The 72089-nt window shown below is 38.2% G+C and overlaps 1 pseudogene; it reads left to right on the forward strand.

Moving 5' to 3' along the window:
- The first annotated feature begins 3077 nt into the window (after window positions 1-3077).
- Window positions 3078-52784, forward strand: LOC142847069 (vomeronasal type-2 receptor 116-like; annotated as a pseudogene).
- The last annotated feature ends 19305 nt before the right edge of the window (window positions 52785-72089 follow it).

A 72089-nucleotide genomic window follows, 5' to 3' on the forward strand; every position in this document is an offset into this window, starting at 1 on the left:
ATTCTAACTTTAATCCATGGTGATCTGATAAGACACAGGTGGTTACTAATATTTTTTTGTAACTGTGGATGTTTGCTTTGTTACCGACTATGTGGTCGATTTTTGAGAAAGTTCCATGAGCTGCAGAGAAGAAGGTATATTCTTTCCTATTTGGGTGGAATGTTCTATAGATGTCTGTTAAGTCCATTTGCTTCATTACCTCCATTAATTCTCTAATTTCTCTGTTAGGTTTCTGTCTGATTGACCTGTCCATTGGTGAGAGAGGAGTGTTGAAGTCTCCTATTATTAGTGTGTGCGGTTTGATGGCTGCCTTGAGTTTTACCAATGTTTCTTTTTGTACGTGGGTGCTTTTATATTAGGGGCATAGATGTTCAGGATTGAGACTTCATCCTGATGAACTGTTCCTGTTATGAGTATAAAATGCCCCTCTCCATCTCTTCTGATTGATTTAAGTTTGAAGTCAACTTTGTTAGAGATTAGTATGTCCACACCTGCTTATTTCTTAGGTCCATTTGCTTGATAAGCCTTTTCCCAGCCCTTTACTCTGAGTAGGTGCCTGTCTTTGTGGTTGAGGTGTGTTTCTTGTAAACAGCAGAATGTTGGATCCTGTTTTCTTATCCAATCTCTTAGCCTGTGCCTTTTTATAGGGGAGTTGAGTCCATTGACATTAAGTGATATTAATGACCAGTGGTTGTTAACTCTGGTCACTTTTTTAGTCATAGAGTTTGTGTGTTTACCTTCTTTGATTTGTGTTGGTGAAGGGTCTCTATATGTCTGAGTTATTGTGGTCATTGTTGGACTCCTTGGTTAGTGATTTGCCTTCTATTACTTTCTGTAAAGCTGGGTTTGTGGCTGTGTATTGTTTAAATTCGTTTTTATCCTGGAAAATTTTATTTTCTCCATTTATAGTGAATGAAAGCTTGGCTGGGTATAGTAATCTGGGCTTGCATCCATGGTCTCTCAGTTTCTGCTGTACATCTATCCAGGACCTTCTGGCTTTCATGGTTTCCATGGAGAAATCAGGTGTAAGTCTGATAGGTTTACCTTTATAAGTAATTTGGCCTTTTTCCTTTGCAGCTCTTAATATTCTTTCCTTATTCTGTATGCTTTGTGTTTTGATCATTATATGGTGATGGGATGTTTTTTTTTGATCCAGCCTATTCGGTGTTCTATATGCTTCTTGAACCTTCATAGGTATATCTTTCCTTGGGTTGGGAAAGTTTTCTTCTATAATTTTATTAAATATATTTTCTGGACCATTGAGCTGCGCTTCTTCTCCTTCTTCTACTCCTATTATTCTTAGGTTTGGTGTTTTTATTGTTTCCCATATTTCCTGAATGTTTTGTGATGAGAGTTTGTTGGACTTGCTGTTTTCTTTGATCAGTGTGTTTATTTTCTCTATGGTATCTTCAGAATCTGAGAGTCTTTCTTCTATCTCTTGTATTCTGCTGGTTATGCTTGTTTCTGTAGTCTCTATTCGTTTACCTAGATTTTCCATGTCCAGCCGGCCCTCTGTTTGTGTTTTCTTCTTTGCCTCCATTTCAGTTTTCAAGTCTTGAACTGTTTCCATTATCTGTTTGATTGTTTTTCCTTGGTTTTCTAGGGTATCATTCACTGATTTATTCAATTCTTCAAACTTCCTGTTATATTTCTCATCCATTTCTATAAGGGTGCTTTTTACATGCTGTTTAAGGGTGTCAATCACTTTCATGAAGTCAGTCTTTTCTACTTCTTCCTGATTAAGGTATTCATGTCCTCCCGTTGTGAGGTCGCTGGATTCTGGTGGTTTCATGTTGCTTTTCAGCTTGTTGGGCGAATTCTTGCCTTGGCATCTGCCCATCTCTTCTTCCAAATGCTCCCTTAAGGATCTTCTTTTACTGGATCAGGTCTCCTTGCCTACCCAACGCTGGCTCTCCCCTATGTTTGCTCTCCCCAACGCTGGCTCTCTTGGCGCCGAGAGATCAGGCCTCCGTGCTGATGGGGCAGCTTGCAAACAACGCGCCTACCCTGCTTGGTGCAGGCAGGCCATAGAAGCAAAGGAACTCCCACCCGCTTGGGTGCCCCGAGGATTCGGACCCAGTGCCCAGACAGGTTGGGCTGGGTGATGTTATGTGCCGAAAGAGGGCAGTGGGGCCGATGTGGGGAGGGTTCTGGATGGAAGCTGGGTGGGCTAGGAAGAAAGAGGCGGTATGCCGTGAGTAGAGGCCCTGCAGAGAGCCCAAGAAGGATAGGGGTCCAAGGAACCTCTGAGCTCCCTGTCCCAGGCTGGTGCTGCGGGGCCAGAAACTCACCCCAACGCTGGGTCTCCTGGCGCTGAGAGTCTTCTTTGTTTTTTTGAGACAGGATTTCTCTGTAGTTTTGGAGCCTATCCTGAAACTAGCTCTTGTATACCAGGCTGGCCTCGAACTCACAGAAATCCTCTTGTCTCTGCCTCCCAACTGCTGGAATTAAAGGCATGTACTAGCATCACCTGGCTGATATCTAGATTCCTAAATTTTTTAAAATACATTTTGAATATTAGCCTTCTATCATATGTGGAGTGTTAAAAATCTTTATCCATTGTGATGAGTGATGTTCTGCCTTATTGTAACAGGGCCCCTGTGAGGAGATCAATGGGCTGCATCAGAACTCATATTGAGCAGTTGGCAAAGTTATGCCTGAGTGTACCTAGGAGAGTCAAAGACCCAAATATATCATTCTGAGAACCTCACAATTTTATTCAGCATAGCTCTGATTGTTGCCTTCCTGGTCACTATATCCCTCACATACTTTAGGATGTATTAAAATATTCAATGTGTTTCCAGTAAATTCAATTAAAGTCTCTTAGAAAGAAGACATTGAGAGATATACCGAAGAGAGTTATCTGGAGAGAATTAATAAAAGAAATATATTTGAGACAGAGGTGATAGAAAGACCCTAAGGGAGTGTGATTATCTTTTTTTCTTTTGCCCCTGAGAGTTAAGTTTCATACCACTACTACTGGTATTACAGAATTAAGTTTTAGGCCTTCAGATAGAAAGGCAAAATTGAATGATAGATCATCAACTCTTTGGCTCTCCCACAATCTTGAGCAGCTGATGGCTGACCCTCCGAGCAGCCCTACCGACAGTGTCCTTTGCCTACACAAATGCCAAGAGCTGCTTGGTAGTATACAGCAGGTAACAAATAGTCCTTAGCAGGTTGACCCTTCAGAGGCATGATTCCTGGAGGGGGACCCACCTGTTAAGGCCATGAAGACACTGACTGTGGAAACCAATTGCTACGTCTGTGTTTTCTCTCAGAGTCACTTCATATCTTCCCCAATAACTTCATTTCTCCCTTATTAACAGTTTTGGGTGTTCCCCACTGCTTTTTAGTTTATCTCATAAAAATGTTCTTCCTGTGGGGGCGCCCATACAGCTGTGGTTTTCAGGGAGATATTTTCTGCCTGTAATTTACATTATGCAGACTGACATGGGATTCTCAGTCGTATACACAGCATTTTACACAGAGAAGCTAACATTAGGGTCAGAGCAAATTCAAAGCCAAGTATTTGCTCCTAGAGACAAAAAAATACAAGGTCGTTTTCCCAGGTGTTGTTTGTTGGTGAATTAAATGTCAGAATAGATACAACTTCATAAGACATAACTTTATCAATAATTGACTTTCTGCCCATCGTCCCAGTCTCAGGCTCAAGGTTCAGTCAACTGTTTACTTCCTGTATGGAAACCCTCACCAACTCAGAGCTATGTGCAAGTTCCATGGTTGCTCCCTGGCCAGTCATGTGATATTCTTAGCTTGAGAGAAAGTATACGACTCATTTTTGGTTATGAGAAGTGTTTGGGCCCAAAACCTGTGCCTTATAATTGTCGAGAGTTTGGCCGTGGAGGAGCAGAGAAAGAAGTGCAGAGAGAGGCAGCAGAGCAGTGAGCAGAGGCAACAGAGCAGACAAATGGCAGCAGGATAGAGAGAAAGACAGAGAGAGAGAGAGAGAAAGAGAGAGACAGAGAGAGAGAGAGAGAGAGAGAGAGAGAGAGAGAGATGGAGAAAGTAAAGAGATGTCAGTAGAGCTAATTAGAGAGAAATTATTATTATTATTAAAAATTTCCACGAATGGAATTGAATAGAAGACCTGGATTTTAACCCACAAACCTATAAATACCTGATATTTGATAAAGGAGCTAAAAGTATACAATGGAAGAAAGAAAGCATCTTCAACAAATGGTGCTGGCATAACTGGATGTCTTCCTCTAGAAGAATGAAAATAGATCCATATCTATCACCATGCACAAAACTCAAGTCCAAATGGATTAAAGACCTCAATATCAGTATGAACTCACTGAACCTGATAGAAGAGAAAGGGGAAAGTACTCTATAACACATTGGCATAGGAGACAACTTCCTAGGTATCACCACAGCAGCACAGACATCAAGGGCAACATTGAATAAATGGGACCTCCTGAAACTGAGAAGCTTCTGTAAAGCAAAGGGCATTGTCACTAAGACAAAAAGGCAACCTACTGACTGGGAGAAGATCTTCACCAAATCTGCATCAGACAAACGTATGATCTCCAAAATATATAAAGAACACAAGAAACTAGACTTTAAGATGCTAATTAACCCAATTAAAAAATGGGGCACTGAACTGAACAGAGAATTCTCAACAGAAGAAGTTCAAATGGCCAAAAGACACTTAAGGTCATGCTCAACCTCCTTAGTGATTAGGGAAATGCAAATCAAAACAACTTTGAGATGCCAACTTACATATGTCAGAATGCCTAAAATCCAAAACACCAATGATAGCCTTTGCTGCAGAGGATGTGGAATCAGGGGAACACTCATCCATTGCTTTTGGGAATGCAAACTTGTGCAACCACTTTGGAAATCAGTGTTTCAGTTTCTCAGGAAATTCGGGATCAACCTACCCCTGGACCCAGCAATACCACTCTTGGGAATATACCCAAGAGATGCCCTATCATACTACAAACGTATTTGTTCAACTATGTTCATAGCAGCATTATTTGTAATAGCCAGAACCTGGAAACAACCTAGATGCCCTTCAATGGAAGAATGGATGAAGAAAGTGTGGAATATATACATATTAGAGTACTATTCAGCGGTAAAAAACAATGACATCTTGAATTTTGCATGCAAATGGATGGAAATAGAAAACACTATCCTGAGTGAGGTAACCCAGATCCAAAAAGATGAACATGGGATGTACTCACTCATAATAGGTTTCTAGTCATAAATAAAGGACATTCAGCCTATAATTTGTGATCCCAGAGAAGCTAAATAAAAAGGTGAACCCAAGGAAAAACATATAGTTATCCTCCAGGATATTGGAAGTAAACAAGATGGCCGGGCAAAAATTGGGAACTTGGGGGTGGGGTGGGATGGGGGTAAGGGGAGATGGGTAGAGAAAAGTGAGAAGGAGAGGATGGGGAGAGCTTGGGTGAATGGGATGTTTGGGATAATGGAAGGGTGGATATGGGAGCAGGGAAGTATATTTCTTAATTAAGGGAGCCATCTTAGGGTTGGCAAGAGACCTGACTCTAGAGGGGCTCCCAGGTGTCCAGGGAGATATCCCCAGCTAGTTCCTTGGGCAGCTGAGGAGAGGGAACCTGAAATGGCCCTATCCTATAGCCATACTGATGAATATCTTGCATATCACCATAGAACCTTCATCTGGCGATGGATGGAGATAGAGGTAGAGACCCACATTGGAGCACTGGACTGACCTCCCAAGGTCCAAATGAGGAACAGAAGGAAGGAGAACATGAGCAAGGAAGTCAGGACCGCGATTGATGCACCCACCCACTGAGACAGTGGGGTTGATCTATTGGGAGCTCACCAAGGCCAGCTGGACTGGGACTGAAAAAGCATGGGATAAAAACGGACACTGAACATGACGAACAATGAGGGCTGATGAGAGGCCAAGGACAATGGCACTAGGTTTTGATCCTACTGCCTGTACTGGCTTTGTGAGGGCCTAGCCTGTTTGGATGCTCACCTTCCTAGACCTGGATGGAGAGGGGAGGACCTTGGACTTCCCACAGGGCATGGAACCCTGACTGCTCTTTGGACTGGAGAGGGAGGGGAAGAAAAGTGGGGGGAGGGGAGATGAGTGGGGGAGAGGGAGGGAAATGGGAGGTGGGGAGGAGTTGGAAATTTTTTCAATAAAAATTATTAAAACAGAACTATGTTGAAGACATATAGTGAGAGTGGACAGCCTTGTCTTGTTCCTGATTTTAGTGGAATTGCTTTGAGTTTCTCTCCATTTAATTTGATATTAGCTGTTGGCTTGAGGTATATTGCTTTTATTATATTTAGGTATGATCCTTGTATCCCCAAACTCTCCAAAACCTTTATCATAAAGGGGTGTTGAATTTTGTCAAATGCTTTTTCAGCATCTAATGAAATGATCATATGATTTTTTCTTTTAGTTTATTTATATGATGGATTACATTGATAGACTTTCGTATGTTGAACCAGCCCTGCATCTCTGGGATGATGCCTACTTGTTCGTAATGGATACTATTTTAAAGTGCTCTTGGATTCTGTTTGCCAGAATTTTGTTGACAATTTTTGCATGGATGTTCATAAGTGAGACTGGTCTGTAATTCTCTTTCTTGGTTGGGTCTTTCTGTGGTTTTGGAATCAGGGTGACTGTAGCTTCTTAAAAAGAGTTTGGCAATAACTCTTCTGATTCTATTATGTGAAACACATTAAGGAGTATAGGTATCAGCTCTTCTTGGAAGTTCTGATAAAATTCTGCATTATAAAACCATCTGGGCCTGGGCTTTTTTTTTCTGGTTGGGAGATTTTTTATGACCTCTTCTATTTCCTCATGACTTATAGGTCTATGTGAATTTTTCACCTGGGCTTGATTTAATTTTGGTAAATGGTACTTATCTAAAAACAAGTCCATTTCTTTTACATTTTCCAACTTTGTGGCATATAAGCTTTTGTAGTAAGAGCTAATGATTCTGAATTTCCTCACTCTCTGTTGTTATGTCTCCCTTTTCATTTCTGATCTTGTTAATTTGCATGTTCTCTCTCTGCCGTTTGATTAGTTTGGATAAATGTTTGTCAATCTTGTTGACTTTCTCCAAGAACCAGCTCTTGTTTCCATTGATTCTTTGGATTGTTTTCTGTGTTTCTATTTTGTTGATTTCAGCCCTCAGTTTGATTATTTCCAGTCTTCTACTCCTCCTGGGTGAGTCTGCTTTTTTTTTTCTTAATCTTTCAGTGTGCTGTTAAGTCTCCAATGTGTGCTTTCTCTGTTTTTTTAATGTGGGCACTTAGAGCTATCGACTTTCCTCTTAGCACTGCTTTCATGGTGTCCCAATGGTTTGAATATGTTGTGTCTTTATTTTCATTGAATTCAAAGAAGACTTTAATTTCTTTATTTCTTCCCTGACACAGGGGTGGTTCAGTAGTTAACTGTTCAGCTTCCATAAGTTTGTGATCAATCTGGACTATCTGAATATGGTTGACAATGAGGGCTGTCTGAGAAGCCAAGGACAATGGCACTGGGTTTTGATTTTACTGCATGGTTGACTTTGTGGGAGCCTAGTCTGTTTGAATGTTCACCTTCCTAGACCTGGATGGAGCAGGGAGGACCTTGGACTTCCCACAGGACAGGAAACCCTGACTGCTCTTCAGACTGGAGAGTGAGCAGGAAGGGGAGTCGCAGGGAGTGGGAGTGAAATGGGAGGAGGTGAGGAGGTGAAAATTTTCAATAATAAAAAAATTTGAAATAATTTGGATTAATTCCATTGGCAGATGGAATCTATAAAGAGTATAGACCTTATACTCTTGTTATCAGTGGTGAAACTAATGAGAATTTCTACTGAAATAGAGCATACTGAACAAGAAGATAAACATTTAATAATGGAAAAGAGTGGTGGACCTCAGGGCAAGGTCCCACCCAGCTAAGTTTTAAAATTGAGGAAAGGAATTAAAGTAAATCTTAGAACTAGGTGTGCTGGTGCATGCATTTAATCCTAGCACTTGGAAGGTAGGGGCTGGTGAAACTCAAGAGTATAAGTCCAACCTCTTCTGCATAGCAAGTTCCAGTACATCCATGCTTAGGCAGTGCAGGTACCATTTAAAACATAAAGTTTGTGTAGATGTAAATGAATGAGGCTATCATGTTCTTGTCCAATAAGCAGTAGAAGTCAGCAGCTCCAGCCCTGTGGTTTTCTGCCTTTATATGAACGGCATTCAACATTTCTAGAAAGATAATTTTATTTTGAATATGTACACCAATGCAGAAATTATATTCAGTGACATGAGCCAGCAAAAGAAATCAAATGCTGCCTGATCTCAGTCATAATTGGATCCTAAGCTGTCAATCCCCTGATATAAGTTTGAATGGTGACTGTGATAGTCTGGACATTAGAGTATTCTGGAATGTCTTGTCAAACAACAAATTTTAATGACAAACCAGAGATAATTTAAGAAATTCTTCAAGCTGTGCACAGAAAAACTAACAATGGTAGCGTATATTGTTCAATTCAAAAGTACTTTGTAAGTCCAATAATAAAAAATTAAGACATCCACTTATTTATTTACCTTTTATTAATTTAGATATAACTATATGATTATTTCCACACTTTCCTCCCTCCAAATATTTCAATGTACCCTCTTTGTTTTTTTTTGAAAATCCATGCCCTTTTTACATATTGTTTATATATATTTAACATATATACATATGCCAAAATTTGATTTATTTTATACTATATCATAATTATCAGTAATATATAACAATCTGCAAAATATATCAATGATATTTCTGATAAGTAGCACTAGAAGAAGGAGGAAGAAATGTAGAGAAGAATTATTATTCTATTTATTTATAATTTTTAGAATTTTTATTTGGGGAGAGACTGTACCAGAGTGCACTAACAACAGAATACTCTATGAGCTTGCTACTTGGGAACCTTAATACTGTGAATGGATGAGGTTAGAAATGATCTTTGTACTTGTCTGGAATACCCTTACTCCTTTTTACATCTTCACAATTTTTTTTTATTGATAAAAGGAGAATAAAGAAAAGAAAGAAAAAAAACAAATTTCCACCTCCTCCCAGCCTCCCATTTCCCTCCCCCTCCTCCCATTCTTCTCCCCCTCCTCCCACCCCTCTCCCCTTCCCCCCACTTTTCTCCCCCTCCCTCTCCAGTCCAAAGAGCAGTCAGGGTTCCCTGCCCTGTGGTACGTCCTAGGTCCTCCCCCCTCCGTCCATATCTAGGAAGGTGAACATCCAAACTGGCTAGGCTCCCACAAAGCCAGCACATTGCATAGGATCAAAACCGCGTGCCATTGTCCTTGGCGTCTCATCAGCCCTCATTGTTCGTCATGTTCAGAGAGTCCAGTTTTATCCCATGCTTTTTTTGGTAACAGTCCAGCTGGCCTTGGTGAGCTCCCAGTAGATCAGCTCCACTGTCTCAGTGGGTGGGTGCACCCCTCGTGGTCCCGACTTCTTTGCTCATGTTCTCCCTCCTTCTGCTCCTCCTTGGGACCTTGGGAGCTCTATCCAGTGTTCCAGTGTGGGTCTCTGTCTCTATCTCCATCCATCGCCAGATGAGAGTTCTAGGATGATATGCATGATATTCGTCAGTATTGCTCTAGGGTAGGGTCATTTCAGGTTCCCTATCCTCAGCTGCCCAAGGAACTAACTGGGGGCCTCAGCTTGGGCACCTGGGATCCCCTCTAGGGTCAAGTCTCCTGCCCATCCTAAAGTGGGTCCTTTAACTAAGAAATGGGGTTCCGTGCTCCCCTATCCAACCTTCCTTTATCCCGATCCTCCTGTTTCCCCAAGTCCCCCCTCCTTTCCTTCTACCTTTTCTCTCCCCATCTCCCCTTACCCCCATCCCACCACACCCCCAACATCCCACTTTTCTCCCCGGAAATTTTGTCTACTTCCCTTATCCAAGAGGATAACTATATGTTTTTCCTTGGGTTCACCTTCTTACTTAGCTTCTTTAGATTCGCCTATTGTAGACTCCGTGACCCCTATTTATGGCTAGAAACCAATTATGAGTGAGTACATCCCATGTTCATCTTTTGGGGTCTGGGATACCTCACTCAGGATAGTGTTTTCTATTTCCATCCATTTGCATGCAAAATTAGAGAAGTCATTGTTTTTTACCGCAGCGTAGTACTCTAATGTGTATATATTCCATACTTTCTTCATCCATTCTTCCATTGAAGGGCATCTAGGTTGTTTCCAGGTTCTGGCTATTACAAATAATACTGCTATGAACATAGTTGAACAAATGCTTTTGACATATGATAGAGCATCTCTTGGGTAAATTCCCAAGAGTGGTATTGCTGGGTCGAGGGGTAGGTTGATCCCGAATTTCCTGAGAAACCGAAACACTGACTTCCACAGTGGTTGCACAAGATTGCATTCCCACCAGCAATGGATGAGTGTACCCTTTCCTCCACAGCCTCTCCAGCAAAGGCTATCCTTGGTGTTTTTGACTTTAGCCATTCTGACAGGTGTAAGATGATATCTCAAAGTTGTTTTGATTTGCATTTCCCTGATCGCTAAGGAGGTTGAGCATGACCTTAAGTGTCTTTTGGCCATTTGAACTTCTTCTGTTGAGAATTCTCTGTTCAGTTCAGTGCCCCATTTTTTAATTGGGTTAATTAGCATTTTAAAGTCTAGTTTCTTGAGTTCTCTATATATTTTGGAGATCAGACCTTTGTCTGTTGTGGGGTTGGTGAAGATCTTCTCCCAGTCAGTAGGTTGCCTTTGTGTCTTAGTGACAGTGTCCTTTGCTTTACAGAAGCTTCTCAGTTTTAGTAGGTCCCATTTATTCAATGTTGCCCTTAATGTCTGTGCTGCTGGGGTTATACCTAAGAAGCGATCACCTGTGCCCATCTGTTGTAGGGTATTTCCCACTTTCTCTTCTATCAGGTTCAGTGTGTTCGGGCTGATATTGAGGTCTTTAATCCATTTGGACTTGAGTTTTGTGCACGGTGCTACAAGGATGAGAGAGCAGATGATGTGGTCAAGACAGATGCAAGGTTACTGTGTTTCTGAACGGCATACACTAGAAACTGATATCACCACTTATTCCTCTTGTTAAGCCATTGTATGGAATATTGAAAATGCATGCTTTGTGACATCAGCTATGGCTTTTTCTTACCTCTTCATGCTTTTGCTGTGTTATCCAAAGCAGCAATCCAAAATATACAAGCTGAATTTTAATGACTCAGTGTATGGTGCTCTCCAAAGTCAACAGTGGATGATTATGAGATCATAGAGATGGGGGAATAAGGAAAGAAATAAATATGTTTTTCATCAGCATAGAGGATGCAGGTGCAGAGTCTCAGGGCTATCAGATCCCCAGAGCATATGTATGAGAGGAAAATAGAAGCATGCAAAGCCAGTGTATTCAGACCAACCCTGGTTTCAGTTAGAAGAGATTCTGAGCGCTCTGTCTTACCCTGAGTTGTCTGAACTTTGCCTCTGTCTATGCCCTTGTCTGGCATCAGAATCATAGACTATGTATGGTCTGAGAGGCTGATACAACACCAGGAACCAGATGTAGCAGAGTCTTCTATATCACTGGTGAGGTCTGAGCCTGTTCCATGCCCTAAGCCAATAATCTCCTTGGTTCAGACTAGATACCGGGCATTGTCCCTGTATAGTGCAGAACTTGACATGGTCATTCCTTTGCTTCATTTCTTCCTACTCCTCCTGCAAACTTCGTTTACATTAGGGGAAATGTCTCACCTGAACTGTTCTGAATTCTTGAAGTCCAGCACCTACATGAAGGCTGACATAATCCTAGGTGCATTTATCCCAATTTATACCACATTTCGTAGGTCTGATGTACCTACATGGATAGATTTTGATAGCAAACCAGAAATATCATTTCAATGGATTTTGTAAGTACTTGTGTGACTGTGTGCTGATGGTATTTTGGTTACATGACAGTGCATGCTCATCTGTGCACAGGTAATTCCTTTAAGAATGATGAACTGTATACACAGAAATGTGAAATTCAGTTGCAAACTTTATCCTTTTATTTTTTTCTTTTTTATTGATTTTTATTGAGCTCTGCATTTTTCTCCTCTCCCCACCCTGCCTCTCCCCCACTTCATTCCCCTCCCAAAGGTCCCCATGCTCCCAATTTACTCAGGAGATCTTGTCTTTTTCTACTATCCACGTAGTTTAGATCTATGTATGTCTCTCTTAGGGTTCTCATTGTTGTCTAGGTACCCTGAGATTGTAATTTGTGGGCTGATTTAATTTGTTTATGTTTAAAAACCACTTATGAGTGAGTACATGTGATAATTGTGTGTCTGGGTTGGGTTACCTCACTAAAAATGGAGTTTTCTAGATTTATCCAATTTCCTGAAAAATTCAAGATGTCATTTTTTTTGCTGTGTAGTACTCCATCATGTAAATGTACCAAATTTTCCTTATACATCCTTCGGTCAAGGGTCATTTACATATATTTGAGGTTCTAAATATCTTACGTTTGAATGTCTGCTTTTTTCTACAGACATGAAGAGTTTCTGTTAAATCCCCATGTCTTTACTAGATTTGTTAATATCACCTATCCCATATGTTCCTATCCCTAATTGGTCTCTTTAAAGGATATCAGTGTTTGGATGCTGTAGTCAGGTTTATTACTCATTTATTTCTCATTAATATTTCAATGCAGACGTCTGAAAAATCCCATTCTTCATTCCTGATACTCTGTCTTCTGCTTCCTCAGTGCTGCTGGAGTCACTTTTCACTGTATTTTTATTGGAGGTTTTGTGTTTTTCATTTCTACTTCCCTTCCCAAGTAATCTTAATTTCTTGTTAGGATTTGTATTATTTTTGACCTTGTCTTCTTGGTACTGACATATAGATATAGATAAAGATATAGATATAGACAGATGTACATATATATATTGCTCATTTACTCTCCCCTCAGACTTTGTCCTCCTATACAGCATTGCATTTTGTCTCAATGCCTGGTTGAATTCACTTGGTTGTTTCTAGAATTTTCTAGGTCATTTATCTTTTTACTTGTAGAATTACTTGTCTAGTATTTGATATCTCTGAATATATTTGACTTTATTTGTTTATTATTTATGATATTGTGGAGGAGTTATTTCGCTTGCTTGCATTTTCATTTTTTCCTGTTATTTTTCTCTATTGTTGCTATAATTGTTCCCTGTGTTCTTTTGAACATCAATTCTAAAATAGAAGCGTCCTCTACTGAAAAGCAATTTCTTGAATATTCAGGCCATGTACTTCTCTGTGAGCAGCAAACACCCTTCTAGGCCTGTAAGTAGTTGTGATGTTATAGGGTAAATAAAAATAAAACTCTGGAAATGACTGATCTATTTGGCACTTGAGGTACTCTTAGGAATATATTCACGGGACAGAAATTTCAGTAACCTACTAAGGCAGGAGGTAGAAGAATATTCAGTTCTTTTAATAAAGAATATTAAAAACTGTGGCTAGTAATGGCATGGTAACTTCAGTTTAGTTTTCATCTAAACCTAATTTTGTGAGATTGTCTTTCTCAGTGTGATGCATGTCAGCAAGGTAACCCTATCAGTATGTCTGCCTTCTTGAGCAGATGACCTATTAGCTTAGGAAAAAACAAGACCTAATTTTCAAATATGATATGACTGACCATATAGCTATAACCTTGTTTGGAGGAACTGAGTATCTGTCTGTTGATACACTTATAAAACTACAACTTTTTAACAACATCATCAGAGAACTGAGAAGGATAAATCTGAACAGGAAATATAATTTCAATGGCCTCTGTAACCATTAAAATGACAGAGACTTTACCAGATACCCGGCTAATCAGCGTGGGTTCCTCCATAGTGTTCTCAGTGACTTTGTGGGGAGCAGAGACTGTCAGTCTTTGAATATCACACAAGATACTATTTAGGCTCTGGCAGACAAACAGGGAAGCATCAACCTTCAACCACCAGCCCTATGGGAATTACTAGAGAGGAGGGAGTTGGAAAAACTACCCTACCTTGGAGAGGCAGAATAGAGCATTCAATTCAACAGTTCTTACACTCTGGCAAAAACCTGGTGGTGGGTGAAGCATGTGCCAGGTATTAGCCCAGTGGTCTATATTTTCACAACTGAGGGAAGATCCAAGTAGAGTCTGTTTATGCCATTGTATTTGTGGATTAAATCAGCTGCTGATTCTAGAAGCTGGTATTTTTGTCTATCAAATGATGCTTTTTTCATCAAGTAACTTAAATTCCAATTTCAGCAGATCTCTCTGAGGGTATTGAGGGATATCATATAATTTATTAATAATACCTTATTTGAGACAAACTTTACTTATTTTTAGTTATTTGCTTCAGGCTTGTCCTTGATAGCACATCCAGAAGGCTAAAGTCTGTCCCTCATTTAATTTGTACTCATCATGATGAAAAGCATTGCTCTGAGCCCATTAAAGAATTTGATTATTTATAAAGTGACCTAATAATTAACTTGCATGTCTTAATAATTTTCTATAGATTACAAGTTGGTAGCTTTTATTTTATTTTTATTATAATTTTCTATTCATTTTCCATACCAAACATAGATTCTCCTCCCTCCCCTCCTCTCATACCACCCCATCTCTCTCCCTGCCCCACCCCCCAACCACTCCTCATGAAAGAAAAGTCCTCCCATATGGAGTTCACAAAACCTGGCACATCAAGTTAAGGCAGGATCAAGCAACGCCTCATGCATCAAAGCTGAGGAAGGAATGCCATCATAGGAAATGGTCTTCGAAAAGATCCCTCATGGACCAGAAGCAGATCCTAGTCCCACTGCCTGGGGATCCACAAACACACCAAACCACACTGTCACTAGGCAGAGGGCCTAGTTTGGTCCCATGCAGACTCCCTGGCTATCAGTCCATAGTGTGTTAGATCTTAGGAGCTGAGATCAGCTCTGTCTTCAGGTTTCCCCATCATGATCTTGTTCCTCCCATGATCTTATAATAGCTCCTTTTTCTTTTCTACTGGACTTGCCAAGTTGGGCCCAATGTTTGACTGTGGATTTCTGCATCTGCTTCCATTAGCTACTGGATGAAAGCCTCCTGGTAACAATGAGGGTAGTCACCAATCTGTCCCTCCCTCAAATCAACCATCCCAGACCTCATGTTCATATCCTCTATATCCTCTCCTCTATCCCTCTACCCCAGTGCACCCAGGAGACCTCATCTATTTCCCGTTCTCAGGGTGATGTGTCCATCTCTTTTAGGGTCCTTCTTGTTACCTAGCCTCTCTGAGACTGTAATTATAGTGTGGTTATCCTTTGCTTTACAACCAATATTCACTTTTGAGTGAGTGCATACTGTGTTTGTCTTCCTGGTTCTGAATTACCTAACTCATGATAATTCTTTTCTAGTTCCATCCATTTGCCTGCAAATTTCATGATGCCATTGCTTTTACAACTGAATAATTCTCTATTCCGTAAATGGACCAAATGTTCATCTATTTTTCAGTTGAGGGGCATCTAGGTTGTTTATAGGTTCCAGCTATTATGACTAATGACTATGAATTTAATTTAGTAAATGTCCTTGTGGAATGAATTAACAACCTTTGGGTATATGCCTTAAAATGGCGGTATTGGGTCTTGAGATAGATTGATTTCCAAACTGAGAAAGCACCATACTGATTTCCAAAGTGATGTGCAAGTGTGCACTCCCACCAGCAGTAGATAAGTGTTCCCCTTACTGCACCTATTTCAATATAAGCTGTCATCAGTGTTTTTGTTCTTAGTCATTATGACAGACATAACATAATATTTCAGAATCATTTTGATTTGCATTTCCCTTATTACAAATGGTGTTAAACAGTTTTTAAATGTCTCTTGGCCATTTGAAATTTTTTTGTTGATATTTACCTGTTTAGACCTATACTCCATTTTAATTGGATTATTTGGTAATTTGATGTATAATGTCTTGCATTTTTTTGTCAGAGGTATAATTGTCCATGAACATTTCCCAATAGGTAGGCTGCTATTTTGTATTATTGAATGTGTTCTTTGATTACAGAAGCTTCTCATTTTCAGGAGGTGCCATTTATCAATTATTGTTATCAGTGTCTGTGTTATTCCCACTTTCTCTTCTATGATGTCCAGTGTAACTGGATTTATATCGAGATCCTTGGCCAAATTGGACTTGAATTTTGTGCATGGTGATACGTATGGATCTATTTTCATTCTTCTACATGTCAACATCCAGTTATGCCAGCACCATTCATTGAAGATGCTTTCTTTTTTCCATTTTACAATTTTGGCTTCTTTTTCAAAAGCCAAGTTTTCATAGGTGTTTGGATAAATGTCAGGGTCTTCAGTTCAATTTCATAGATACACGTCTCTGTTTTTATGCCAACAGTTGTTATGTTTTCTATGATTAAAATTTTACAGTTTTATATCTGTTAAATTTGAGTTTTACAATTTTGCATTAAAGATTTAAGTGAAGATCTTTTAGCATCAAACTAAGATGTTAATCCACAATTATAGTCCACAGTGAGACTGGGAACATTAGTTTTGTGATTCATTCATTGTGAATACTTACAGAATATCAGTTTCTTATATGACTTAGTCTATTCAAATAGCTAAAAATTAATAAATTATCAAGGACATAGAGGGTATATGTCCACCTTCAAGTCAGTTTATTCTAGCTGGATATAATTTAGGAATTTATAAGCCTTATTTATTAAATGTAACTATTCATTAAACACAGATAGCTTCTTATCTAGGTTATCTAGATATTATCTAGTGTTGAACACATACCAGTGACATAACTGTTCACATATGCTTCTCTAAAACAGTTCATGTTGTCCTAAATAGATTCTTAAAAACTTATAAACTTAACAACATTCATCAAATATTTGCTGTTAGTAAGTTTGATTTTACATAAACAGGATTTGAATTCAAGACACATATAGAGAGTGCTGTGTCTGATGAGTCTTCCTAAACAAGATTTGAATCCAAGTTTCATTTAAGTAGATTTTTTAACAATCAGTTCTTTTGTTACAAATTTTAACTGACTTTTTGTTAATTATTTCACATATTTTTAAATCATAACCAATGAATTACAAATCCTCGGATACATAAAGTTTACCAAATTCTCTTTAAAATCTTAAGATACATTTTAGACTTTAGTAGATGCTTTAAGGATATAAGGGAGAAAGTTGATTAGCTGACAAAATCCTTATCGGAAAAATATTTCTTTTTATATATTTTAAATGACACAATGAATTTTCCTGTGATATTCTTGTTTGCTCTTCTTCCTTTAATAGATTCTGAAGGCCAATCTGATAATGGACATATTTGAAAGAAACTTTCAAATAGCATGCTCAGATCTAGTAAAGGAAAGGCTAAAATCAAATCCCATAACTGCATTTTTATAAAGTACAATAGAATAAAACAATTTTTAGTATTATACATGACACAAAGATATTAGAATCTCTGTAAAACTATGTCCAGTGATCAGAGGGAGGGATTGGGGCAAACAAAGATCAAAGAAGTTTCAAACATAAAGACAAGTGCAGGGAGCAAAGAAAACACAGATAAAAAAGTTTTTTTGGGAGGGAAGAGAGGATTTAGAAGTAAGAGACTTTGTGTGTGTGAAGTGGCAGAGATTATTATACTCAATGGGTGTTTGGATATCCAGTGTGTCATCTTTGGTACCGAGATATCTTGAAGTCAATCCATTTACAATAAAACAACAGGATTAATTCAATCTCTGAGGCATAAAAGAAATTAGAGAAGGTACATAAGGAATAGGCAGACCAAACTCCATGAGCAAGCAGAAAATACATTGGGAGGGAAAGCAAGGACTGGAGAGAGAAGCATAAGTCTCTTGGTGTTTCCAAGTGCATTATGAAATCTGCCAGGAAAAATATCCCAAGTTACAAAAATCAGCATGGCTTTTTATGTAATGGGTGCCCAATAGTGTAAGAGAAACTGCCTTATGCACTCATGTGTAGGCTACAAACACCCAATAACCCATTCACACATCAATACTGAATGGCTTCAAGATTACATCTCAAATGTTCTCACTTAATCCAAAACCTGAGAAGTTGGAATAACAGGAACTAGAGGTCCCAATGTCTTCTCAACTGACATTTACTTAAATTTTAATAAGAACAAACAACCCAATTTAAATCACAATTAGATTAAATACAAATGACTGAAAAAGAGTAAATGATGTTCAATCTACTTTGCTGTCAGTGAAATACAAATGAAAGCTTCTTTGAGATTTCATTTTTCCAAGGAACATAAATTACAAAAAATACTGACATTTATGTGGGATAAAAGGGAACACAAACTGGTGTAGCTCCTATGAAAATTTATGTGGAAGATTTTTTAAAGTATTTAAAGATATCTATATTATCCACTATGTCTATCAATCCTGGAAATACACCCAAAGGACTGCATATCTGACTATAGAAATTCTTGATCTTCTATTTTCATTGTTGCTCTATTCACAATAGCCTTGAAATTAAATATACCTAGATGTCCAGCAACGATTAATGGATATTGAAATTGTGGTACTTGTACACAATTTAAATTTATTCAGCTAAAAATACAAATAGAATTATGAAATCTACATGCAGTGATTAGAGCTATAATTACAGTTATGAATGAGGTAACCCAGACATAATAAGACAATGCAATTGCATTCATTTGCAGATTCTAGGTTTGAAGTTTCACATACCTATACTTAACTTGAGTATACATATAATTTAGTAAAAAAAAAAGGTGCAAAGGAGTGGAGATTTCACTATCTGTGAAATAGAATACATGTGATACAAAGCAGAAAATGAGAATACTGGAGCAGGAAGTGTTAAGTGATGAGTGATGGGAGAGCACAGTGGAGAGAGTGTGTGAATGAATATCTAATATTAAGACCTTGCAGAAAACCTAATGGAGATATACTACTGTAGTATATTTACTAAAATAAGTACATCTAAAAATCATTTAAATGGAGTTATTTTATAGGGGGATAATGCCTCTCCCAGATACTATTGACCATCAAATACAAAGCCCACTGTTAGGTATGGATTACCTGTTTTAAATAATTTGTGAATGTAGTCCATGTACACTCAAACACTACAAGCTTTTTCCATTCATCTTGGTTACTCTACCATATATGATGATAGGACCTGTTTGATGAGAACATCAAATAGTAAAGTCATAGGACATGGAGAAATCAAGTTGGGGATAACATGGACATTTTATTCATACCTGCTAGCATCCATGGATGATGAGAGTTGGTGCATATTTGATAAAAACACACTCTATGCATGTCAGATAGTCTCAAATAACAAAAGCATACCTACTCTGCTAAATATAGTGAAGAAAATTTGAATCAAATTTTAAAATACAGAAAAGAAGATGAAGCATAACAGAAAGGATTCTATGTGTTCTCAGTCATTGCAGATTCCAGCTGTACATATGGAGGGAGGCCAACTGACAGTGTGGATTCTTATATTTTCTTTGGTTGAAGTTGTTCCTGAGTTTCTATTTTATGAAGGTCTGATGTCGACCAGCCTGTGTAATAGGACCCCTTTTCTCACTTTGAACATCAGAGCTCTTTAGCCTTATTGAGGTGTGAATTCTGAATGCTGGATGGATTCTCTCACTCTCTGAGGTAAACCCAGAACATACTGCTCTGGTAGATTTCAGTTGGAGGGTGTCTCCATAGTGGCTTGATACTAGGAAGCCACCATAGCATGAGAATACTACAGGCCCTGACACTTGAAAACCAGCTGGTAGCTAATCACCAGCCAAGGTGGCTGCTGTGTGGCTCTAAAACAGACCACAGGAAACTCACTGTTGTGTGCTTCACTGCAATGACCAACAGATTCACATTTTTGTACCTTTACCCACCTCCTAGCCTCAGATTCAGAGGTTTCATTTAAACTCCATGATAATTCTCTGTTAAGAAGCATGGTTTGTAGTTGCCCATGGCTTGACTCTCTTTCTTATGCCTTCCTAGACTAGCTTGCCTACTGCCTGATCCTCTGGTGCATAATTTTTCTGCATGTCTGTACTCTAAAATCAATGTTCTGTTCTTTCTATCACTCATATCTTGTGGTAGAATAAATACAGTGCATACTCCCTGTACTATTTCCTTGATTTCAATGGGTTGTGTTAGTCAATGTTTAAAATTTTGTATGTTGAAATTTTTATATTTTTAACTTAAATTTTGAAGACAATATATTTAGATCATTCCCCTTCCTAACACCTTCACATTTAAATGAAAATTCTTTTAGTCCCTTATTCTTTTCCCGTCTCCAACTCTGTCCTGTCTCCTCAGCCCCATTCCCTCTCAAAGTCATTGTTTTTTTAATTATTGTTATAAAGAAAATGCAGACATTTATAAATAAACAAGTATACAAATATAAACAGCTGAATCAATTGTTTGTTGCTGTATATTGCTTTTGTACCATTGGAAAAAGATCTCTACCCCAGCTCAAATAGAAAAAGGCAGAATTTATTCTAGACCCAAATTTTTGTACCATGGCCAGTGAACACAGATTTAGGTGATCCCAGATACCATATTCCAATGTGGAGGCAGTTTAATGAACTTTTCATTGGAAATTTAAGAAATCTGTAAATCAATTAGTAGAAGCAACAGAGAGGAGGTGACAGGCAAAATGGGAAAATTTATCCTACAATTGCAAGATGCTGTCTGATTTCAGTCTTAGCTTTTAGAATGTCAGAATCCAGTGCTCTGCTAAGTGACTAAATTCTGAAAGACTTTTATTTATTAGTTATGGGAAATTAGTTCACCCGCAAAGGTGTACTCTTCAGGGTGCTATTATTACCTTGAAGTAAGCTTCTAGACCTGCAACATTCCAACGTCTCCACATCATAGAAGTTCTAATCAGTCAGTCTCCAAAACACAGCTCTTCATGCGTTCACTTACACATATGTACATGTTTAAACACATATGTGTTTTTATACACATGTGCATTTATACAATCTGTATACATTTCTATACTTTAATCTATTTATATCCCTGCATTCTTTCATTTGCACACATGTGTGAAGCATGAATAATAAAAACTAAGAGTCAGATATTGTGATTCAACCAGAAAAGAAAAGTATTCAGGACTCTAGAGAAGTCTTACCTCTACTAAGATTGGGTGACCACAGACTAAGCAGATAAACAGACTTGTAACATGAGGGGTCCTGTTTGTTGTTGTTGTTGTTTGTCCTGCGTGGTACCCCCAGCTGTTTAGTCCCGGAGAAAAATCACACAAAGATCTCTGTAAGTTATAAATCTGATTGGCCCATTAGCTCTAGCCTCTCATTGGCTAACTCTCACATCTTGATTAACCCATTTTTCTGTCCTAGGTTATTCTCTTTCTTTCTTTGTTTTTTTTAAAGAGGGGGTAGTGGTGGAGGAGAATTGTCTGTAATCTGTCAATCATTTTATAAATAAAAGACAGGAAATATAGGTTGGAAAACCAGAGAGGAAGTAGAAATGACGTAATGAGAACAGGAGAATTCTGGGAAGGAGAAAGTTGGTTCCTACCACTCCTGCCCAGACCACAGAAGCAGCAGGACGTGATCTGCCCTACCGAAAAAGGTACTGAGCCACATGGCTGACATAGATCAGAAAAATGGGTTAATCAAGATGTCAGAGTTAGCCAGTGAGAGGCTAGAGCTAATGGGCCAATCAGCTTATAATGTATGGAGACCTATGTGTGATTTTAATTGGGGATAAACAGCTGGGGGTACCAGGCAGGACAGAAACCCCCAACAAGCCAGGACCATCCATGTTACAGATTGGCCCCACCTAGGAGACAGAGACAGATCTCTATAAATTCAAGGATAGCCTGGTTTACAGTGAAAATTCCAGAACAAAGATATAAAAAATCTGTCTCAAAAAGCCAAAAGTTAAATATAAAAATAAAAAATAGAAGTTAAGCCTGGCAGTGGTGGCGCACATCTTTAATCCCAGCACTCGGGAGGCAGAGGCAGGAGGATCTTTGTGAGTTTGAGGCTAGCCTGGTCTATAAGAGCTAGTTCCAGGACAGGCACCAAAAACTATAGAGAAACCCTGTCTAGAAAATCGAAAAAAAAATAGAAGTTAAAATAAAGTCACATAAAGATGAAAAATACACAGAGAATCTTGATACTGTATGTTATTATGCTCTCTTTGAATTATTTAAATGCTGAAGAAAAAGCAATAGCTGCTAAAAGGCATTTGCTTATAAATGCTGCAGAATTAATCCAAGACTCATACAGGCCACCACCACCTGAATTTGTTTCTGCATTGATGCATTGATCTTGTGTATCCCAGAGTGGCCTTGAACTCAGGGAGGTGCCATCTGCCTCTCGCAAATCCTGGGATTAAAGGTGTGTTCCACTACTACCTAACCTCTAGTTTAGCTTTGTCATTATGATCTTTAGGCAAGCTTTATTTATTAAAACAAAAATAAAATATCACATATTACCCCTTTCTGTCTAAAATAAAAAAGAAATCTATAACTAATATAAGAAAATCTATATAAAGTAAGGTCAATTACTACATACAATATAAACAGGCATTAAGTACATCATTAATATCTAGTCTAATTGTGTCTGACAAATTCAGAGAAAATACTCCATATCTATCCTATCTTGGTGAATCCAAAGTCTTGTGCCTTATTTACTTTCCATTACAACTTGCTTTCTGTGTCTGGTAAACACAGAAATCTATAACTATTAGTCTTTAATTCATAAGAAAGCCATAAGGGCTTCTCTTGGGCCCTGTATAACTTTTGTGAAAGACACAATTTTCTTTCCTATATCTCTAATTCTGTCTCAAGCATTTAAAGCTGCTGTACAGCATAAATCCAGGGTGTGGTCTTTATATACAGCCTAACTTTCTATAGAAGTGAATTCTCCTTCTCCTAGAATTTAATCTTGGGGGATTTCCCTACCTCTAGCTTTACTTTATTTTTCAATAATCTTAGCCTCCTCTTTGAACCAGGTACTCCATTGTAATTGTGGATTAGTGTGTAAAACACCATTAACCAAATCTTTCCAGTCATTAGAGATAACTCTATTACAAACTGACCACAAGTTTAACATTTGCTTCACAAATGGTGAATGCATGCCATGTGAGACTATTGCTTCCTTGAATCTCCTTAAATCTATCAATGGCACAGTATTCCAGCTAGTTGGAACACAACCTGTGCCATGTGGGAATTTCTGTAAGGTTACAGCATATATTAGTTTGGTTATATGAAAACCATAGGCTGTTGTTCCCCTTTGTTCTTTCAATGCAGTGTTGAAATTGGCTCTCCATTAAATTCTTCTATGTGAGTGTGAGCCTCTCTGTCATCTCTTTTATTAGATTTTTCTAAGGCCAGTATCTTACCACTCAGATTAACCTACTTTAGTGATAAGATAAGATGATATTTCTGAAAATGTTTGTCATTGACATTACATAAATCCCATCTAAATTAGATATCCTCCATTTATTCTGTCTTCAACCTATCTATTATATCATCACACAATGACCCAAATCCCTCCATTATGATGGTTTTCCCCATTTTTTTTAATGAAAGGAAATACTCTATCTTTTAACTAATTCTTTCTTTAAGAATTCCCAATTGTCTTACCAATTATACCAATGATATTAATGAAGATTTGAATCGGATTGCTGCTGTGTAGGACTGTAAAAGTCTGAGTGGATTTTACTGCAGCTATCTATTTTGGCAGCATCCGAGAAAGGGGTTCAGGGAGAGCCTACAACACAAATGTTGTGAGGAGCGGTGGGCTGCATCTTGCCACCCCAGCCCCAGGTATTCTGGCTAGCTTATGCCCCGGAATAATTACATGGAAACTGTATTCTTTTAAACACTGCCTGGCCCATTAGTTCCAGCCTCTTATTGGTTAACTCTTTTTTATTTTTTTTTATTGAAAAAAGGAAGAAAAAAAAACACAAGTTTCCACCTCCTCCCAGCCTCCCATTTCCCTCCCGCTCCTCCCACCCTTCTCCCCCTCCTCCCACTCCTCTCCCCCTCCCTCTCCAGTCCAAAGAGCAGCCAGGGTTCCCTGCCCTGTGGTAAGTCCTAGGTCCTCCCCCCTCTGTCCATATCTAGGAAGGTGAACATCCAAACTGGCTAGGCTCCCACAAGGCCAGCATATTGCATAGGATCAAAACCCCATGCCATTGTCCTTGGCTTCTCATCAGCCCTCATTATTTGCCATGTTCAGAGAGTCCAGTTTTAACCCATGCTTTTTCAGTCACAGTCTAGCTGGCCTTGGTGAGCTCCCAGTAGATGAGCTCCACTGTCTCAGTGGGTGGGTGCACCCCTCGTGGTCCCAACTTCTTTGCTCATGTTCTCCCTCCTTCTGCTCCTCATTGGGACCTTGGGAGCTCAGTCCAGTGCTCCAGTGTGGGTCTCTGTCTCTATCTCCATCCATCACCAGATGAAGGTTCTATGATGATATGCAAGAAATTCGTCAGTATTGCTATAGGCTAGGGTCATTTGAGGTTCCCTATCCTCAGCTGCCCAAGGAACTAACTGGGGAACTTGGCTTGGGCTCCTGGGAGCCACTCTAGGTTTCAAGTCTCTTGCCAACCCTAAGGTGGCTCCCTTAACTAAGAATTGTGGTTCCGTGCTCCCCTATCCAACCTTCCTTTATCCCAATCCTCCTTTTTTCCCCAAGTTTCCCCCATCGTCCCCTTCTCCCTTTTGTCTCCCCATCTCCCCTTACCCCCATCCCACCCCACCCCCAAGATCTCAATTTTCTCCCCGGCAATTTTGTCTACTTCCCATAGCCAAGAGGATAACTATATGTTTTTCCTTTGGTTCACCTTCTTACTTAGCTTCTTTAGGATCACCAATTGTAGACTCCGTGACCCTTATTTATGGCTAGAAACCAATTATGAGTGAGTACATCCCATATTCATCTTTGGGGGTCTGGGATACCTCACTCAGAATAGTGTTTTCTATTTCCATCCATTTGTATGCAAAATTCGAGAAGTCATTGTTTTTTACCGCAGTGTAGTACTCTAATGTGTAGATATTCCACACTATCTTCATCCATTCTTCCATTGAGGGGCATCTAGGTTGTTTCCAGGTTCTGGCTATTACAAATAATACTGCTATGAACATGGTTGAGCAAATGCTCTTGTCATATGATAGAGCATCTCTTGGGTATATTCCCAGGAGTGGCATTGCTGGGTCCAGGGGTAGGTTGATCCCGAATTTCCTGAGGAACCGACTTCCACAGTGGTTGCACAAGATTGCATTCCCACCAGCAATGGATGAGGGTACCCCTTCCTCCACAGCCTCTCCAGCAAAGGCTATCATTGGAGTTTTTTATTTTAGCCATTCTGACAGGTGTAAGATGATATCTCAAAGTTGTTTTGATTTGCATTTCCCAGATCGCTAAGGAGGTTGAGCATGACCTTCATTGTCTTTTGGCCATTTGAACTTCCTCTGCTGAGAATTCTCTGTTCAGTTCAGTGCCCCATTTTTTAATTGGGTTAATTAGCATTTTAAAGTCTAGTTTCCTGAGTTCTCTATATATTTTGGAGATCAGACCTTTGTCTGTTGTGGGGTTGGTGAAGATCTTCTCCCAGTCAGTAGGTTGCCTTTTTGTCTTGGTGACAGTGTCCTTTGCTTTACAGAAGCTTCTCAGTTTTAGTAGGTCCCATTTATTCAATGTTGCCCTTAATGTCTGTGCTGTTGGGGTTACACATAGGAAGCAATCCCCTATGCCCATCTGTTGTAGGGTACTTCCCACTTTCTCTTCTATCAGGTTCAATGTGTTCTGACTGATAGTGAGGTCTTTAATCCATTTGGACTTGAGTTTTGTGCATGGTGATAGATATGGGTTTATTTTAATTCTTCTACAGGTTGACATCCAGTTATGCCAGCACCATTTGTTGAAGATGCTTTCTTTCTTCCATTGTACACTTTTGGCTCCTTTATCAAAAATGAGGTGTTCATAGGTTTGTGGGTTAAAATTTGGGGCTTCTATATGATTCCATTGGTTGACTTCTCTGTTTTTATGCCAGTATCACACTGTTTTCATTACTGTAGCTCTGTAATAGAGTTTGAAGTCAGAGATGGTAATGCCTCCAGACAATCCTTTATTGTACAGGATTGTTTTGGCTATCCTGGGTTTTTTGTTTTTCCATATAGAGTTGATTATTGTCCTCTCAAGATCTGTGAAGAATTTTGATGGGACCTTAATGGGGATTGCATTGAATCTATAAATTGCCTTTGGTAGAATTGCCATTTTTACTATGTTGATCCTCCCAATCCAAGAGCAAGGGAGGTCCTTCCTTTTTCTGGTATCCTCCTCAATTTCTTTCTTCAATGCCTTTAAGTTCTTGTCAAATAGATCTTTCACTTCCTTAGTTAGAGTTACCCCAAGATATTTTATGCTGTTTGTGGCTATCGTGAAAGGTGAAGCTTCTCTGATTTCCCTCTCTGCTTCCATATCCTTTGTGTATAAGAGGGCGACTGATTTTTTGGAGTTGATCCTGTTTCCTGCCACATTACTAAAGGTGTTTATCAGCTGTAAAAGTTCTTTGGTGGAGTTTTGGGGGTCGCTTATGTACACTATCATATCATCTGCAAATAACAAAAGTTTAACTTCTTCCTTTCCAATTCGAATCCCCTTGATCCCATTATGTGGTCTTATTGCTATTGCTAGAACTTCAAGCACTATATTGAAGAGGTATGGCGAGAGTGGACAGCCTTGTTGTGTTCCTGAGTTTAGTGGGATGGCTTTGAGTTCCTCTCCATTTAATTTGATGTTAGTTGTCAGCTTGCTGTATATAGCTTTTATTATATTTAGGTATGACCCTTTTATCTCTAATCTCTCCAATACTTTTATCATAAAGGGATGTTGAATTTTGTCAAATGCTTTTTCAGCATCTAATGAAATGATCATATGGTTTTTTTCTTTCAGTTTATTTATATGATGGATTACATTGATAGATTTTCGTATGTTGAACCAGCCCTGCATCCCTGGGATGAAGCCTACTTGATCATAATGGATAATTTTTCTGATGTGTTCTTGGATTCGGTTTGCCAGTATTTTGTTGAGGATTTTTGCATCGATGTTCATGAGTGAGATTGGTCTATAATTCTCTTTCTTGGTTGAGTCTTTGTGCGGTTTTGGTATCAGAATAACTGTAGCTTCATAAAAGGAATTTGGCAATGACTCTTCTGTTTCTATATTGTGAAATACATTAAGGATTATAGGTATTAGGTCTTCTTGGAAGTTCTGGTAGAATTCCGCATTGAAACCATCTGGTCCTGGGCTTTTTTTGGTAGGGAAGTTTTTGATAACCTCTTCTAATTCTTCGCGACTAACAGGTCTATTTAGATTGTTCACCTGGTCCTGGTTTAACTTTGGAATGTGGTATTTATCTAAAAAAGTGTCCATTTCCTTTACATTTTCCAGTTTTGTATCATATAGGCTTTTGTAGTAAGCTCTAATGATTCTATGAATTTCCTCTGTGTCTGTGGTTATGTCCCCCTTTTCATTTCTGATCTTATTAATTTGCAAATTCGCTCTCTGCTGTTTAATTAGGTTGGATAGGGGTTTGTCAATCTTGTTGATTTTCTCCAGGAACCAGCTTTTTGTTTCATGATCCTTTGTATTGTTTTCTGTGTTTCTATTTTGTTGATTTCAGCCCTCAGTTTGATTATTTCCAGTCTTCTACTCCTCCTAGGTGAGTCTGCTTCTTTTTTTTCTAGAGCTTTCAGGTGGACTATTAAGTCTCCAATGTGAGCTTTCTGTGTTTTCTTTAAGTGGGCACTTAGCGCTATGAACTTTCCTCTTAGGACTGCTTTCATAGTGTCCCATAAGTTTGAGTATGTTGTTTCTTTATTTTCATTGAATTCCAGGAAGACTTTAATTTCTTTCTTTATTTCTTCCTTAATCCTGGTATGGTTCAGTAGTTGACTGTTTAGTTTCCATGAATTTGTAGGCTTTCTGGGGGTAGCATTGTTGTTGAATTCTAACTTTAATCCATGGTGATCTGATAAGACACAGGTGGTTACTAATATATATATATATTTTGGTTTTTCGAGACAGGGTTTCTCTGTGGTTTTGTAGTCTGTCCTGGAACTAGCTCTTGTAGACCAGGCTGGTCTCGAACTCACAGAGATCCGCCTGCCTCTGCCTCCCAAGTGTTGGGATTAAAGGTGTGTGCCACCACCGCCCGGCCACTAATATTTTTTTATAACTGTGGATGTTTGCTTTGTTACCGACTATGTGGTCGATTTTTGAGAAAGTTCCATGGGCTGCAGAGAAGAAGGTATATTCTTTCCTATTTGGGTGGAATGTTCTATAGATGTCTGTTAAGTCCATTTGCTTCATTACCTCCATTAATTCTCTTATTTCTCTGCTAGGTTTCTGTCTGATTGACCTGTCCATTGGTGAGAGAGGAGTGTTGAGGTGTCCTACTATTAGTGTGTGCGATTTGATGGCTGCTTTGAGTTTTGGCAATGTTTCTTTTATGTACGTGGGTGCTTTTATATTAGGGGCATAGATGTTCAGGATTGAGACTTCATCCTGATGAACTGTTCCTGTTATGAGTATAAAATGTCCCTCTCCATCTCTTCTGATTGATTTAAGTTTGAAGTCAACTTTGTTAGAGATTAGTATGTCCACACCTGCTTGTTTCTTAGGTCCATTTGCTTGATAAGCCTTTTCCCAGCCCTTTACTCTGAGTAGGTGCTTGTCTTTGTGATTGAGGTGTGTTTCTTGTAAACAGCAGAATGTTGGATCCTGTTTTCGTATCCAATCTCTTAGCCTGTGCCTTTTTATAGGTGAGTTGAGCCCATTGACATTAAGTGATATTAATGACCAGTGGTTGTTAAGTCCGGTCACTTTTTTAGTCGTAGAGTTTGTGTGTTTACCTTCTTTGATTTGTGTTGGTGAAGGGTCTCTAGATGTCTGAGTTATTGTGGTCATTGTTGGACTCCTTGGTTAGTGATTTGCCTTCTATACTTTCTGTAAAGCTGGATTTGTGGCTGTGTATTGTTTAAATTTGTTTTTATTCTGGAAAATTTTATTTTCTCCATTTATAGTGAATGAAAGCTTGGCTGGGTATAGTAATCTGGGCTTGCATCCATGGTCTCTCAGTTTCTGCTGTACATCTATCCAGGACCTTCTGGCTTTCATGGTTTCCATGGAGAAGTCAGGTGTAAGTCTGATAGGTTTACCTTTATAAGTAATTTGGCCTTTTTCTTTTGCAGCTCTTAATATTCTTTCCTTATTCTGTATGCTTTGTGTTTTGATAAAAATATGGCGAGGGGATTTTTTTTTGATCCAGCCTATTCAGTGTTCTTTATGCTTCTTGAACCTTCATAGGTATATCTTTCCTTAGGTTGGGAAAGTTTTCTTCTATAATTTTATTAAATATATTTTCTGGACTATTGAGCTGCACTTCTTCTCCTTCTTCTACTCCTATTATTCCTAGGTTTGATCTTTTTATTGTGTCCAATATTTCCTGAATGTTTTGTGATGAGAGTTTTTTGGACTTGCTGTTTTCTTTGATCAGTGTGTTTATTTTCTCTATGGTATCTTCAGAATCTGAGATTCTTTCTTCTATCTCTTGTATTCTGTTGGTTATGCTTGTTTCTGTATACTCTGTTTGTTTACTTAAATTTTCCATATCCAGCCGGCCCTCTGTTTGTGTTTTCTTCTTTGCCTCCATTTCAGTTTTCAAGTCTTGAACTGCTTCCATTATCTGTTTGATTGTTTTTCCTTGGTTTTCTAGGGTACCATTCACTGATCTATTCAATTCTTCAAACTTCCTGTTATATTTCTCATCCATTTCTATAAGGGTGTTTTTTACATGCTGTTTAAGGGTGTCAATCACTTTCATGAAGTCAGTCTTTTCTACTTCTTCCTGATTAAGGTATTCATGTCCTCCCGTTGTGAGGTCGCTGGATTCTGGTGGTTTCATGTTGCTTTTCAGCTTGTTGGGCGAATTCTTGCCTTGGTGTCTGCCCATCTGTTCTTCCAAATGCTCCCTTAAGGATCTTCTTTTACTGGATCAGGTCTCCTTGCCTACCCAACGCTGCCTCTCCCCAACGCTGGCTCTCCTGGCGCCGGAAGATCAGGCCTCCGTGCTGATGGGGCATTTTGCAAACTACGCACCTACCCTGCTTGGTGCAGGCAGGCCACAGAAGCAAAGGAACCCCCACCCACTTGGGTGCCCCGAGGATTCGGACCCAGTGCCCAGACAGGCTGGGCTGGGTGATGTTATGTGCCGAAAAAGGGCGGTGGGGCCAAAGTGGGGAGGGTTCTGGATGGAAGCTGGGTGGGCTAGGAAAAAAGAGGCAGTATGCCGCGAGTAGAGGCCCTGCAGAGATCCCAAGAAGGATAGGGGGCCAAGGAACCTCTGAGCTCCCTGTCCCAGGCTGGCGGTGTGGGGCCAGAAACTCACCTTAATGCTGGCTCTCCTGGCGCCGAGAGATCAGGCCTCCGTGCTGATTGGTTGGCTAGTTTTTACCTATTGATCTAACCCATTTCTAATAATCTGTGTAACACCACAAGGTGGCTTACCAGGAAAGATCTTAACCTGTGTCTGTCTGGAGTGGGAAAATCATAGTGACAGACTGATTCGGCTTCTTTCTCCCAGCATTCTGTCTGTCTACTCCACCTACCTAATTTTCTGTCCTATCAGTGCCAAGGGAGTCTCTTTATTTAACCAATGAAATTAACACAAAACAATACTCTCCCCCATCAGACAAAGTGGAGAGAGAAAGAGACAGAGAGGCATAGAGAGAAAGTGAGAGAGAGGGGGAGAAGAGATAGAGAAAGAGAGAGAGAGAGAGAGAGAGAGAGAGAGAGAGAGAGAGAGAGAGAGAGGGGGAGAGAGAGCCCAATACAGACCTGGCCTGTGTTGGTGGCTAAAAATCCTCAAGCAAATGGCTATGTATAATTTTGTTCCCCAAACCTTGGGTGCCAAATTTAGCATGAATAATAAAACCCAGAGTCAGATGTTGGATTTCAACCTGAAAACCAGAAAAGGAAAGCAGCCAGGACTCTAGAGAACTCTTACCTCTACCAAGGCAGGGTGATTGCTGACTGAACACAATAAGCAGCAGACTAAGCAGAATAAATGTCTCTCCTCTCATTTTCTATTCCCTGTAGTGCTGGGATTAAAGCAGTAAGACTCTCTAGTTTGAGATAAAAGGTGTAGGGCACCGTCACTTGGATTTGTATATGCACTATTCTTGTTCAGCACAGAGTGGCCTTGAACTCAGAGATCCAGCTGCCTCTATCTCCTAAATCCTGGGATTAAAGGTGTGTGACACCACTGCCTGATCTCTAGTAGCTTAGCTTTGCCCTTCTGTTCGTTAGGAAAGCTTTATTTATTAGAAAAGTAAATAAAATATCAGTATATATTTATGCATTTATAGATATGTATACATTTATATGTCTGAAAACATTTGTACACATGGAAACATTTATAAATATACATTAATTCACATATATACATTTCTACATATATATTTAAACACAGTTATGCACATGTATACAATTATATATGTATGCATTTATACACATGTGTACATTTATACATATGTGTATACACATGTGCAGAAATACACACATGTATACACAGTGTAACCAAAAGGCATTTCTTACAATCCACAAATCTCTAGATCAAATCTCTTCTGCAGTAGAATCCAAGGGACTTGAAGCTCATGAGTTCTCCTATACTGCCTCCAGTAGGGGACTAACCAAGCACTCATCTAACCCAGGTTTTGATGGTAGCTACTAAGGACCATACTCAGCCACTGAATTCCATGAGTGTGACAGTTCAGTCCATCTTTCTGCTTCTACAGTTTTCTTTACTTTTAATTTGAGCATGTTTTGACTGCCGTCATAATTTTAGGAGCTTTTCCTCTTTTTCAATTCTAGTTTTACTTACTTAGAATCTTTCACTGGTTTACACAGAAGGCTCTACTCATTTAATCTGCAAGCTTATAGAAACACTTTCATCTTTATTTAATAGTTACTAAATTTTCTTAAATATTTGTATTTTTTAAAATTTTCTTTCTGCGAGTGTTTTGCCTATCTGTTTGTGTGAGTACATGTTGCCTGGTTTCTGCATGGGTCAGAGGAGAACATGTATTCCCCTAAAACTGGTGGTACACACTATTGTAACCCAATGAATAGCTACTGTGATAAGAAGTATAGTCCTTTATGAGAACAGTAAGTAGTTTTAAACTCTCCGTAATTTCTCAAACCCCAGAACATTTTTTTAAAAAAAATATTTATTTAGTGGGAATTCCAACTGGTCATAAGAATAAAATCCTGGAGTCAGCTATAAGGGGTGAGAACTAAAAGAACAGAGAAACAGAGCAGCCTGTCACTAGTTCTTACCTCTACCTCATACCAAAATGGCAATCCTGTCTCTATGAATTTTCAGACTTAATGCTGTCTCTACAAAACCTCTGACTAAATTCTAAGCTCCTCTCTCCTCCCACCTTATATTCCTGTCTCTGCCCAGCCATATATCTCCCATTTATACCTCCCTAGTGATGGAATTAAAGGTATAAGCCACCACATCTTGGCTTTATTTATCTCTTGGTCTGACTATCTCATGTAGATAGACTGGTCTTGAACTCACATAGATCCATCTGCCTCTACCTCCTCAGTGCTAGTATCAAAGGTGTGTGCCACCACTGCCTGGCCTCTATAGCTAGGCAGTGTGACTAACTCTGCACTCTAAACTTCATTAAGCTCCCCTGGTTACAAAACAAACAAAATATCACCACATGATTTTTATGTCATGTGTTTTAGTGCTTCCCTTCTTCTATATGTATGTATGCCATGTGCCCAATGCCCACATATGCTAGATGTGAATCTCCTACCTGGGCCTACAGATGACTCTAAGCCACTATGTTCGCTCTGGCAATTTATCCCATGTTTTCTACAAGAGAAGTCAGAGTGGATAACGGCCTAACCACCTGTCTATCTCTGTAGTAGTATGGGGGGCGGCGCTGCGTTCCCCAATACCCCAGCCTCCTGCCCGGCTAGCTTATGCCCCGAAATAATTACACAGACACTGTATTCTTTTAAACACTGCTTGACCCATCTCTATCTAGCCTCTTCTAGGCTAATTCTCGCACCTGGACTAGCCCATTTCTTATCATCTGTGTAGCACCGGTCTTACCGGGAAGATTCTAGCCTAAGTCCATCCTGGGTTGGAGCTTCAGAGCTTCATCGCGTGTGTCTGCCCAGGAGCCGGGAGCATGGCGGACGTCTGCTCCCGAGAGGAGCGCTGTGGAGTCTGACCTCACTTCCTCTTCCTCCCAGCGTTCTGTTCTGTTTACTCCACCCACCTAAGGGTGGGCCTATCCAATGGGCCTAGCAGTTTCTTTATTGCTTAACTAAGGAAATCAACAGATTGATATATGACACTCCCCCATCACTTCCCCTTTTTCTGTTTAAACAAAAAAGAAAGGCTTTAACTTTAACATAGTAAAATTACATATAGCAAAACAGTTATCAAGCAAGAATTACAGTTACAATATTTATATCTATTTTATCTTTTATCATAACTAAGGAAAACTATAACTATCTATTCATTCTTCAACTCCAGCAAAGATTTCAGAAAGATACAATACTACATAAGCAAACAAGAAAAAAGCAACTTTTAAAACTCGAGAAATGACAGAGACATCTCGCTGCCTGGACAGTCACCCAAAGTTCCTCTGTACCATTGGGGCATCCATCTTCAGCCTTTAGGCCCATGGTATCCAGCAGACATTTCCATAAAGCAGGAAAATTCAAAGTCAGTTCAGTCACTATCTGTTGTGTCCTGCAGAATGTCTCGCAGACTCTTTCATGAATCAGGAACCCCGAAAGATCATCTCACCTTAGGCAAGTTCAGTAGTCCTCTCTCTGCGGGTTCTCTGTGTCCAGTTTATGCAATAGTCCAGGCAAGAGCAGTTTCTTGCCCAAATGGCTATCAAACTCCATAACGAGCCTCTTCGATGCCCATCTTCCTCTTGAAGTAGATTGGTGCTGCCAGGAGCAGAGTGTCTCATTGTCATGAAAAGTCCAAAGTTATTAAAACATTTAAAATGCCATATTCTATAACCTTTGAAAGATATGAAGAATGCCTATCTAAGATATATCTATGCACATCTAGAAAATCTTAACTAACATGACTACAGACTGATGATTTTCTATTAACAAGCTATATATATTACATTTTAAGTGAACTACACAATCACAATATCTTAATCAATAGCAGAAACATGCATATACATATAACAAAGTTGACCTTAAAATCCATACCAATGCAAATTATTCATACCTATATCATTTCCCCCTTTAAATGTAAAAGAACGTTTATAAACTATATTTGGGAACATGGGCGCAGTTTTTTCTCTCCAAACTGCTTCCTGCTGAATGGGGGCGTCGTTAATTAGGTCTTTCATGGTATAACCTGTGTGCTAGTTTCATCTCAGTTGGCAGTTGAGCAAAGCAATTTTCTGAAGATGTTCACAGCAACCCTTCAGGAGGACGTGGTCCATCATACCAAATCGGAATAGAAGAAATCCATAGAGTCTCATCCTCTGTGAAAACAAAAGAAGAATCTCTTTTCCAAAGTATCATATCCTTAGATCCAAATTCTGAAATCATACCCTCATGATATCCGTTCTGGTTCCACTGGGCAGCCCATATAATGAAATGTCTCTCTGTACTTAGCTCCTTCACAGTCAAAAATTTTAAAGAAAACACAATGTACATAATCCAGACTCTCTGTGAATTTTTCATTTTTACGCGGCTTATTTTTACTCTATCACTTTACTTTATTCTGTCTCTTTAAAGACTTTACTTTTACTTTTTTCTTTTTAAACCATTAACTTTATTCTCTATATTCTTTTTCTTCTCTCTCCCAAGCCAACGTACATTCATCCAACAGTGTGGCTCGTTTAGCGGTCTGAATCTGTCCTATTGTGAATCTGCAATTTTTTACTATCCAGGAGCACTTTTGATTTGCGCCTTTAAATCACTAGGCGCTTAAGAATCTAAGCTGTGACATTCCTAAGTTAACTTTTTGCTTTTTTGAGCGTATATCTGTAGATCAGGCTGTCTTTGAACTCTCAGAGATCCGCCTGTCTCTGCCTCCCAGGCATTGGGATTAAAGGTGTTTGCTACTACACCTTGAACTCACAGAGATCTGTTTGTCTCTGCCTTCTAGGCACTGGGATTAAAGGCGTGTGCTACCACACCTTGAAGTCACAGAGGTCTATCTCCCTCTGCCTCCCAAGTGTTGGGATTAAAGGTGTGTACTAGGACACACAACAACTCTCTTCCTTTTTTTTTTTTAAGAACTTCAACTTTTAGCTTGCATATATTTTTAACACACAGTAAACCATTCAGAAATTTTCTTTGTCTCTGAATCTCTCTTTACTGTATATCTCTCTGTTTTTTGACCACATGAGTCTTTAGTTTACCAAGCAATCTCACTCAGTAGGACTAAAGGCGTGGCTTTGACGGCTAGATGTAGCCCATTCCTTAGCTTTTCAGCCTCATGGCTGAGGTACTGGCTGTAGCCATGTTTATAGCATTTCAAGGTCCCTGCCAGCCAGCGAACTACAACAGACAACACTCAAGTCCTCTCTCAGTAGCCGGCCCTCCTGCCTCAAACAGTCAGAGTGTGCCCTGGCAGGCTGGCCCAGAAAGCCGGCATTTTAAAACAACACAGGTTTGTTCCTGCTGCTGAGTCAGGAAAATTTCAAAATGGAGGACGTACCATTTTGTGCTAGCTCTGGGGCTACCAGGTAGGAGCGGCACTCAGCACTTTAACTCTGAGACTGAGCGTGCAGCACAGAAATTCTTTTCATCCAAGTAACATCCAAATCTGACACGCAGAGCACTGCGCAGTCTGAAAACACGACCCTATGGCGGCAGGAATCCGCCATGCTCTTCTGCCTGCCTAAGCCTGATTCTGCCTTCTGCCCAGGAGCAGGCGGGGAGCTCTGAGTCATCTTCAGTGTCTCAGAGCACTCTCCTTCCGATCCCAAGCGGGAACACAAACATAAAGCCAGAGTTTGCACTGGCGGCACAGCCCCAGGAAGCCACGCTTTGAAATGACACAGCGTTTTTTCTGCTGCTGTTGCCGAATCAGGAAATCTCTCTACATCACGCCACCAACAAACAGCAAAAATCTGTGTTAAACTCTCTCTCCCTTATTTTTAAGCCTTCTCAGGTTTTTTAAGTGGGTTTAGTTAGCCACACGTCTGGGCGTCATTTGTAGTAGTATGGGGGGGGCGGCGCTGCGTTCCCCAATACCCCAGCCTCCTGCCCGGCTAGCTTATGCCCCGAAATAATTACACAGACACTGTATTCTTTTAAACACTGCTTGACCCATCTCTATCTAGCCTCTTCTAGGCTAACTCTCGCACCTGGACTAGCCCATTTCTTATCATCTGTGTAGCACCGGTCTTACCGGGAAGATTCTAGCCTAAGTCCATCCTGGGTTGGAGCTTCAGAGCTTCATCGCGTGTGTCTGCCCAGGAGCCGGGAGCATGGCGGACGTCTGCTCCCGAGAGGAGCGCTGTGGAGTCTGACCTCACTTCCTCTTCCTCCCAGCGTTCTGTTCTGTTTACTCCACCCACCTAAGGGTGGGCCTATCCAATGGGCCTAGCAGTTTCTTTATTGCTTAACTAAGGAAATCAACAGATTGATATATGACACTCCCCCATCATATCTCCCCAAAAAACACTAACTCTAGGTGTGCAGACAAAGTTACTATGCTTTTAAAATGAGTATGAAATATAATCATTGCAAATAAAAGGATATGAATCTCCTATTTACATTTCTAAAGAAAACATTAGTGATTCTTTCATATTTCATTGATTCCATGAATAGAAACTTTATAAGTACCATGTTCTCACCAGCTATAATACACAGACAAATGAGACTTCAATCTACAATATGCATTCAAGAAATCATTACTGAAGTATAATTTAAATACTGATACTATGTGAGCCATTCCATGATGCTCGTGGAATATAATTATCTCAAACTTTACATGTCAGTGAAGACGTCAGGGACTGTAATCTTCAAGTGTCCTGAATTAGGTGAGAAGTTTCTGAGAATAATGGACTGAGTGTGCTCATTATTCTGACCCTCTTCTTTTAGAGATAAATTGAAGAAATACCAATATATGCTGACCTTTTACTTTGCCATTGAGGAGATCAATAAAGATTCTCACCTGCTTCCCAATGTGACCTTGGGTTTCCACATCTACAACGCCCTTGACATAAGAACCTTAGAGGGCCTTCTGATGTGGCTGTCTGGAAGCAGCGAGTTTATTGTGAACTACAAATTCGAAACTCAATACAATGCTCTTGGAATCATTTCAGGAATCAGGCCTGAATTTTCTGCTGCAATTGAAACCCTTTCGGGGATGTACAAAATTCCACACGTAAGTTAAAAAAATTGGTGTCCACAGTCAAAGAGGTTAACTGACCAAAATAAAATGGATTAGTTTTCTATGTTTACTGCCAGTGCTTTAACATAGAAATTGATGAATTGCATGTATTCTGCCATGATCAACAGTGAAGTTTTGTGAGAAACATGAACAATAAAAACTGTGGTTTTCTTACAGGATCACTCAGTAATATTCAACATTCCATTTGAAATCATTGTCAAGATGTATTGTGGCAGCTCAAAACTGAGTGCTGTTCATAAGCCAAAATACATCACAGATAACTAACTGCCCAAGCTGGAGTGTATATATCTCCCAGTTCATCCAGTGACCAATGACTGATAGAAGAAGAAATAGAAAGTCTAGAACATGTAAATAAATTTAGAACAATCCTCAAGGCCATCACTAGTGAAATTGTTCAAAGAAATTTTATTCTCATTCAGGAAAGTAGATCTCTTAATAGCACTGACCGAGATCAGCTACTTACAAAGATATAGATCCATAATGGCTCTTGCCTGGCACTGCTGAAGCAAAGCAAACATCAGCAGGCACCACTGCAAACAGAGGAAACATTAGATGAGCCCTATGCTTAGTAATTATCAAGAATAAACCAGGCAAAGGAGCACTGACTATTATCACTCAGTTAAACAAGTCATAAGTGTATTGCATACTAATGGAAGAAAAACAATATACACAATAATTTCCACCATCTTTCTCTGAGATTTTAATTTTACATTAGTTTTTGTGCGATTTTTGTCATATCCATTACTAGAGAAGGAAGAGGCAACAATATTGATGATGTTCCTACAGATGTTCATGACTTGCTCTTTTCTAAAAGGAATAGCAAAATCTATGATAAAATTTGTTATTTGCTTTCCTAACACTAGAGGTCCTAGGGTAGTTGATGTCATTTGGTCAGAGTAAAACACTTAGTAGTACTTCTGCAGTCTCTCTCTACATGCAGTACTCTGTTCCATTTCAATTGGAACAAAAACACCATTATGTTCTTGAAATATATTGTGAACAGAATACTGATCATTTCTTAGCTTCTTCAGAACTATTAGTAACTTGGGAGTCCATAGCATTTGACAAAAGTCACATTCCATCATTAAATGAGTGAGAGAAGCTAGTCTCATAGAAGAAATTCTCCTCATCAATATCAGGTTCCTGATTCTCTTATGCGAATAACGAACATACTTCCTCTATAAGGGTGATGACTAAAATACCTAGAAACTCAGAATAACCTTTTTATTGCTTTACTTTTTCAGGTCACATATGGAACATTTGATTCTGTGCTAAGTGACAAAGATACATTCCCATTCCTTTACCAGATGTCTCAAAAAGACACAGCTCTAACCCAAGGGGTGATCTCGTTATTGTTGCACTTTGGTTGGAAGTGGGTGGGTATCTTTGTGTCTGATGATCTGAAAGGCAAGGAATTCGTCTCGGGCTTGAAAGCAGAGATGGCATCAAAAGATATTTGTGTGGACTCTCTAATAAAACTCCGGAGAAATTGGGTTACTAATTTTGAACCAATGGCTAAGGAACAATTTTATAAAAATACACAAGCAAGTGTCCATATATTCTATGGTGATATAGATGTTGTACTGCATTTCATTGTCATAAATATAACGAAGAAAACCAGAAGAATAATATGGATCATGGCAAAGTCTCCCTTAGTTGATTTAGAGTATATATTTTATGGACAGAGTTATTTGAATTTTTATGAAGGAAGTTTCTTCTTTTCAAAGAATAGAAAAATCCCCGGCTTCAGGCACTTTCTAGATACACTTATACCTTCCCAGTACACAGGTGATCTTTACCTTCAAAAATTTTGGATTGAAAGTTTTAATTGTTCGCCTCCTTCTTTGATGTGTGGAAATCATAAGCCCTGCCCAATGAATATTTCCATAAAGACTATACAAGAAAACAATATTGTGATGACCACTTCTGATTATAGCTTTTCCATATGGAATGCAGTGTATGCAGTGGCTTATGCTCTCCATAAAATGCTTTTGGAAAAAATGGAAATAGCACCTCACAAAGACACAAACCAAGACTGGCTTCTACCTTGGCAAGTAAGCCTACCTGATAAGCAAAGGAAGTATTGGGAATTTACATTGTTTGTAGGTAATTCACTGGGGTCAAACATAGAACATACTCAGCTTATTATTAAAAGATTAGATAAAATGGATAGGGGTTCTTTCACAGTGTGTGTGTGTGTGTGTGTGTGTGTGTGTGTGTGTGTGTGTAATTATAGTGTATCATTTTGGCATTGGTAGTTTTTATTTGAAGATATTAAATTTGTACATATTTCAATAAATCTTTTCCTAGTATGATGTGAAATTCTGTAAGATATCCAAAAGGAAGAAACATTAATATTAGCAAGTTCAATAATCAGATAGAAACACAATGACAATCTCTAATATCAGCTAATTCACATAAAATGCAGATTTTATTTAAAGACCCAAGAGTATAGGAAGAAACTCTTATGGAAAATTAAACTAGTCTGCCAGACTCCAAAGTAGTTGAGAAAGTAATTGCTTTTTGGAGATTGTTTACTCTGTTAAAACTTTTTATATTTTTGTATTTTAATTAGCTCTATGGGAATTCCTTTAAACATTTTTTAAATTCATTTAACCTACCAGCCACAGTTCCCCTTCCTTCTCTCCAATCTTCACCCCAAATCTACTCCAGAGAGAGGCTAAGCCTAGGTCACACCTCCATTACTATTGATAAGTAGATACATTTGGTGTTAAAATCCTGATTCAAACTTATAAATCACTTATATTTATGATCCCTGATGTTCAGTTTCAAATAGGTTATCATCAGGAGAATTGCTGAACAAATTAAGTGAAGTTTTCATTCTGTCAGAGACAAATTAAACATGAGCTATGAATGTTTAGTATAGTACATGATTTTATTATTATGGATAACAATAGCATTTGACATAGACATTGACATAATTTGTATACATTGCTTAAAGGGATGTGATATTGGTTAAGTTAGTATGTATGTATCTTGTGAAGATAACTGAATACCTAAGAAACAGTGTTTTTTTAAACCTGAGTTGTTAGATAACACAACAATGAATCTCAGAATTTGAAGAATTAACCCATTGTATTATTTTAAGTATATAATAAAATCATTTTGAAGAAATGGCTCAGCAGTTAGGAGCACTTGCTTTCTCATCCAGAGGACCCAAATTTGCTTGTTAGCATCCACATGATGCCTCACAACTGCCTGTAACTCTAGTACAAGGAAATATGACACAATCTTCTGCCCTCTGCAGGCATTAGGCATGCAGTTGATATACATACATATATGTAGACAGTACACAGAAATTTATAAAAAACCACAAATCTAGGGGCAGAGATTATTCAGTGGTTAGACATACTTGCTGCTATTTAAAAGAGGCAGGTTCAGTTTCTAGTATCTTCATAGCACTGTGGCATTATTTCCACTTCCAGGATATTGTATGAGGCCACTTGTTTCTTTCCGGCCACCCAGACTCCCAAAATAACCACACAGAAACTGTACTATTTAAATCACTGCTTGGCCCATTGGCTCTAGCTTTTTATTGGCTAACTCTTGCAGATTATTTTAACCCATTTCTATTAATCTGTGTAACACCACATGGCTGTGGCCTACTGGGTAATGTTCAGGCATCTTTCTCTGGTGGGGATAGATGACTTGTCCCTGACTCAACCTCCTTTCTCTGAGTGCTCAGTTTAGATTTCCTGACCTAGCTCTAGTCTTTTGCTCTAGACAGTCTATTAACCAATGATATTCACAGCATTATCTCCTCTTTTCTGTTTAAATAAAAAGGAAGATTTTAACTTTAACACAGAAAAATTACATCTAAAAAACAGGTATCAAGCATGCATTACAGTTACAACATTTTTATCTACTTTATCTTTTATCATAACTAAGGAAAACTATAATAACTATTCTTCAACACCATCAAAGATTTCAGAAGGATATAATATTACCTGAGTAAACAGAATGTGCATTGTGAGCAACTTCCAAAACCCTAGAATTGACAGAGACACCTCACTACCTGGACAGACAGTCAGCCAAAGATTTTCTGTAATATTGTGGCATTCATCTTCAGCCTACAGGCCCATAGTATCCAGCAGACATTTCCATGAAGCAGTAAATTTCAAAGACAGTTCTGCCTATATTGGCAGTTTGTCAGTCACTTTCTTCTGTGTCCTGCAGATTGTCTAGTAGACTCTTCCATGAAGCAGGAACCCAAAGGACTGTCTCACCTTTAAGCAAGTTCAACAATCATTTCTCTGTGGGTCCTACATGTTCAGTTAAGCAGTCCAGGCAAGAGCAGCTTTTTGCCCAAATGGCTAACAAACTCCGTAAGGAACCTCTTCGATGTCCATCATCCTCTTAAAGTAGATTGGTAGTGGCAGGAGCCAATGTCTCTGAAGATTTGATGAATACCTACCTAACTGAAATGTATCTCTATATATCTAGAAAACCTAATTGACATGGCTAAAAGCTTGACTATTATATATGACTATCTATTATCCTATATTTCTTAATTATACATTACATTTTTAAATGAGCTGCAGAGAAATAAAACCTTAATCAAGAGCTGAAATGTACATCTCTACAGTATAACAAAATTGACCTTATATTTGCAGCAATAAGCCAAGATCAATACCAATGCAAATCTTTATAGCATATCCCCCTTTAATTGTAAGCAAACATTTATAAACAGTATCTTTATATTGGGAATATGGGCATAGTTCTCCCCAAACTGCTTCCTGCTTTTTGTTGGGTGAAGTAATTTTTTAGGGTGTTCACAATGACCTTTCATGGGGTCTTGGTCCATCAAACCACATTAGTCTGGAATGATTTCACATGTTCCCATCCTCTGTATAGGCTTTAGGCCTATAGCAGAACTATAAGGGAACAAAGATATGTGGAAAAAACTAAACTGAAAGCCTGAAGAAAGGAGGTAGAGTCAAAGAGAAGGCATGTAGCCACTGCCGGAGACAGATGTCCTGAAACTTTGCTGGTAGGCCACGACCTCGTGGTGATACAGAAATTAATGTAGATGGGTTAAATTAATATCTAAGAGTTAGCCAATAAGAAGCTAAAGATAACTGGCCAAACAGAGACCAAGTGGCCTCCTACACATTCATATCCAAGTGATGTCTCCCTACAGCTTCATCCATTTCTGAGGAAAATCAAGTTTACAAACACTGCTGGAGACCAAATATGCTTTGATGAGAGCAAGAATCATATGGAAAAGTATGCTATACAAAACGTTATGAGAAATACTAATGATTATTTATTCATAGTTAAAGTAGGAGAATTTGTCTCCAAGAGTCCACAGGATCAAGGCTTGTTCATCAATGAAGTTCTGATCAAATGGCCAAGTGACTTCAATCAGGTCTGGCAGAATTCCAACCATTAATATGTCAAGAAGTATCTGTAGAGTTGAAAATTGGTTGTGTGGTGTCTCTGAAATTTCAAGTGATGTTTATATTCTAAGTTATTAGTTCTGCTGTGTTCTATATGAATGTACTTACTTGTGAGTGCATGTGCCTATTGTGGTGAAAGTCAGCACCGATTACCTTCCTCAGTTGTTATCCATTTTCTATAAACAGAATCTCTTACTAAACCCCTTGCTTTTTTATTTAACTGTACTCAGCAGAATTGTACCTTGTGTTTTCTCCTTGCTCCATATGCATCAGAAAGTTCTGTGCCTAATTTTTCTACACTACCCTTCTATATGATCAAATTTAGGGCCTCATACTTATATGGAAAGCACACAAATACTGACCTTTCTCTTTAGTTTTGTTTCAACTCTTTAGTTCATAATTAAATCAGTTTTTTTTTGAGTTTGACCTTGGGATTTATGCATGTACATGTACATATACCTATACATAGACACACAAGCACTCACATATTACTAATTCCTGTGGTTAGAATTAGTTTGAATTCAACTTGAATTTGTGTGTGTTCATTTGTGTTGCAATAAATGAGTTAATTAGTGTTTATGATTTGCTGTTGGCCATGCCAGAGGATCACAGAGTTGCCATTCAAGTCCAGGAGTCAGCCCACCAGAAGTGAATCCTCTGATGGGTTGATCTCACTTAGGCAAGGCCATGGGACTACAGACCCTGGAATGATTTTTACTTATGCTGTGTCTTTGCATGTTTGCTGCCACCCTCTTTCTCTGGTATCTAGGACGCTGTGAGCAGACATGGGGAGATCTGCAGTGCCTGAAATATAGTGTTTTTCTCTCTTGGAAACATCCTGTTTTACTGGGCATTTTTACCTGTGGATTGTCAAGAAGACGACCCCTCCCTAAGCTGTCTTGTCTAATGGGATAATAATAATGATAGCTTAAACCAAGTTTTATGAATGAAAATAAATACAAGAATATGTTTCATAGCCATGTGGAATTCTTAAATGTCAGGGAGCAAAAAAAAAAAAAACCAACCCAATCATTAATGCCTAATATACTCTTCTTGCTAGGTTTGGTTGAGGACCAAAGGTGATGATTATTAATTACTTATACACATTTCTGTCCTCAATATACTGATGTAAAGAAATATTAATGAATGGTTATATATCCTAAATATTTTAAGTAAAGCTGACTAACATATATATATATATATGTATATACAATATATATACATATAAGTTTCCATTTCTGATTTCTTTAAGATTCCTGTAAAATAACATTTCAAAATATGTAATAAAGTAGTCAACCCTCTCTTTGTAACTACAAAATGCAGCCTGCCAGTAAAAGGCCTGACTAAAACACCTTGATTGCTGCATGAATAATTTATAACAAATTGCTTGGGTATGAATATATGTGGCTTCTCGGGATAATTTGATTTTTCTTTGTAATACATAGAATGTTTAGTCATGTGATGGAGATGAAAAACATGTTTACCTATAATCATTAACTTAAAAATGGAATGCAACTGTTTTGATTCTTGCACTGCCTGGAAGGTTCTGTTGGGATACAAAAGCTGTAAAACAACACGAGATAGGAGAGTGAAAGTGAACAGAGAAAATAATGAGAAAAAGGAACAAGAAAGGAAACCATCAAGAGAGCTTGTGAATGCCATTTTCCCTAGCCCCCCTCACATAGAAAAAGTTAACCTCACCAACTGCATGGATTCTTGTCATAACCTTGTGCTGCTTGAAGATGATCCCCCAGACAGCAGAAACAGCTATATATTGAAATGTGTATCTGGGTGGTTCTGTGTGCATTCACATGCATGGGCACACACTCATGTGTATACATATACACATTTTTATTATATATGAATGCTGAAGCCCAATACATCTTTCCTTTTTTGGTTATTTCAAGACAGAGTTTCTCTGTAGCTTTGGAGCCTGTCCTGGAACTAGCTTTTGTAGACCAGGATGGTCTCTAACTCACAGAGATCCACCTGCCTTTGCCTCCGAAGTGCTGGGTTTAGAATCATGCACCACCATCACCCAGCTACCTCACTTCTTTTAAGATAACTTATACTCAAATATGTCCATAGTTTTCATGCAGAAGAAATTATTGATTTTAAAAAAAAATCATCTCTAAATATAATGTTTGTAATTCACCTAATTGGTGTGGAAGGAGTTGAACTTAGGTTTTTCCCTGAGACCTATATGGACTGTTAGTTACTGAGGCACATCTTAGACCCAATATAGCCATTAATACATAGATATTTATGAGACAGAAACTGAGTCAAATCAAGGCAAGGAGCATGTCTAAGGGAAGAATAGAAATATTTCCTTAAATATGCAAAAATCAAAAATATAAACAAACTGAAGTTGTGATAGAACTATGGTGGTTAATGTGGTTAACATGATTAAATAAAGTAATTGGTGAAAATGCTAAGCGATGATATCACTAATGTTTTGAAGAAAAAGCATGGGGAGGCAAGGGTGAAAGACAGAGTAATGGATTTCAGTGTCTATGGAACTCCAACATGTGATGGAGTCAGGAGATGCTGTGACTATCTATCAATAGCCAAACCCTCTTTCCTGAGTGAATCAGAGTGAATTGTTGTGACTACAAGTTACGGAAGGAAAAGGTAGAAACAGATAGACAAGGGTGACTGGGTTTCTGTCTGACAGTTCAACTCTTGCATAATTTATACAAAGAAGGAGTATTTGCTTGCTGTCCCACAGGAGAGGATATATAGATGTTCTAAACATTTTGTTTTTTAAAAAAGTTGGCAGAAGTGAGTCACAGTTTGGTCACCATTAAGAAACTTTGAACATTTACCATTGGGAAGTATGATAACTTCAACTCTACACTCTATACTTCCATAAAAAGACTACACAGTGACTCATAAAGGTGTACAACTTTCATACTATACTTACAATTTAAATAATTTAGCTTAAAAATTATTTTAAGCCTCTTACTGGTATGCAAAATTATGACCAGTTTTTTTCTGTGTTGCCCTCAGGCTCCCCAGTCCGTATGTACAGAGAGCTGTGGTCCAGGTTTCTGGAAAACTCTAGAAGAAGGAGAACGAAGATGCTGTTTTTCTTGTGTGTTTTGTCCAGAGGGGCACATTTCCAATCAGACAGGTAGAAAATTAATCCATTTCCTCAAACTGCTTATGGAAGTGGAAGAAGAAAGCTAATAAGTAACGATGGTGTCATCATGCCGCACTGTTCTCCATGTCTCCTTCACTTGTCCACACATTCATTTGTCAGCAATAATCACTGCTGATATGCACAATGTGTAAAAATTTGAGTGGCAACCCTCATATAATTGTGTCATCTACATTACTACTTCCAAAATTGCCTTTTATTATATGGTAGCTTCATCTCTGCTATTGCAGTGATCCCTGCTATTGGTTGCCTAGGCTGTGTGAGTTGTGCATATGACCATATTACTTCTGTATTTCTTGAATAAATAAATCCAACGACTATTTTCTGAAAATATACCTAGGATAACTGCATGTGGGGCTGTTTTTTAAAATGTACCACAAAGAGAATTCAGTTTACAACACTAATAGATGTTATTTGGAATATCAACCTGTATGAAAAACAAGTCTTTGTAAAGAAAGGTACAGCTGCCTGTAGCTCTTTGTCCAGTGTTGTTGTCAGCCCTGAGATCATATACACAGCTAATATATATGGACTGAACAGGTGATATTTATGAATACATACTCACATGCAAATCAAAAATAATTTTTAAAAAAGAGGAATAAATATAATAGAAAAGAAGACCAACTTGGGTCCAGGACAGAGATTAGAGATAGTAATGAGAAGAAGGGTAATGAGGTAATTATTCTTCAATTTGAATAATTAAAGACATTATAAAGAAAAATTGGGGAAAGTAAAATACAAAATTCTAATAATGGTTACAATCTATTATTACTGTCTTCAATAAGACCAACACATAAGCAATCACATAAAAAATAGAATGTGTTACCACAACAACTGAAAGAAACAGGTTAATATTCCTTAATTTTCTAAGAGCTAATGTTAATCATAGGTTAAATTCCTTGCACTATACTATGAGATTGTTACCATTTTATGGGTAGGACAATTGGAAATATATAATTCCTGAATAGATATATTCAAGTAAAGAAAAGATGATTAAGATAACTGTTTTTCATATCATTGTGTGCATAATTATTTATGTGTGAGTGACCGTGTGTGTGTTTGTGTGTGCCCGTGTGCATACATGTATTGCCACAGCTCGAATATGGAGGTGAGAGGACATCATTATGGAGCTCAGTCATCTTTTATAACCTTGACATATATTTAGTAACCATACTCCACTCATCAGGATTGCATGGTAAACTCCTTTCTCAACAGAACTATTATCACACCAACTCCTGGCCTTATTTTTGGAGCATTTGCTACATCAAACATTGTTTTGTGTTTCCTATTCTTTTAATCTTGAAATTATAATGTAATTGCATTACTTCTCTTTCCTTTTCCTCAATGTGAAACATCCCATATATCATCATTGTTCACTTTCACAATATGGCCACCACGTGGCTGTGGTGTACTAGGTAATGTTCTGGCATCTGTCTCTGGTGGGGCTACATGGCATCTCTCTGACTCTGCCTTCTTCCTCTCAGCATTCAGTTTACTTTTCCCCACCTATCCCTGTTTTACCCTACCAGGTGAAGCTAGTTTCTTTATTAACCAATGGTATTCACAGCATACAGAAGGAATCCCCACATCAATATTTCCTTTACTATACTTAAGTATTATCCTTATATTTCTGATGACATAAAGACTTTGGTTATGAAGGGCTGTTATATTTTGTCAAAGGCTTTATAAGGGTCTCATGAGATGATCTTGAGGAGTTTTTTCAGTTTGATTATAAAGTGATTACATTGGCTGATTTTTGTATGTTGAACCATCCCTGCATCTCTGGATGAAGCCCATTTAACCATGATGATCTTTGTGATAATCATTGAATTTACTTTGCAAGTATTTTATTGAGAATTTTTGCATTGATGTACATGAGGGAAGTTAGTCTGTAAGTGTATTTTTGAGTCTTTGTGTGTTTTGGGTATCAGGATGACTGTGGCCTTATAAAATATATTTTTGGCAATGGTTTTTCTTTATCTGTTTTGTGAAATAATCTTAGGGATATTGGTATTGGCTTTTTTTAAGTCCTGATGGAACATGGCAATACAACTGTCTGGCCTTGGGATTTGTTGGTCAGGAGAGTTTTAATGATGGCTGCTATTTTTTTGGATGATATTGTCCCAACCACTGGGACATAGATTGGTCACCCAGACTCTGGAGGAGAAAAATGGAGGGGCAAGAGATGTGAGAAAATGGACAGCAAATCTGTATTCTGATCAAGCTGCAAATCTTATTTTTCTCAGGAACATTGTATAGCAAAAGGACAGAGGGTGGGTAGGTTGCTATGCAAGTGTTGTAACTGGAATGTCAGGTCTGGGGATATCCCTAGCTGACAGGAAGACATAAAGAAATACTGAGCATCTGTAAATGTTAACGAACAGGGGGAATGCTAAGTACTTCTGGGGCCTGGGACCTACACGTTTGCAGGCATTTTTAACTCGCAGGGAAAGATAAGGAGATACTGGGTTATTTTCTGGGCCTGGATTTGCTCTACAGAGGCTTCTAAATAGCTAACTTAACATTGAATTAAGATGGCTTGATTATAACCAAATACAGGTCTTTGCTCTTGTCAAGATATGTCTACTTGGATTGTTTATCTGTCTTGATTAAATTTTGATATGTGGTAACTATCTAGAAAGTTTTTTATTTCTTTTAGATTTTCCAATTTGTAAATGTTCTTGTAGTATGACCTAATGATTCTCTGGGTTTTTTCAGTGTGTGTTGTTATGTCTTCCATTTTTTTTAAATTTGTATAGTCTCTCTTTTCCTTTTAGTTAGTTTGAATAAGGGCTTGTCTATGATGTTGATTTTCTCAACAGACCAACTCTTTGTTTCATTGATTTTTTTCTATTATTCTCCTTGTTTCAATTTTATTGATTTCGGCCTTCAATTTAATCATTCCCAGCCAACTACTCCTCTTTTTCTTCTACAGTTCAAGTGTGTTGCTAAGTGTCTGTATGAGAATTCCATAATTTCTTTATGCAAGTACGTGGTGCTATGAATTTTCCTCCTATCACATCTTTCATTGTGTCCCATGAATTTGCCTGTGTTGTATATTCTTTTTCATTGAATTTTAGGAAGTCTTTAATTTCTTTCTCATTTTTCCTTGACCCATGAATCATTTATTATAGAGGTATTCAATTTCTATAAGCTTTCTGTTGTTTTGTTAACATTTAAACCCAACTTTAATCCATGGTGGTCTGATAGAATACAATGAGTTATTTCAACTTTCTTGTATCTGTGGAGAATTGCTTTGTAACTGAGTATATGGTTAATTTTGGAAAAGGTCCTAAGAGGTGCTGAGATGAAGATATATTCCTTTGTATCTTATTAATATGTTCTGTAAACATATATATACATATATATACGTATATATATGTGTATATATATATATATATATATATATATATATATATATATATATATATATATATAGTGTGTGTGTGTGTGTGTAGAAGTGTGGGTGGTGTTTGCTTTCTTGGATTTTGCTTCTGTGAGATTAGTTATTGCTTGTGTTTCCATGTTTCCTTTGTTGAAGTTTCTCTTCTACAATAGTACCTTCTGTAGAGATGCATTTGTGGATAGACTGTGTTTAAATTTGACTTTGTCATTTAACATCTTGTTTTTTCCATGTATATTATTTGAAAGATATTCTGGTGCCTTAATCTGGGCTGGCATCTACAGAGTCCAAGAGTCTATAAGCTATCTACCTATTCATACTCTTGTAGATTTTAGAGCCTCTGTTGAGAAGTCCAGTGTAATTCTTATAGATTTGCCTTTATACATTATTTGATCTTTATCCCTTACAGCTTTTAATAGCTATTTCTATTCAGTACATGATGGAGGAGGGTCATCTTTCTATCTGTTGTTTTATTGGTTAAGTAATAAAGAAACTGCTTGGCCCTGATAGGACAGAAAATTAGGTAGGCGGAGTAGACAGAACAGACGGCTGGGAAAAAGAAGCCGAGTCAGGGTGGTTGCCATGATTCTCCCACTCCAGAGAGACGCAGGTTAAGATCTTTCCTCATAAGCCAGCTCGTGGTGTTACACAGAATATTAAAAATGGGTTAGATCAATATGTAAGAGTTAGCCAATAAAAGGCTGGAACTAATGGGCCAGGCAGTGTTTAAAAGAATACAGTTTCTGTGTAATTATTTCAGGTGTAAAGCTAGCAGTGCTGGCGGCTGGGTGCCAGAAACGCTCCCTGCCACTCATATCACAACAAGTACATTCAGTATTTTGATTATTATGTGACATGGGTACTTTCTTTTCTGATATAATCTATTTGATGTTCTGTAAGCATCTTACACATTTATAGGCATGCCTTTCAATTTAATTATTTTTGTAATTTAGTTAAATGTGTTTTCTAAATTTTTATGCTGAGATTCTTCTCCTATTCTGATTATTTTGAGATTTTGTCTTTTCATGATGTTCCAGATTACCTGGATGTTTTGTGGTACAAGTTTTTTTATATTTACCATTTTCTTTGCCCAATGAAATTATTTCTACTGCTCTATCTTCAACACCTGGCATCTTTTATATTCTCTTGGTACTGCTTGCATCTGTAGTTCATGTTTTTTCACCCAGATTGGCTTTTTCCTGAATTCCCTCGGTTTATGATTTCTTTATTGCTTCATTTTCAATATTCATGTCATGAATGTTTTTAAAAATTGCTTGACTTTTCTTCACATTCTTGACAGTTTTTAAGGGCCTTGGCTTTTTTGAAGGAGATTTACAATTCCTCTTTAAGGACCTTTATCATTTCCAATAAAGTTGTGTTAAGGTCATTTTATTTTGCTTTGGCTATGTTGGACTATTCAGGTTTTGCTGCCACAGAATAGATCGGCTCTTGTGCGATCATATTGCTCTGGCTGTTGTTGGTTGTATTTGAACACTGGCATTTAGGCATCTGACTACGGGATAATTACTTCTGGTTCTTTAATTCTCAATTTCTCCTTATTAAATGGGTGTTTTGTTTCTGTTTTTTTTTCCACTTTGGTTCCATACTCTTTGAGGCATGGATTTCTGATACCTTGTATGACCTCTTGTCTAGCTGTGAGTCTCTTTAAAAGATGGGATTTTCCCTCTGGTGATTAGGCTGGACTTTGGTGTAGCAGGGAGTCAATATTTTTCTGATTTGTTTGGTCTGTACCTGAGCAGCAGGAGTCTGACCATGCTGGTGTGGCACAGTTTTAGAATTCTTCATATGAGTATATGACAATTTTACTTTGTCTGAATAAGTAGATTACTATTTCAATTTCATTGCCCAACGCAAACAGCAACAAACTTGTCTGCACACAGCTTATCATGATGTATTCATGGCAGACAGTAAACAGGAATTTCTGCAGAATTAGTTAGTGTCCTTCTTGGCACTATAGTAAGGAAGACTGTGAAGCTATACACAATACTAGTGGAAGGTGCTCTCCATGACTAAAATATAAAATCAGTAAATAATTGTAAAAGCAGAAATGTTGGTGTATTTCATCCCATAGATCAAAAGGAATGTATCCCTTGCCCAATTCAAGAGTATCCAAACCCTGAGAGAAACAACTGCCTACGAAAGTCAGTGACAGTTTTACTTCATCTAAATAAGGAGATTACTATTTTACTCTCATTGCCCTAGAAAAACAGTAATAAACTTGACAGCACATGGCTTATTTTGAGGTAGACATGACAAATAGTAGAAATGGCTTTTTAAATAGTTATTGTCCTTCTTGGCACTGGCATAAAGCAGAATGTGCCAGGCTACAAAGGACAACAGTAGAAGACATTCTTTGTGGCATGAATGTGAAATGAGTAAATAATTGTAGAAGCTGACATGTTGGTTCATTTCTTCCCATAGATCAGCAGGAGTGTATCCCTTGCCCAATTCAAGAGTACCCAAACCCTGAGAGAAACAGCTGCCTGCCCAAGTCAGTGACATTCCTGTCCTTTGATGACTCTCTGGGCATGGCTCTGGCCTGAACAGCTCTGTGCTTGTCTGTCAGCACAGTTGTAGTTTTTGGAATCTTTCTCAAGCACCAAGACTCACCCATCGTGAAGGCCAATAATCGGACTCTCAGCTTCATCCTGCTCATCTCCCTCCTCCTCTGCTTCCTGTGCCCATTCCTCTTCATTGGCCAGCCAAACACAGCCTCCTGCATATTGCAACAAATTACATTTGCTCTGGTATTTGCTCTGGCTCTTTCCACTGTTTTGGCTAAAACTATAACTGTAATTCTGGCCTTTAGAGCCACGGCACCAGGAAGAACAATGAGAAGGCTCTTTGTCTCAGGCTTCTATAACTCTGTCATCCCCATCTGTGTCCTGATCCAGTTTATTCTCCTTGGATTCTGGCTGGGAACCTCGCCTCCCTATATTGAAGCAGATGAACACTCTGAACATGATCACATCATCATTTTGTGCAACAAGGGCTCAGTCATTGCTTTCTACTGTGTGCTGGCATACTTGGGGATCCTGGCCCTACTGAGCTTCACTGTGGCTTTTCTGGCTAGGAAGCTGCCTGACACCTTCAATGAAGCCAAGTTCCTGACATTTAGCATGCTGGTGTTCTGCAGTGTCTGGGTCACCTTCCTCCCTGTCTACCACAGCACCAAGAACAAAGTCATGGTGGCTGTGGAGGCCTTTTCCATCTTAGCATCCACTGCAGGGATGCTTGGGTGCATATTTTTCCCAAAGTGCTACATAATACTCCGACGGCCTGATAAGAAACATGTGAAATGTTTTAAAAAACAAAACACACTCTTGAAATAAAAATGATTATATTGATTAATTAACCATGTCTATCATAAACTCATTTAATATAGTAAAGTAAAAAATTGTAAATATTTAACTACTTTTCAGAAATTTTTCTGAAGTTTATGCTTTAACAAAAATAAAATAGTCTTTCAATGTGTTTCGCATAAGACAATCTATTCTGGAATATAAGCTACTGCTGGAAATACATTTTATTTAGTTTTCACATAACTTATAAATTCATGGCCAATAGATATACTCAAATTTCAATTATAAGATAGCCTCCAAGATAAATAATACAGGGACTATTTTTTCATGTTCTTTTGTTTTTTTAGAGTGTAAGGGGCTTTGTGTGATGGTTGAGAACCTTTTATAGGTCACACAAAGTATAGCTCTCCAGAAAAAGATGCTTGTAAAAAGATCAAGCCAATCATATATTTGTCTGTGGAATGCTCTAAAATCCAAAAATATGTCTGCCACAAGAGCCAACTATACCATTCCTTGGCATATGCACAAAGGAATTAACATCCCACTCAGAGATTCTTGTCCAGACATTCACATTGCTGTTCTTTCAAAACAGATAAGAAATGAAAACACCTAGATGTCTTTCAACTGCAAATGGATCATGAAAGTGTTGTGCTCATAAATGTATAGAAATAAAAAATTATGCTGAGTTAGGTAACCCAGACCAATAAAAAATGCCACATATTCTCTCCACTTTGAGGCATTTAGCTCTAATTTCACATGTGAGTATTCCCACCAAGAATAAGTATAGAAACCAGGAAAGAGGGTGAAGATGCAATGAAGAGTAGAATACCAGGGTACAAGTGATCTTATTGGTGAAATACTAAATGATGGTATTCTAAATAAGAATAGGGTTGATCAATTCAAAAGAAGGAAGTATGCATAACTACTATTAATAGATTAAAAGAATCATGAGCAATAACACTATGAACTATCTATCTAAAATAGCTATAATATATGTAAGATCAGATATAAATACATAATATAGATTAAACAGAAAATGTACAACCATGACTTTAATAAAAGAAGATAATGTCTAACAAAATATTTAGCATTAACTCTCAAATAACTTTGGTTCACATCTCACCAAGGAGATTTTCTTTGTAACAATTCATTAGAGAAAAAAATAATGAAAAAAATGGCAGAATATTGGAGCCCAGTCACATCTGACACAACTACAAAACAAGTCCCACATCTAAGGCTCAGAGAACATGCAGAACATAGAGTCCTAAGATTGTAAAGGGCAGAGGATCAGAGATTTCGCTCCGCTCAAAATGTGTCTCCTAATATTGTCAGCAGCTACACCCATAAGTCTTAGCAATATGTCTGATGAAAAATCAACTGAACAGGTAAATGATAATAGTCATACAAAAATGACCCAAGAAGAAACCATAAGTCTTATACAAATATCTACATGGAATGAGTAAAGGCTGTGAGTGGAAGAAATAGTTTTCTCCATGGAAGAACACATCCGTCGATTACCCAACACCAAATGTAAACCTGAACAAATATACACAAGTAACATTATAAAAACTGATATATATATATATATATATATATATATATATATATATGTATAAGCATGTAATAAGTTTTAATGAACAAAGAGGTTATAGATTTGAAAAACCCAGAAAAGTTGTGAAAGTTTATGGGGAAGAAAAGTAAGGTATAAAATGATGGAATTATATTACAACTTCAAAAAAAGAAATAGAGGATACTCAGTTGTTTAAAAACGAAAATTTTCAGATAATCTGAGAGAATTTAAAAAAGGGTATTTAATATGGTAACCTAGATCTAGAAATACAAACTTTATGTATTCTTTATATTTTGAAGTTTCTAACTCCAAACCATATGAGCACATATCTGCCTCTATGCAAACACTTTTGCCTTGTCTCAGGTTTTGTGCTATTGGACTGTTTGACTCTTACAGGCCTGATCTTTTTCTGAAGAAAAAATAGAAGGAGAGTAGAAAGAGGGAGAATATAGGCATGGGTGAGCTGCAAGGATTGGAGATGGGAACCTATGGCCTGGGTATATTGTATGAGGGAGGAATGTAATTTCAATAAAAAGGAAAGAAAATAAACAGGTAAAATGCAAAAATAAAAGTGCAGAAAAGGGAAAGTATAATAAATCACTCTTTCTGCTACTAATATTAATTAAACCAAGAGTTTCTATTTTTATATTCATTGCTATATAAGTTTCCAAAGAAACAAACCCACAAGAGTCTTACCCAGCTATGAACCACACAAAGTATCAGCATGATTATAGGAGGATGGAGCACTTGTTCGTGTTGGCCGCCTGGCTAGGTTAGTCCCAAAATAACCACACAGAAATTGTACTAATTAAATCACTTCTTGGACCATTAGCTCTAATTTCTTATTGTCTAATTCTTACATCTTTTTTAAAATATTTATTTATTTATTTATTTTTAATAAAAAATTTCCACCTCCTCCCCTCCTCCCATTCCCCCCCACCTCTGCAGACCAAAGAGCAGTCAGGGTTCCCTGCCCTGTGGGAAGTCCAAGGTCCTCCCCCCTCCATCCAGGTCAAGGAAGGTAAGCATCAAAACAAACTAGGCTCCCACAAAGCCAGTACATGCAGTAGGATGAAAACCCAGTGTCATTGTCTTTGGCTTCTCAGTCAGCCCTCCTTGTCCACCAAATTCAGAGAGTCTGGTTTGATCACATGCTCCATCAGTCCCAGTCCAGCTGGCTTTGGTGAGGTCCCATTAGATCAGCCCCACCATCTCAGTGGGTGGGCACACCCCTCACAGTCCTGACTTCCTTGCTCATGTTCTTCCTCCTTCTGCTCCTCATTTGGAACTTGGGAGCCAAGTCCAGTGCTCCAATGTGGGTCCTTGTTTCTAGATTCATCCTTCACCAGATGAAGGCTCTATGGTGATATGCAAGGTATTCATCAGTATGGCAATAGGATAGGGCCATTTCAGGCTCCCTCTCCTCAGCTGCCCAAGGATCTCGCTGAAGACATCTCCATGGAACATCTCTAGAGTCAAGTCTCTTGCAAACACTAAAATGGATCCCTTAATTAGGATATATAATTCCCTGCTCCCATATCCACCCTTCCTCCATCCCGACCATCCCATTCCCCCAAGCTCTCCCCATCCTCCCCTTCTCACATTTTTCTCCCCATCTTCCCTTACCCCAACCCCACCCCCAGCCCCATGTTTCCAAATTTTGCCTGGCAATCTTGTCTCCTTCCAATACCCAGGAGGATAACTATATGATCATTAATATCACTTAATATCATTGGACTCAATTCACCTATGAATAGGCACAGGTTAAGAAAATGGATGTGAAAACAGGATCCAATATTCTGCTGTTTACAAGTAACACACCTCAACACAAAGACAGATATTTACTCAGAGTAAAGGTTTGGGAAAAGTTTTTTCAATCAAAAGGACCGAAGAAACAAGCTGGTGTGGCTATACTAATATTTAATAAAATTTACTTCAAATGAAAATCAATCAGTAGAGATGGAGATGGACACTTCAGACTCATAACAAGAACAATTTATCAAGAGGAAGTCTCAGTCCTGAATATCCATGCCCCCAAGCACACACACATATGTAAAAGAAACATTACTCAATCTCAAGGCAAACATCAAAGCCCACACATTAATAGTAGGAGACTTCAACCCTCCTTTCTCACCAATGGGCAGGTCAATTAGACAGAAACCTAACAGAGACATAAGAGAACTAATGGAGGTAATGAATCAAATGGACTTAACAGACATCTATATAACATTCCACCCAAATAGGAAAGAATATACCTTCTTCTTAGCATCTCATGAAACCTTCTCAAAAATTGACCACATAGTCGGTAACAAAGCAAACTTTCAAAGATAAAAAAAATTTATAGTAACCACGTGTGTCTTATTGGATCACCGTGGAATAAAGTTAGAATTCAATAACAATGCTACCCCCAGAAAGCCTACAAATTCATGGAAACTGAACAGTCAACTACTGAACCATACCTGGATTAAGGAAGAAATAAAGAAAGAAATTAAAGTCTTCCTGGAATTCAATGAAAATAAAGAAACAACATACCCAAACCTATGGGACACTATGAAATCAGTGCTAAGAGGAAAGTTCATAGCTCTAAGTCGCCACATTAAAAAAAAAAAACAGAGAAAGCTCACATTAGAGACTTAACAGAACAGCTGAAAGCTCTAGAAAATAAAAAGAAACAGATTCACCCAGGAAGAGTAGAAGACTGGAAATAATCAAAATGAGGTCTGAAATCAACAAAATAGAAAGACAGAAAATAATCCAAAGAGTCAATGAACAAAGAGCTGCTTCTTTGAGAAAATCAACAAGATTGACAAACCCTTATCCTAACTAATCAAAAGGCAGAGAGAGAACACACAAATGAACAAGATCAGAAATGAAAAGGGGAACATAACAACAGACACTGAGGAAATTCAGAGAATCATTGCATCTTATTACAAAAGTCTGTATGCCACAAAATTGGAAAATTTAAAGAAATGGACTTTTTTTTTTTAGATAAGTACCACATACCAAAATTAAATCAAGACCAGGTGTACAATTTAAATAAACCTATAAGTTGTGAGGAAATAGAGGCTGTCATAAAAAAAACCCTCCCAACCAAAAAAAGCCCAGGACAAGATTGTTTTAATTCAGAATTTTACAAGAACATCCAAGAAGAGCTGAACCTATACTCCTTAATTTGTTTCACATAATAGAAACAGAAGAGTTATTGCCAAACTCTTTTTATGAAGCTACAGTTATCCTGATACCAAATCCACACAAAGACTCAACCAAGATAGAGAATTACAGACCAATCTCACTCATGAACATTGATGCAAAAATTCTCAATAAGATACTGGCAAACTGAATCCAAGAACACATCAAAAAATAATCCATTACAATCAAGGAAGCTTCATCCCAGAGATGCAGGGCTGGTTCAACATACAAAAATCTATCAATGTAATCCATCATATAAATTAACTGAAAGAAAAAAAAACATATGATCGTTTCATTAGATGCTTAAAAAGCATTCGACAAAATTCAACACCCCTTTATGATAAAGGTCTTGGAGAGGTTAGGGATACAAGGATCATACCCAAATATTATAAAATCAATATACCTCAAGCCAGCAGCTACTATCAAATTAAATGAAGAGAAACTTCAAGCCATTCTACTAAAATCAGGAACAATACAAGGCTGTCCACTCTCACCATATCTATTCAACATAGTGCTTGAAGTACTTGCAATAGAAATAAGACACCATAATGAGATCAAGGGGATTCGAATCGGAAAGGAAGATGTCAAACTTTCGTTATTTGCAGATGATAGGATACTGTACATCAGTGACCCCAAAAATACTACCAAAGAACTTCTACCACTGATAAATACCTTCAGTGATGTGGCGGGATACAAGATCAGCTAAAAAAAAATCAGTAGCCCTCCTATACACAAAGGATAGAGAAGCAGCGAGGGAAATCAGAGAAACTTCACCTTTCATTATAGCCACAAATAGCATAAAGTATCTTGGGATAACACTAACCAAGGAAGTAAAAGATCTATTTGACAAGAACTTTAAAAAAATTGAAGAGGACACCAGAAAATGGAAGGATCTCCCATGCTCTTTACTGTCCAGGACTACATCTTAATATGCTTAGTGTGTCTTAAAACTTAAGCTACACCATTACTAGGACATTTACGGTACTTTATGCTTGTTCTGCACAGTCCAACATGGTAGAGAAACTTTCACCTCTGAGCTGTGCACAGTGCCCCAGTTGCAGGCACATAACCAGTTCACATTGCCATCTAGCAAGCCACAGTATACTGCTCAAAAATCTCATCCAAAGACTTGGTTTCCTGAAAGAGTCAGAGTTCATAATAGCAGCATGGACCATGGCTGGGAAGCTGCCATTTTGAAACCATGTGACTGCTACTTCTGAATCAGCAAGACCTCTCTTAAGGAGTTACCAACAGCAAGCCACCTCAAGCAAAGCCCATTTAGAAGAAAATGTGGCTAAACATTGTTTTTTAGAATCTAGAATCTCTTTAAGCCCTCTCAGGTCTTACATGGATTTAGTGCCCCATGTTGGCACACCAGAGACACATCTGCCCCTGGCAGCACCAATTATTTCAAGAGGATGATGGGTATCAAAGAGATTCCTTATGGTGTTTACTAGCCTTCTGGGCAAGAAACTGCTCTTGCCTGGACTGCTTGATGTTATGCTGTATGAACTGGACATGAAGGACCCACAGGAAAATAACTGCTGAACTTGCCTAAAGGTGAGAAGATCCTTCAGGTTCCTGCTTCATAAAAGAGTCTACAGGACACAGGCATTCTGCAGGACACAGAAGAAAGTCAATGACAAACTGCCAATATAAGCAGAACTGTCTTTGAAATTTCCTGCTTCATGGAAAAGTCTCCTTGACACTATGGACTGAAGTGGCTGAAGATGGATGCCCCAACAGTACAGAAAAACTTTTGGTGACTGCCCAGACAAAAATTCTAGAGTTTTGGAAGCTGCTTACAATACACTTTCTGTTAACAAATGTAATATTAGAAACTTCTGGAATCTTTGATGGAGTTGAAGATTAAATAGTAATATTTATAGTTTTCTTAGTTATGATAAAAATAAAGAAGATATAAATATTGTAACTGTAATTCTTGCTTGATACCTGTTTTGTTATATGTAGTTTTATTATGTTAAAATTAAAACTTTCCTTTTAGACAGAAAAGGGGAGGTGATGTGGGATTCCCCTCTGTATGCTGTGAATACAATTGTTTAATAAAGAATATTTCTTGGGCCTGGCAGGGCAGAATAGAGGTAGGCAGGGAAAACTAATCTGAATGCTGAAAAAAGGAAGGAGGAGTCAGGAGACACCATGTAGCCCTGCCAGAGACAAACACTGGAATGAAAATTGCTAATAAGCCACAGCCACATGATGATATACAGATGAATTAAATGGGTTAAATTGAGATGTAAGAGCTAGTCAATAAAAAAACTAGACCTAATAGACCTAGCAGTGATTTAATTAATACAGTTTCTGTGTGGTTATTTTGGGGCTGAGCAGCCAGGAACGAACAAGCAGCCTGCCAACAACATGCTAGTTCAGGTCAGCTGTTCCAGTGGTGTTGTATTATGGTGCTGATCACTTTGCTCATGTTATTCCTCTTCCCTCTCTTTGACAGGACTATGGGAGCTCAGCCAGGTGCTTACCTGTGGATTTCTGCATCTGCTTCTATTAAGTGCTACATAAATTTTCTATAGTGTAAATTAAGGTAGTCATCAATCTGATCACAGGGGAAGGCCAATTTAGCCACTGTTCCTACTATTGCTTAGGGTCTTAGCTGTGCTTATCCTTGTGAATTCTGGGGAATTTACCTTGTGCCAGGTTTCTTGATATTCCCATAATGGCACCATCAATCAAGATAATTCCTGTTTTGCTCTCCCTCTGTGCCCTTCCCCCATCTCATCATTGTATTCCTTCAAATTCTCCTCCCCACATCCCTTCACCCAGCATATGCTCTCCCTTCTCTCCAACCATGCTCTCCACCTCAACCTCAAAGACAGGCACTACCTCAGAGTAAAAGGTTGGGAAAAAGTTTTCAGATCAAATGGACTTAAGAAACAAGTGGGTGTGACTATTTTAATAATTAACAAAATTGATTCCAAACTACAATCAGTCTGAGGAGATGAAGAAGGACACTCTATACTCATAACAGGAACAATTCATCAAGATTTAGTCTCAAATCTGAAAATGTATGCCTCTAATACAAGAGCACACTCATATGTGAAAGAATTACTGAAACTTAAATTACACATCAAACACTTCAACACTTCATTCTCACCAATGGACAGGTCAACCAGAAGGAAACTTAACAGAGAAATAAAAGAATTAACAGATATCAGGAATCAAATGGATTTAATAGACATCTTTTGAACATTCCACCCAAACAAAAAAAGAATATACCTTCTTCTCAGCACTTCATGAAACCTTCTCTAAATTTGACCACATACTCAGTAACAAAGTAAATCCCCACAGGTACAAAAAATTGGAGTAATGCCCTATGTCTTATCAGATCACCATTGATTAAAGTTAGAAGTTAACAACAATACTACTCTCATAAAACCAACAAACTCATGGAAATTGAACAGTGAACTACTGAACCATCCCTGGGTCAAAAAAGAAATAAAAAAATTAAAGACTTCCTTGAATTCAATGAAAATGAAGGCATAACATATTCAAACCTATGGGACACTATGAAAGCAGAGCTAAAAGGAAAGGTCATAGCACTAAGTGCCCACATAAAGAAAAGAGAAAGCAAACATTAGTTACTTAACTAACAGCAAACATGAAAGCTCTAGAACAAAAAGAAGCAGACCCAACCAGGAGGAAAGAAGACATTAAAAAATAAAATTGAGGGCTGAAATCAACAAAATAGAAACAATGAAATTAATACAAATAATCAATAAAACAAAGAGCTGGTTCTTTAAGAAAATCAACAAGAAAGACTAACCCTTATCCAAACTAATCAAAAGTCAGAGAGACCATCTAAATTAACAAAATCAGAAATGAAAAGGGGGACATAACAATAGATACTGATGAAATCGAGAGAATCATTCGGTCATACTACAAAAGTTGTACTTCACAAAATTGGATAATGTAAAAGAAATGGACAAGTTTTTAAGATAGATACCGTGTACCAAAATTAAATGAATACCAGGTGAGCAATTTAAATATGCATCTAAACTGCATGGGAATAAAAGCTGTCACCAAAACCCTCCCAACCAAAGAAAGCTCAGAGTCAAATAGTTTTAGTGCAGAATTCTACCAGAACTTTCAGGAAGAGTTAATACCTATACTCCTCAAAGTGTATCACATAATAAAAACAGAAGAGACATTGTCAAATTCTTTTTAAGAGGCTACAGTTACCCTAATACCAAAACCACACAAAGACTCAACCAACAAAGAGAATTACAGACCAATTTCACTCATGAACACGTATGCAAAAATAATCAATAAACTATGGGCAAACCGAATCCAAGAATATATCAAAAAATCATCTACCATTCTGACAGGTATAAGATGGTATCTCAAAGTTGTTTTGATTTGCATTTCCCTGATTGCTAAGGAGGCTGAGCATGACCGTAAGTGTCTTTTGGTCATTTAAACTTCTTTAGTTGAGAATTCTCTGTTCAGTTCAGGACCTCTGAACTGGCCTTATCCCATAGCCACACTAATGAATATCTTGCATATTACCATAGAACCTTCATCTGGCAATGGATGGAGATAGAGACAGAGACCCACATTGGAGCACTGGACTGAGCTCCCAAGGTCCAGATGAAGGGCAGAAGGAGGGAGAACATGAGCAAGGAAGTCAGGACCATGAGGAGTGTGTCCACCCACAGAGATGGTGGGACTGATCTAATTGGAGCTCACTGGACTGGGACTGAACGAACATGTGATCAAACCAGACTCTCTGAATGTGGCTGACAATGAGGGCTGACTGAGAAGCCAAAGATAATGGCACTGGGTTTTGATTCTACTGAATGTACTGGCTTTGTGTGAGCCTAGTCTGCTTGGATGCACACCTTCCTAGACTTGGATGGAGGGGAGGGGGCCTTGGACTTTGAACAGGGCAGTGTACCCTGACTTCTCTTAGGACTGGAGAAGGAGGGAGAGGGGAAGTGGGAGTGGGGGAGTTGGCAGAAAAGGGGAAGAGGGGAGAAGGTGGAAATTTTTAATAAATAAACTAAAGAAATAAATTTAAAAAATCATCTACCATGATCAAGTTGGCTTCATTCCAGAGATGCAGGGATGGCTTAACAAATGAAAATCTATCAATGTACTCCATCATATAAATAAACTTAAAGAAAAAAAACATATGATCATTTCATTAGATGCTAAAACAACACTTGACAAAATCAAACAGCTCTTCATGATAAAGGTCTTGAAGAGATCAGTGATACAAGGAACATATCTAAATATAATAAAAGCAATATACAGTAAGCTGATAACCAACATTAAATTAAAAGGAGAGAAACTCAAAGTGATTCGACTAAAATCAGAAACAAGACAAGGCTGTCCACTCTCTCCATATCTCTTCAACATAGATAAATACCTTCAGTGATGTGGCAGGATACAAGATCAACTCAAAAAATCAGTAGTCCTCCTATTCACAAATGATAAAGAAGCTGAGATGGAAATCAGAGAAACATAACCTTTCACAATATCCACAAATCAAATAAAATATCTTGGAGTAACACTAAACAAAGAAGTGAAAGACCTATTTGATAAGAACTTTAAGTCTTTGAAGAAAAAAATTGAAGAAGATAACAGAAAATGGAAAAATCTCTTATGCTCTTGGATAGGTAGGATCAACAAAGTAAAAATGGCAATCCTACTAAAAGCAATCTATAGATTCAATACAATTCCCATCAAAGTCCCAACACAATTCTTCACAGACCTTAAAAAAAAAACAATAATCAGCTTCATATGGAGAACAAAATACCAAGGATAGCCAAAGCAATTCTGTACAGTAAAGGAACATCCGAAGGCATCACCATTCCTGTCTTCAAGCTCTATTTCAGAGCTACAGTAATGAAAACAGTTTGATACTGGCATAAAAACAGAGAGGTTGACCAATGAAATCAAATCAAAGGTCCAGATATGAATCTACACACCTATGAACACCTGATTTTTGACAAAGAATCTAAAATTATTCAATGGAAGAAAGAAAGCATTTTCAACAAATGGTGCTAGCATATCTGGAAGTCAAAATATAGAAGAATGAAAATAGATCCATATCTATTACCATACACAAAACTCAAGTACAAATAGATTAAAGACCTCAATATAAGTTGGAGCATACTTAACCTGATAGAAGAGAAATTAGGAAGTAGTCTTCAATGTATGGGCAAAGGAGACCCCTTCCTAAATATAACCCCAGTGATACACACACTGAGAGCAACAATGAATAAATGAGACTTCCTGAAACTGAAAAGCTTCTGTAAAGCAAATGGCACAGTCAATAAGACAAAAGGCAGCCTATTGAATGGTAAAAGTTCTTCACCAACTCCACATCAGACAAAGGACTGATTTCCAAAATATATATAAGACCTGAGAAATTAGACATTACAATTCTAAATAACCCAATTAAAATGAGGTACTGAACTGAACAGAGAATTCTCAACAGAAGAATCTTAAATGACCAAAAGATACTTAAGGAAATGTTCAACATCTTTAGCCATCAGAGAAACACAAATCAAAACAACTCTCAGATACCATCTTAAACCTGTCAGAATGGATAAGATCAAAACCAACAATGACAGTTTATTCTGGAAAGGATGTGGAATAAGGGGAACACTTATCCATTGCTGGTGGGAATGCAAACTTGTGCAACCACTTTGGAATTCAGTATGACAGTTTCTCAGAAAATTGGGAATCAACCCACCGCAGAATCCAACAATGCCACTCTTAGGCCTATATGCAAAAGTTGTTCAATCATACTGCAAAGACATATGTTCAATTGTGTTTATAGCAGGATTATTTTTAATAGCCAGAACTTGGAAACAATCAAGATGACCCTCAACCAAGTAATTAATAAAGAAATTGTAGCACATTTACACATTAGAGTACTACTCAGTGGTAAAAAGCACTGACATCTTGAATTTTGCATGCAAATGGATGGAATCAGAAAACACTATCCTGAGTGAGGTAACCTAGACCACAAAAGATGAATATGGTATGTATTCACTCATAAATGAATATTTGCTATAAACAAAGGATATTGAGCCTATAGTTCCCTATTCTAGAGAAGTTAAGTAATATGGTGAATGCAAATATATATATATATCTTCCTGGAAATTGGAAACAGACAAGATTGCCTGACAAAATTGGGAGGATGGGGGTGGAAATAGAGAGGAAGTTCAAAGAGAAATAGGATGTGAGAGGAAGAGGGATAGTGGAGATGTAGTAAGAACAGATGAGAACAAGGAAAAAGATAACTTGATTGAGGGAGCCATTATAGGGTTAGCAGAACCCTGGTCCAGCAGAAATTGCCAGAAATCCACAAGGCTGACTCCAGCTAAGAACCTAAGCAATAGAGTAGAGTAGATCTGATCTTGATTTGCCCTGTTGTCAGACTTATGAATATCTTAAATATCATTATAGACCCTTCATCCGGCAACTGATGGAAACAGAGGCAGAGAACCACCTTGGAGCACTGGACTGAGCTCCCAAAGTCCAGTTGAAGAATGGGAAGAATGAGGATATGAGCAAACAGGTCAAAATCATAATGGGTTCACCCACTGAAACAGACTAACTGAGGGAATTGGAGCTCACCAACTCCAGCTGGACTGGGAAGGAACAAACATAGGACCAAACTATTCCCTCTGAATGTGATTGACAGTTGCATGGCTGGGGCAGATTGAGGGGCCACTGACAGTGTTACCAGGATATATCCCTACTGCATGTACTGACTTTGTGGGAAACTATTCTCTTTGGATGTATACTTTGCTCAATCTAGATATAGTAGGAAGGGCCTTGGAATGTCCCCAAAGTCTTACTTTCTCTGAGGATTGGATGGGGGTGGGATGGGAGAGTGTGTGGAGGGAATGAAAGGAGCAGAGGGAGTAGGAACTTTGATTGCATTTTTTTAAAAAATCTAATCATTAAATAAAATAAAACACCAAAATCTGAATTTTCAACAGTAAATCAATAAGGACGCTTGAAAATGTAATGCTTTGATTTAAGTGTATCACACAATATTCAAATAAGTCAGAACCAAAATGCTTTTCTTTAAAGTTTTTTTTTCTTCAGTTGCTCTCAGGGATATTATTACAGCCACAAAAATGAATCTATATAGAATTGAAAAGAACATTCTGAACCCAACTACAGAATATATATGAGAGAAAACAATAGTATGAGAGGTAAAGAAAAAAATTGATACCCACCAATACCTAAGAGGCTTGGGGAGTTGATGACTGCTGGATAGTAGTAGCTAGGTTTCCCATGAACAGTAAATGTCCCTACATGCACATACACATATGCAGCTTCAATTAGACCTGGTGCTTATGAAAGGAGAAATGCAATACAAAGGAAACATGAGGGTGGAGTCATGTAAGTGGTGGAAGGAAAATGGTCACTGATGTGATCAAAATATATTGTATATACCTTGCACTGTTTGGGGTCCAACAGTTTGAGACTGTTCTACCTTGACTGGAGGTCACAGAGTTTGAGCTTATTTATGTTCTCTCAAAGTTTGTCTACAAACAAGCGATTCTGATCTAGTATGTGCTTAATTACTATTTTGGGTATAGAGGTGGATTCACTACACCAGGACCAAAGGTCAGAGAATTCAGGTCTATTTCTTTTACTAATGTTAATGAAGTCTGTTGCGTTCCCCCTTTTTGTAAGCTTGTGTGCAGCGTGATTAATAAAAGCCCAGAAGCAGATATTGAGGTTCAACCTAAAGGTCAGAAAAACAGAACAGCTAGGCACTGGCTCTTGCCTCTACCTCAGTCAGAAATGTTGATTCTGCCTCCAGGAATCCTCAAAATGAGACTGTTTCTGAGAGCTGTCTCCTTCCATCTTATGTTCCTCCATAGGGCTGAGTTTAAAGGCGTGCACCACTACCTTCCAGTTTCCATGGCAAACAAGTCTGTCTACTGCAATTAAAGGTATGTATCACCACTGGCTGGTTGGTAAGGCTGATCAGTGCTATTTTACTCTCTAATCTTTCGGCAAGCTTTTGTTATTAAAATACAAATGAAATATCACTGCACATGTTGGAAATATATGAGGCAGATTCATTAATCACTGAATGTTTCTCCTGATGCTGCTCTGGGTTTCTTTCTCTTATTTCATTATACCTCTGTCACTTTTGCTTAATAATTTTAATCCTTGTGCTCCTACCCTGGAACGTATGAGTTTTTATCAAAGCTGGTCTTCGACAGCATTCACAAAGTTTGAATTAAAAAAAAACAACAGTAGTCTCAAAAAACAGAATATTTTGTGATAACTTTGAAGTATGTTAAAGTCTTATACATTAAATATTTTAAGTTATTGCAAAAGACACCATAAGATGGAAAAATCATGCATATCCATGGATCTGTAGGATTATTAAAGAAAAATACTCATTCTACTACTAATAATGTACAGATTCATTGTAGTCCCCATGACAATAACAGCACAATTTCCCAATTAAATAGAAAAAAATGACTTCATATAAAAATATATGCAAAAAATTTTATGGTAGCTGAAAGAGTTCTGAATAAGAAAAATGTGCTGAAGGCATTATCATTCCAAATTGCAGGTTTTACTATAGAGTTATAATAATAAAAACAGCATAGTATTTGCATAAAAGCTGACACATTGGTCAAGGGAATGGAATAATCTTACATAAATCTACACAGATATGAACAGCTGAATTCTTTAATAAATAATGAAGGAAGACAAAAATGGAAAAAGATAGCATCATCAGGAAATGGTGTTGGACTAACTGGATAGCTGCATGTTGAAGAATGCAAATAGACACATACTCACTATCCTGCACAAAACTGAACTCCAAATTGATCACTGAGCACAATATCACAGGGAAGAAAGTGGCAAATGCTCCTAAACTCATTTTCATAAGAAATCACATTCTGAAGAGAACATTATTAGGACAAGCATTAAGAACAGCAATTAATAAATGGGGCCTCGTGATGCTGAAATGATTCTGTACAGCAAGGACATCAGAATCTGTGCGAAGTTACATCTTACTGAGTGGGAAAATATTTTTACCAATTATACATCTGATAGATTACTAAGATCTCAAATGTATAAAGAACTTAAAAGAAAATTAACATCAAGAAATCAAATAATACAATTAAAATAGGGTACAGAAGGAAGCAGATTTCTCAAAAGATGAAATTCAATTGACTGGGAAACTCTGAAAACCTGTCCAACATCTTTGGTTATCATGAAATGCAAATAAAAACTACATTGAGATTTCATCTTACACCAGTCAGAATGGCTGAGACAGTAAAAGAAACAACAGTACTTGTAACATGAGGGGCCTCCTTGTTGGTGTTTCTGTCCCACCCGGTACCCCATAGCTGGCAAGTCCCAAAGAAAATCACACAGAGAGTCTGCATTAATTATAAACCGATTAGCCCATTAGCTCAGTCTTCTTATTAGCTGTGTGTCTTATGTTAACCCATTATTCTTATCTATGTTAGCCACAGGGCTCGGTACCTTTTTTGGTGGTGCATATCACATCCTGCTTATTTGGTGGTCTGGGCAGGAGTGCAGAGGAAGCTTACTGCTTCCCAGAATACTCCTGTTCTCATGGCCCCTTCACCTACTTCAGTCTGGTTGACCCACCTATACTTCCTGCCTGGCCAATCAGTGTTTATTTAAAACATGATTGACAGAATACAGACAATTCTCTTGCACCAAGTACTTACTGGCAAGCAGGTGGGGAAAAAGGAAATGTGTTCCATTGCTGGTTGGAGGCCAAACCTGTATATTCACTATGGAAATAACTGTGAGTTCCTCATGATCTACTTCAAAATCCAACTGCACTACTCTTGTGCTAATCAGAAGAAATTTACAGCCTACCAAAGAGAAACTTGCTCAACCATGTTAATTGCTGCTCTACCCTGAATAGCCAAACCTGGAAACAGTATATATGTCCTTCAATGAATGAGTGAATAATGCAAATATGTTACATTTATACAAGGAAATAGTATTCAGCTATTAAAAATGAAATCATGAAAGTCTCAAATAAATGGATGGTACTAGAAAAACATGAAGCTACCCAGACCTCAAAATACAGATAAAGTTTACTGGCTCTTATGCCTTTGATATGTGTGCTAAAATAAAACAACCATTGAGGTTCTGTCTCTGGTAAGAGAATAGTAGGAACCAGAGAATCTCCCCCCCCCCAAAGGCTAATAAGATATATCATTATTGAGACACATGGGGAATTAGGTGGAGAGGAGGATTGAAGAGAGTGGGTAAAAAGACTGATTTTAGGGAGGGACAACTAACAATAACAGTCACTTAAAGGGAAGTTGGAAACTTCCTACTGTATATACTGCTTAAAAAGATAACATATATGAAAATTCTAAACAGAGTAAAAAAATATTAAGGGTGAGAGTTCCCCAAATTATGACATCAAGATTACCAGGGATGACTTTTATCTTGTTGAGTTGTTAGCCAAATGAGGCCAATGTGGAAACCTCAAAGCATCACAGACTCTTGACAAGGCTATTGTTTACTCTCTACAACCTGCTGTACGGTTGTACTGCTGAAGGCAACACTTCCATTTGTAATCCAACATAGGGAAATCAAGATGGTGTCTAATAGATGTTTCACCTTACTGATTGGCATTTATGGTACTGGAAGTTCCTTTACATGCTACTGGAAGGGAAATGCAATCATCAATATCCCAGATACAAATTCTGTGACCTATAGCAGTGATCTTCCTGAACGATACATAGGTGAAAGTGCACAAGTTTTATTGTTAGAATCAGCCACTTTCATGCTGGATTTAAGGTTCCATGAGAGGGAACCCATATCTGACACTGCCAATGTGGTCAAGAGCCTGATAGCATACAGGTCATGAGCCTTTGTGAATATGTAATAATATTATTACATGAAAGGAATGTTGCAATTAGATGAAACTTTATAACATACAGAAATTTGACATTTCCTGAGAAGCTATATCTTACAGTAACCTGTACAGGATTTGGAAGTATGGCCTAATGACTCTTTATTTCCTTGTTGTCTGGTGTTATTTCTCCATTTGGATTTCTAATTTTATAAATTATGATATTTTCTCTTTGCCTTATAGTCAGTTTGATAAGCATTAGCTATCTTGTTGATTTTCTCAAAGAAATAATTCTTTGTTTTGTTGATTTTTTATATTGTTCTTTGTTGCTATTTTATTGATCTCAGTTCTGACATTAAATACTACCTGCATCTGCTCCTTTTGGGTTTGTCTGCTTCTTTTGATTCTAAAATTTTCAATTGTGCTCTTAAGTCTCTGATATGAGAAATCTCTAAATTGTGTATATAGGCCCTTAGTGCTATGAATTTTACTCTGAATACCACTTTTATTGTGTCCCATAAGTTTGCCTATGTTGTTCAATCATTTTTACTACGTTATAGGAAGACATTAATTTCTTTCTTTATATCTTCCTTGGCCTCGTGTTTATTTAGGAGAGGGTTGTTCAGTTTCCAACAGTTTGTAGGCTTTCCATTGTTTATGTTGTTGTTGAAATCCAGATTTAATCCTTGGTAGTCATAGAATATGGGAGTTTATTTCAATTATCATATCAGTGGAGCATTGCTTTTTGACTGAATATCTGGTCAGTGTTCAAGAAGGTTCCATAAGGTGCTGAGAAGGTATATTGTTTCATGTTTGAGTGAATGTTCTGTACATATCTGATAGGTTCATTTGAGTCATAATAACTTTAAATTCCACTACTTCTCTATTTAGTTTCTGTGTGATTGACCTATCCATTAATGATAATGGGGGAGTTTAAATCTTCCACTTTTAAAATTTAAGGTTTCGTATATGATTACACTTCAGTAACGTTTCTTTCACTCATGTGCTTACCCTTGCATTTGGGGCATAGAGGTTCAGAATTGAGATGCCATCCTGGTGGAATTTTTCTACAGTATGTATGAGATATCCTACTCAATCTCTTTTGATTGATTTTGGTTTGAAGCTTATTTTGCTAGATATCAGGATAGCTACACTATTTTGCTTGCATGTTAGGTTCATTTGATTAGAAAATCTTTTTCTAATCCTTGGAGGCAATGTCTGTCTTTGCTGCTGAAGTGTGTTTCTTGTATGCAGTATAAGTATAGATCCTGTTTTTGTACACCTTGTGTTAAACTGTGTCTTTTGGAGGGAACATAGCCCATTGATATTGACAGATATTAATGACAAGTGATTGTTAATTCTTGTTATAATGATGGTGGTGATGATTGTATGTGTGCTTGTGTGTGTGTGTGTGTGTGTGTGTGAGAGAGAGAGAGAGAGAGAGAGAGAGAGAGAGGGAGGGAGGGAGGGAGGGAGGGAGGGAGGGAGGGAGGGAGGTGAGTGTTTCACTTCTTTGAGATGTGCTGTTGTGAGATTATCTATTACTTGTGTTTACATGGGTACAGTTCACTTCTTAGGGTTAGAGTCTTCCCTCTACTACATTTTGTAGAAATGGATTTGTGAACTGATATTATTGAAATTTGACTTTGTTGGAAACACAGTCTGCTACAATACAGAGAGGACCAAGAGGTGAGTGACCAGCCACCTGAAGGGACATCCCACTCTCTAGGCTCTCCACATGGGGACAAAACCCTGTGACCCTCTTGCACCTGCCTCAGCTTCACAAGTCAGCCAGCAGTAGTTTCCAGCAGGTAGGCTGCCCCAATACTCCTCCCATTCACCAAACCCTGTAAGCTACAAGCAACCCCCCCCAAACTTGCCTATCCTCCTGCAACCTCAGTGGAACGCTGAAAAACAGCTTGCTACATTACAGAGAGGACTACGAGGTGAGTTGCCAGACACCCAGTGGGACACCTCACTTTCTAGGCCCTCCATCTATAGACAAAACTCCAGGCCCTTCCTCACCTGCCTCAGCTTCTCCAGCCAGCCAGCAGGAGATTTTCCTTTATCTAGGCTGTCCCAATACCCCATCCCATCCACCAGACACTGCAATCTACAAGTCCCACCCCCAGAAACACACCTATACTCCGGCAACCTCAGCGGACCTCTGAAACACAGCCAGCTGCTACAAAGAGAGGATCAAGATGTAGGCTGCTCCAACACCCTCATTCTATCCATCAGACCCTGGAAGCTCCAAGTTCCCCTCTGCCCCCAAACCCTACAACCCACCTCAACCTCAGAGGAGTGCTGAAACACAAGATGCAACTATGCAGAGAGGACCAAGAGAGCAAACTAGGAAACCAGACTAAGAGAGAAGGCTAAAGAAGATCTCAGTGGGTAGCTAAAACACAGACATCGACAATACAGAGCAGACCAAGAACAGTTTCCAAAATGCAGACAGCTACTGCAAGAACTGGAGCAAGATGCAAAGACTCTGCGGGCACAATTAAAGGAAGAGATGGGTAGGGCGGCAAAGCAAAAATCATCCAACAACCTAAAAAGCAACATGGTAACACCAGAACCCAGTGGCCATACAATGGGAAGATTTGATCATCCTTACCCAGGAGAAGCATAAGAAAGTGTTTTTAAATGTAACTTTGTGAAGATGATGGAGACCTTTAAAGGGGAAATGAAAACC

This window comes from Microtus pennsylvanicus, chromosome 1 (assembly GCF_037038515.1).
Source record: "Microtus pennsylvanicus isolate mMicPen1 chromosome 1, mMicPen1.hap1, whole genome shotgun sequence".
NCBI lineage: Eukaryota > Metazoa > Chordata > Mammalia > Rodentia > Cricetidae > Microtus > Microtus pennsylvanicus.